The sequence below is a fragment of the Nicotiana attenuata genome, chromosome 1 (assembly GCF_001879085.1).
Source record: "Nicotiana attenuata strain UT chromosome 1, NIATTr2, whole genome shotgun sequence".
Classification (NCBI taxonomy): domain Eukaryota; kingdom Viridiplantae; phylum Streptophyta; class Magnoliopsida; order Solanales; family Solanaceae; genus Nicotiana; species Nicotiana attenuata.
This window is the reverse complement of record NC_031989.1, coordinates 81,972,249-82,044,337: the sequence shown is the minus strand read 5'-3', so window position 1 is coordinate 82,044,337 and position 72,089 is coordinate 81,972,249. Positions and strand designations below refer to the sequence as shown.

The 72,089-nt window shown below is 38.4% G+C and overlaps 2 protein-coding genes across 6 annotated transcripts; one reads left to right on the top strand and one right to left on the bottom strand.

Moving 5' to 3' along the window:
• Positions 26,168–45,247, bottom strand: LOC109229718 (protein NRT1/ PTR FAMILY 1.2-like). Of its 5 annotated transcripts, none has more exons than XM_019395264.1 (5): positions 45,191–45,247; positions 28,371–29,058; positions 28,050–28,267; positions 27,408–27,961; positions 26,168–27,146 (listed from the first exon to the last, which is right to left on the bottom strand). In XM_019395264.1, exons 2-5 carry the CDS (start codon positions 28,462–28,464, stop codon positions 26,297–26,299), a joined length of 1,716 nt encoding a protein of 571 aa, XP_019250809.1. In that variant the 5' UTR covers positions 28,465–29,058; positions 45,191–45,247; the 3' UTR covers positions 26,168–26,296. The 5 variants fall into 5 exon arrangements, with proteins under 5 accessions (XP_019250809.1, XP_019250817.1, XP_019250833.1 ...); XM_019395272.1 differs by lacking the exon at positions 45,191–45,247 and adding an exon at positions 45,139–45,158; XM_019395288.1 differs by lacking the exon at positions 45,191–45,247 and having other exon boundaries at positions 28,218–28,267; positions 28,371–29,454.
• LOC109229708 (probable 1-deoxy-D-xylulose-5-phosphate synthase, chloroplastic) lies at positions 51,407–69,192 on the top strand. The gene is made up of 10 exons (XM_019395243.1): positions 51,407–51,814; positions 53,525–53,644; positions 53,726–53,890; positions 54,681–54,831; positions 55,346–55,614; positions 56,659–56,941; positions 58,111–58,397; positions 67,661–67,939; positions 68,217–68,501; positions 68,850–69,192. Exons 1-10 carry the CDS (start codon positions 51,677–51,679, stop codon positions 68,997–68,999), a joined length of 2,127 nt encoding a protein of 708 aa, XP_019250788.1. The 5' UTR covers positions 51,407–51,676; the 3' UTR covers positions 69,000–69,192.

Genomic DNA, 72,089 nt, shown 5'->3' with positions numbered 1-72,089 from the left:
CTTTTTAACTCAAAATCTCCCCATACCCTATTATCATTTATGCATGTAAGATAATCAACCGTTATACCCATGAACCCACTTGTTAATCACTTATTTTAATAGAAATTTCGAAATCATAGATTAGGGCACAAGTTCTTAACTCTTAGTATGAAGGCCTAGCAAATTTTACTTGAAAATCTTCAAAGATTTGGGAAAGGATTGTAGTGACTTGGTGAGAGTTAGTTTCTCCCTCTAGAACTCCCTCTCTCACTCTATTTGCAGTGAAATGGCATAAAAGGGGTCTAATGAAGTGTTTTTAATGGGATGAGGTCGGGTTTTAGAAGTTAGAAAATAGGAGCCCCGACACAATCTGCGATCGCATATGCGATCACATAATGGACATGCGGCCCGCAAAAGGGACCGCAAGAATAGCCCCCAAAACCTGAACAAACTTCTCGGGTATGCGACAAGAATGCGGTCCGCATACCTGTTCTGCGGTCGCTTAATGCACCGTAGAACTATCCCTCGCAAAATTCCAAGGAGATTATGCGATGACTATGCTCCCGCATATTGATTATGCGATCGCATAATTGGCTTCAAAACTAACCAGCACACTGTCTGACTATGCGGCGACTATGCGGTCTGCATAGCTATTATGCGACCGCATAATGGACCGCAGAAACACACTTTTCTGGAAAAACATTATTCCTTAACTTTTTAATGCACAGATCAATCCTAAAGGTCCGAACAGAATTTCTAACACATATTCCTAACTTGGCACTACGAGATTTCGGGTTTTTGAGAAAAAAATTTCACGGTGCCTTATATCCTCCCCCACTTAAGATCATTCGTCCTCGAATGTGGATCAAGGTTCACTCATTAGCAATCCTTAGACAAATTCAGCCTTTTACATCATGAAACATATCAACAGCCCCAAATTTGGTTAACTCCTAATTTCCAAAATTTTGTCCAGAGTTCCTTGTATCTAGGCCTATCCACCTGTCGGAGAGCCCAAGAAAACATACCTAACAACATATACAAGTCTATAGACATGACATAACTTATAAAGACACCAACCATGGCCGCTTAGACAACATATAACCAAAAATAGAAACAGTTTCTTACATAGACCAAATCAAAGGATACAGAGTTCATAGAAACCCAAATTCATAGAAAGCTATTACATGGCTATACAAACAAATGTGGGTACTTCCTTTTCATTTGTTCCTCGGCTTCCCAATGGCTTCTTCAACCTGCTGGTTTTGCCACACTTTCACGGAGGCAATTTCTTTGTTTCTCAACTTCCGGAACTTGCCTGTCAAGAAGGCAACTGGAATCTCCTTATATGACCGTTATTCATTAACCTCAATAGTTCAAGTGGCACAATAGTGAACGAATCTCCCACTACCTTTTCAACATAGACACATGGATGACTGGGTGTACCAATGACATCTTGGGTGACAGCTCGAGCTTGTATGCCACCTGACCAATCCTCGAATGATTCTGTAGGTCCGACATACCTCGGACCTCAATTTTTCCTTTCTTTCCAAACCGCATGATACAATGCTTTCTTTGAACTCTAAATCTCTGCGACCGAAATGTCCAAATAAGACTTTTGGCGACTCTGAGCAGTTTTCAAACCTCTCCTTAATAATTCTGACTTTCTCCATAGCCTGATGCACCAGGTCCGCCTATCAATCAAGCTTCTCCAACTTCGAACCACCCAATGGAGATCTAACATCTCCTACCATACAATGCTTCAAATGATGCCATTTGGATAACTAGCATGGAAACTGTTGTTATAAGCAAACTCTATGAGTGGCAAATGATCAACCCAGCTACCTTTGAAATCAAGAGCACAAGCCGCAACATGTCCTCAAGCGTCTGAATAGTCCGCTCCGCTTGCCCGTCGGTCTGAGGATGAAAAGCTATACTAAGATTTACCTGCGTACCCAAACCTTTCTGAAATTTTTTCCAAAAGTTGGCGTGAACTAAGGCCCTCGATCTGAATAATGATGAGACTGGAGTGCCATGCAACCTGACTATTTTCCTTGATATACAACTGAGCATACTATTCCGATGTGTCGAGTTTGAGAAGACTGCAAGAAGTGCGCTGATTTTATGAAGTCGATCCACGATCACCCAAAATTGCGCGCGGAGTTGCGTGGTAATCCTACCACCAAAATCCATGTTGATCATTTCCCATTTCCACATCGGAAATTTCTACGTTTTGTGCAATCCACCGGGTCTTTGATGTTCGGCTTTCACTTGCTTGACAGTTCGGACATATCTAGCCACAAAAGTCTGCCAAATCCCTTTTCATTTTGTTCCACCAATAAATTTCCTTGAAGATCATGATACATTTTTGTAGAACCTGGGTGCACGAATACCTGGAAGTGTGAGCTTCTTACCATGGATCCTTTCTCGAAGGACCATCAAATATTCGGAATCATAGGCGAACCTTGGTACCGTAGGGTTCCATCTTCCGTGCCAAAGAAGAAAAAAAGCTGTGGTCTTGTGTTTATGAATCCCCAACTTTCAGTTGTGCCAACAATGGATCGTTGAACTGCTTCTCTTTCACCTCCGCCACAAGCGATGATTCAACCCTATTCTACACAATTATTCCTCCCTTCGTAGATGACTGGCAGGTGAACTCTCAAACTAACCCAAATTGGTGAAACCTCCCGGGCCAACGGCCATTGACATGCCTTCAAATGAGCCAAAACTTCCCATAGATTTCCGGTAAGAGCATCCGCCACAAACATTGGCCTTTCCCGGGTGATAGAGAATATCGATATCATTGTCCTTGAGTAACTCTAGCCATCTTTCTCTGTCTCAGATTCAACTCCTTTTGCTTGAAAATATATTGAGGCTCTTGTGGTTCGTAAATACATCCACATGGACCCCATACAAATAATGCCGCCAAATTCTTTTAGGCGCGAACACCACTGTCACAAGCTCTAAGTCTGGGTTGATAGTTCTTTCATTGATTCTTGAGTTGCCTAAGAAGCGTAGGCTATAACTTTTTCGTGTTGCATTAGCACAACTCCCAAGCCCGATCCTTGAAGCATCGGATACACACAAATCCCTCTGTACCCTCTGGCAGGTTAATATCGGTGCTGTATCATCTTGATTTCAATTCCTGGAAGCTCCTTTCACAAGCATCTGACCATGAGGCTTAACTGCGTTTCTGTGTCAATTTTAGTCAAGGGAGAGGCAAGAGTAGAAAATCCCTCCACAAACCTTCTGTAGTACCCAGCCAAACCCAAGAAACTGCGAATCTCTATTGGAGTGGTAGGTCTAGGCCAATTCTTCACTGCTGCAATCTTTCGAGGATCAACCACAATTCCTTCCCTGGAGACTACATGACCCAAGAACGCGACAGATTCAAGCCAAAATTCACATTTCAAAAATTTTGCATACAGTTGGTGTTGCTGAAGAATCTGCAAAACTGCCCTGAGATGGTTAGCATGATCCTCTCAACTTCGGGAATACACAAGAATATCGTCAATGAACACTATCACAAAGGAGTCTAGAAAAGGTTTGAAGACTCGATTCATAGGATCCATGAAAGCTGTCGGGGCATTTGTTAACCCAAAAGACATTACCAGAAATTCAAAGTGCCCATACCGAATCCTGAAAGTTGTTTTCAGAATATCCTGCTCCCTTATCTTCAATTGATGATACCCGGACCGCAAGTCAATTTTTGAAAAACACATAGCACCTTGAAATTGATCAAACAAGTCATCTGTCCTTGGTAGAGGGTATTTATTTTTAATTGTGACTTTGTTAAGTTGTCGGTAGTCAATACATCCTTCTTCCTTACAAACAAAACCGGTGCGCCCCATGGTGACACACTTGGCCGGACGAAACCCTTCTCTGGCAAATCCTTCAATTGTTCCTTTAGCTCTTTCAATTCTGCCGGTGCCATTCTGTAAGGTGGAATTGATATAGGCTGCGTGCCTGGCATCACATCGATCCCAAAATCAATCTCCCTGTCTGGTGGAATCCTAGGGAGCTCATCTGGAAAGACATCCGGAAATTCATTCACAACTGGCACGGACTCAAGGCTAAGTGCCTCGGCATCGGTGTCCGTAACCCGAACTAAATGATAAATGCACCCCTTCTTGATCATCTTTGCGGCCGTAAGGTAAGAAATAAACCGACCTTTAGGCACTACATTATCCCCCTTCCATTCAACAACGGGCTCATTAGGAAACTCAAGCCTCATAGTTCTAGTCCGACAATCAAGCTTGGCAAAACATGAATGAAGCCAATCCATTCCCATTATTACATCAAAATCGACCATCCCCAATTCAATAAGATCGGCCATGGTATCCCTACCACGTACCATGACAACACAACCTCTATAAAGCCGAGCAGCCGTAATTGACTCACCAATTGGAGTAGACACGAAAATGGCTCATGAAGCCGATCCGATTCTAACCCAAATTCCATAGCAACAAAGGGGGTAACATAGGACAGGGTGGAACCAGGGTCAATAAGTGCATACACATCATGAGATTGGACAGTCAGAATACCTGTAACAACATCTGGAGAAGCCTCTGCAGTCTGGTGACCACTCATAGCATAGAACCGGCTGGGCCCTCCCGAACTTTGTGCACCACCCCTAGCTGCACCATGCCCCGCAGGTGCTGGGGTACCTCGAGCTGGAGAGGGGGCTGAAGATGTAGCAGTTGCTGGGCTGGTTGGCTTTGTTGTGCCCTTGCCTGCTCCCTGGCGGGATACACGAGAATGCCTCTGAATATGACCCCTCATCCCACATCCATAGCATACGGGTAACTCCAAGTAGCAAATCCCTGAGTGCATCTTCCCGCACCTGGGGCACGGGGACCTCTACTGCTGTTGGGATCTCTCTCCTGACCGACCCTGCTGGTGGGATCCCCTGTTGCCCTGACTGGGCCTGAAACAACTCCACTACTGCTGCTAGTTGGGCCCTGATGGCAGTGCACTGGCTGAAGACTGTGCAACAGACTGGGACAGCCCTGATGATCCTCCCCGGAAAGCTGATCTTCCCCCACCTAGTGACTCACCCATGTTGCCCGCAGACCGGGTCTTTCTGTTACCCTCTCTCTCCAGTCTGTTCTTCAGTTTGCGGTTCTCTGTGGCCTGAGCAAATGTACCATCTTCCCATAATTCATGTCAGAATTCAATGCAGCTGTAGAAGCCTCATTAATAGTCAAAGGATTAAGGCCCTGAACAAACCGGCGCACCCTAGCCTCCATTGTGGGCAACATGTGAATAGCATATTTGGACAGGCGGGCAAACTCCATGTGGTACTCCCACACACTTCTGCTACCTTGCTTCAGATTCTCAAACTTTGCTGCACGGGCTGCCCTTGTCTCAGCAGGCAGGAAATGATCTATAAATGCATCAGCAAACTCGCTCCACCTCGCCGGAGGGCTCCCCTTCTCACGGGAATCTTCCCACAACTCAAACCACGAATAGGCCACCCCTTTCAAACGGTAGGCAGCTAACTCTACTCCCTCCGTCTCAGTTGCACGCATAACCCTGAGGGTCTTGTGCATATCATCAATAAAATCCTAAGGGTCCTCTTCCGGATTGGCACCCGTAAACACTGGAGGGTCTAACTAAAGAAATCTGTTCACCCTGGAACTGGCGGAATCCCCTTTCTGGCTAGATGAACTGGGTGCGGCATTTGGCCTTTGGGCTTGAGAGGCCACTAGCTAAGTCAACATCTGAATAGCTCCCCTAAGATCCCCATCAGAAATACCAGAACCGGAAGCTGGGGATGGAGGCGAAACAGGAGTATCAATGGGAGGGATAGTGGTACCCCCCGTAGATGTAGGAACTGAGGTAGTCTGCTCCGGAATAGAAGAATCAGGCAGGGTGATAGCAGGGCAATTATCCTCCCCCGCAGTATCAAGTAGTGAATCATCGGCCACTCCTAGGGTGGCAATGGCTCCTTGGCCAATTCTGGCTTTCTTCTTAGGTGCCATGTACTGAAAATTGAAGGAATGCACTAGTTAGAGGAGGAATAGTTTCACAATTGCCGCACGATCCAGAATATCAAAGAAGGGTGTTCTAAGTAGCCTCCAACTTATAGATGTGGTCAACTTCACACCGATAAGAAGGACTCTACAAGACACGGCCCCGAGACGTCCTAGAACACTTTAAAACCTTAGGATCTGATACCAAGTTTGTCACGCCCCAACCTCGGGAGGCGCGACCGGCGCTCAATCGAGTGAACCCAACTGAGCAAGCCTTATTAACACCTTTTACCCAACTCAATACGATTAAGGAAACCATTCTTTCGTTTATTTAGACAATAGCAAAATCGAACATTCAACATTGTTAGTTCATTTTTATATCACAAATTCTTTAATCATGGCTGAGTTTCCAAGATTTCGTACAGTTATAGTTTAGAAGAACTAGAGTATAGAGTTACAACATAGTTCATTAACCCATCCAACACCCATACATAACCCACACAAACGTCTACGGAGCCTCTATGGATACAAAAGACAAATTATGATAACGCCGGCAACAAGGCCCCGGCTATACCTCAAAAGTGAAAGTCTACAACAAAAGATGTACAACATAACCCCTTGAAGGAGAAAGGGGCTCACCAAGACTTTGAGAGGAAGACACTCCGCTACGCGCGATCGGCACTGTCCGCTATGGAACCACCTACATTCATTTAAAAATGTAGCGCCCCCGGCAAAAGGGACATTATTACCATGGAATAGTACTAGTATGTATAACTAAACACCATCTAGTTAGAAAGAACTTTCATACAAGAATAAGGGAATCACAAGTATAACTCAAAAACTTTAAACGATCACCACATTATCAATTAAAAGAATCATACAATTTTCACATTATTTTTCCATAGCTTTTAGTTTGGGGCATTTCACACTGTTCATCATTGTTCACAATACCACCGCTATCTTGAGCGGAGCCCAATCTCGACCCGATCGGCTAGGTTGCCTAATTTGAGACATATACTTCAATCGCAATCTCATTTTCTCTTTTCTGAATTCAATATCAGCACAATACCACCATATGTGCGGCATGGCGTCCAATCTCGGCCCGAACGGCTAGGCCGCCTTACCAAGGCATTGTCCCCTTCTCATTACTCATCTCGTTTCAATCTTTGTTTCACATATATCATTTTATAGGCACTTGGGCCACAACTATCACATTATTTTTTTTTGGCGCTAGGCCACATTTCACATCATTTCCAATTTCAATGTTAGCTTTGCAATTTAGGATAATAGGTGCACACAAGAGCAATTTAAACTGTAAGCATAGATAAGACTTCACATAGATGGCACAACAAACGCAGCTTCAATCTTGATTTAAGGTCTAAGCATTTCAATACATGATTCATATTCTTCGCACCTTTTCAAGTTATCAAGAATAGCACATTGATCATATTGAGACACATCTTTCAGTATATTAAGTTGCAACACCAATTCATGTGAAATAACAATCAATACAACAATCCAACTTTAATCTTACCGCGCTTACACAAACACCAACGGAGCTCAAATTTCTAAAAAAGATGGGGTTTTGGCCATACATACCTCAATTGAGCTTTCCTTAATCCTATAATGTTCCGGAATGTTCGCAACCTCAATCTATTTAAGCAATGTAGCACAATTGAACCCATAATCAGGAAAAGATCATAATCTTAGCTCACTTGAGCATTTTATCAAGCATTGAGTGTTCATTAAGGTCTTATGGTCCTTTTATGCAAGATTACACCAACCCATTCCCCATGCCTCCTATTTATAATTTCCCCATATCTTCTAAGAACACATGCATGCAATGTAATCACCCTTATCCCCATGAATTACCTCACTAATGACCAATTATAGCTATGTTTAAAATTAAGAGCTGAGGTGATGAAGTCTTACCTCCTGGGACGAAGATTTAGGTGCCTCACTTGATTATCTTCAATGTTTTAACAAGAATTTGTGGAGCAATTTTTGATGAAAGGCACTTCTTCTCTCTTAGACCCTCTTTCTCACTCTAAAAGCACCAGGAAATAGGCTCAAAATGAGCCATTGCATAAGATATAACGATAGGGGGTCGAGTTTAAAATTTAAAAATCTGGAGCCCCGACTCAGATCTGCGGTCGCATATGCGATCGCTTAATTGACATGCGACCCGCGAAATGGACCGCAAAAATGGCTTCAAAAACCTGAACAAACTGCCCGGGTATGCGACAAGAATGCGGTCCGCATACCTGTTCTGCGGTCGCATAATGCACCGCAGAACTGCCCCTCGCAAAATTCCAAGGGGATTATGCGATGACTATGCGGCCCGCATATTGATTATGCGATCGCATAATGGGCCGCATAGTTGACCTCAAAATTACTATCAAACTGTCTGACTCTGCGGCGACTATGCGGTCCACATAGCTATTATGCGACCGCATAATGGACCGTATAAACGCACTTTTCTGGAAAACGTTTTTCCTTAACTTTTTAATGCATAGATCAGTCCAAAGGGTCCGAACTTCGGCTCGCAAGCTCGCCACGAAGAATTTTACAAATTTCTAACACGTATTCCTAACTTGGCACTACGAGCTCTCGGGTTTTGAGTAGAAATCTTCACGGGGCCTTACATTCGGTTTCCTGTATGATTCTCAAAGAGGGAATCTCTACCTCAGCCGGGATGACAGCTTCGGTACCATAGACCAGCAAATAGGTAGTTGCCCCTGTTAATGTGCGAACCGTAGTGCGGTATCCTAGTAAGGCAAAGGGTAACTTCTCGTGCCATTGTTTGTGATTTTCTACCATCTTTCTTAGTATCTTCTTGATGTTTTTGTTTGCAGCTTCCACTGCTCCATTCATTTGAGGTCTGTATGCTGTAGAGTTCTTGTGCTTGATTTTGAAGGTCTCACACATGTCTTTCATTAGATCACTATTGATATTGGCGGCATTGTCAGTGATGATGGACTCAGGCACCTCGAATCGGCAGACGATGCAATCCTTGACAAAATCTGCGGCAACTTTCTTGGTTACAGCTTTGTAAGATGTAGCCTCTACCCATTTTGTGAAATAGTCAATGGCCACTATAATAAACCTGTGCCTGTTTGAAGTTGTGGGCTCGATCGGACCGATGACATCCATTCCCCAGGCAGCAAAAGGCCAAGGTGCACTTGTAGCGTTGAGCTCATTAGGTATTACCTTTATCATGTCTGCATGTACCTGACATTGGTGGCATTTCTATACGTACCGGATGCAATCCATCACCATGGTCATCCAAAAATATCTGGCTCTGAGTATTTTCTTGGCTAGAACAAAACCATTCATATGTGGTCCACAAGTTCCGGGTCCATAAGTTCCGGCATGTATTTCTTCGAGCAACCTGGAAGCTTCCTTTGCATCAACACCTTAACAACCCTAGATCAAGGGTTCTTCTATACAGGGTCCCTCTGCCTTGGAAGAAGTGATTGGATAGCCTCTGCAGCGTGCGTTTCTGAGTGTGGTTTGCCTGTTCCGGGTATTCTCCTCTTGTCAAATATTCTTTGATGTCGTGGAACCAAGGTTTTCCATCCGTTTCTTCTTCAACATGAGCACAGTAAGCCGGTTGGTTGTGGATCCTTACTAGGATGGGATCGATGAAGTTCTTGTCGGGATGTTGTATCATGGATGACAAAGTGGCCAATGCATTAGCAAACTCGTTCTGAATTCTAGGAACATGCCGAAACTCTATCTTCGTGAACCTCATTCTCAATTCCTGTACATGGTGCAGATATGGCAATATCTTGGAATTCTTGGTGGCCCACTCTCCTTGTACCTAGTGCGATCACCGATTACTAATAGCTCCTGAATATTCATGTCGATGGCCAAATTGAGCCCCATGATGCAAGCCTCATATTCCGCCATATTGTTGGTGCATAGAAATCTAAGCTTCGCAGATACGGGGTAGTGTTGACCTATTTCTGATACCAAAACCGCTCCAATGCCCACTCCTTTGAAGTTTGCAGCTCCATCAAAGAACATCCTCCAACCGTCGTAAGCTTCAGTAATATCCTCTCCTACGAATGATACTTTTTCGTCGGGAAAATACGTTTTCAAGGGTTCTTATTATCCTCCCACGGGATTTTCAGCAAGATGGTCGGCCAATGCCTGCCCTTTGACCGCCTTTTGAGTTATATATATGATATCAAACTCACTCAACAGTATCTGCCACTTGGCTAACTTACCGGTTGGCATGGGCTTCTGAAAGATGTACTTCAGAGGGTCCATCCTGGATATGAGGTACGTGGTATAGACACAGAAGTAATGCCTCAATTTCTGAGCCGTCCAGGTCAAAGCACAAAAAGTGCGCTCCAGCAGAGAGTATCGTGCTTCATAAGGTGTGAACTTCTTGCTCAAGTAGTATATGGCTTGCTCCTTTCTCCCCGTCTCATCATGTTGTCCCAAAACGTATCCGAAGGCTCCATCTAATACAGATAGATAGAGTAGCAAAGGCCGCCCAGGTTCCAGCGGGACTAGGACTGGTGGTATGGACAGGTACTCCTTGATTTTGTCGAAAGCTTTCTGACAATCTTCGGTCCAACTTTTTCCAGCATCTTTCCTTAACATCTTGAAGATGGGTTCACAAATAACTGTGGACTGTGCTATGATGCGACTGATATAGTTGAGACATCCTAGGAAGCTCATCACGTCCTTCTTGCTCCTAGGCGACGGTAACTTTTGAATAGCCTTAACTTTGGATGGGTCCAGCTCAATCCCTCGGCGGTTGACAATGAATCCCAATAGCTTTCCTACGAGAACCCCGAATGCACATTTTGCGGGGTTCAGTTTTAAGTTGTACCTCCTTAACCTGTCAAAGAACTTTCTCAAGTTTGCTATGTGATCTGCGGCCCTCTTGGATTTGATAATGACATCATCGACATAAACCTCTATTTCTTTATGTATCATATCATGGAAGATGGTTGTCATGGCTCTCATGTAAGTAGCCCCAGCATTCTTTAGACCAAATGGCATCATCTTGTAGCAGTACACTCCCCACGGTGTAATGAAAGTTGTTTTCTCTGTGTCTTCTTCATCCATCCAGATCTGGTGATAACCCGTAAAGCAGTCTACAAAGGATTGAGCTTATTCTTGGCGCAATTTTCGATCAGGATGTGTATATTCGGTAGTGGAAAGTCATCCTTGGGACTTGCTCTATTTAAGTCTCGATAGTCAACACATACTCTGACTTTCCCATCTTTCTTCAGAACTGGTACAATGTTGTCTAACAAGGTTGGGTACTCAACTACCCTGAGGACTTTGGCTTTGATCTGTTTAGTAACTTCCTCCTTGATTTTTAGGCTCATGTCTGGTTTGAACTTTCTGAGTTTCTGCTTCACTGGCGGACACATTGGATTGGTAGGTAACTTGTGAGCCACTATGGATGTGCTTAGACCGGTCATGTCATCATATGACCATGCAAAGATATCCTCATATTCCCTCAAGAAATGAATTTACTCCTCCTTCTCTGTCGGTGATAAGTGAATGCTTATGCGAGTCTCCTTGACGGTTTCGGCGTCTCCCAAATTCACTGCTTCAGTTTCGTCCAGGTTGGAATTGGGTGTAGTGGTGGTCGTTGGTTGAGTTTTGAGGATTGGGAATGGGTTGTGGTGTGTTCTGAGGAGTGGGATAGGTAGTGGTTGGTAGGTACTGGATTGGTTGACTTGGTGTTGTGGTGGAGTTGGTATCGGTAAGGGATTGGGATTTTGAGGTGGAGTTGCATATTGATGTGGTATGGGAGGGTTTTGTGGATGCTGGTTCGGTGTATTTTGGGAAGGTGCTGGGTTTTTGGTGTTTTGTTGGTTGATATCGGGGACGTTCAAGGTGAGGGATAGGTTTGCTAAGTTGCGGACCTGCTCAAGTTCTCCCTGTAACTCCATCTTTTGTTCCAGCCGTAAGACCAAGTCATTTGGTGCCGGAGTACTCCAACCGTCTGAAGTTTCCGCATTCTCCGCATTTTCCTTTCGAATACCACTTAAGTCATCCATCTTATCCTTTCCCCTGCTCTTCGTATTACTTGGAGGAGCAGGAGGTGGAGGGCCTCTGGATCTGGTGTGATATGCTGATGATGTCAGTATGTGTGAACCAACCTTAGGGGATGGAAATAATAAAGAATAAAGAAAAACAAAAGGTAAACAAGTCAGTAAGGGTTCTGAAATGTTTGCAGTATTTAAACACATATTGCAGGAATATAAATTCGTGTCCTAATTTGGGAGCCTCGTTGTGCCCGAGGTAGGCCTAGTGACAAATAGATTTGGAGAAATTCAGTGCCAATAATTGCCTAATTTCATTAATGTTAAAAATAGACAACCCAAAACGACACTAAATAAGATAATATTACTAATGGCACTTGGCCTTATTACATTTAAAAAAGCAAGTAAACCTAATCTACTTGGTCCCAGAAGGACCCTCTCCATACAGGATGCTATTGTCAACCAATTCCCACAGTTCGCGCAGGTTCAGCAGTAAGAATGCCCTCGCTAAATGTCCTCATTCGTTTCCTTCAGCGTTCTGGCAATCGGTGACTCTCTTTCTCATTTTCCCTTCCAGTTACATCAGACTGTACTCCAGATATTCCAACCTCTCGCTGGATTTAACAGCCCTCTCTTTCCACTCATTGATCATTTCCATGTCGGCCTTATGCTGCTCCATATGCTCCGCTTCAGACTCACGAATTCTTTTGCACGGCTTGTTATACTTCACCTCTGCTTCGGCAAATTCGTCTATGACCCTGTTTCCCGTACCAACCCTTGGCTCGAAGATTCCTGCTATGTTATCATCCAACCATGAGGGGTAGAAGTATGAGTGACCCGCATGATATCGGTCTGGCTCGATGGTATCCTTTTCCACAATAATCTTCAAAGTCCACATATGTTGTGCTTCCTTCTTATACGGGATGGCATCACCCTGAAAATCGGCTATGAAGTGACTCATTTTAGCGACTCACGGTACGACCTGTCTCCTGCCTGCCTGTCTTATGACTCTGAGGGGAGCATAAGGGTATATGCCCCTTAACCCAATTAGTACCAAGTGGGGGACATCCCTGGATCTGATGATGAACTCGTCGGTAAGGAACCACTTGAACATCCATTGAACCTGGTCCTCGGTTAACTTGTTGAAAAACTACACCCATCCTACATCATCCTTAGGTTGAGCAAACATGTCTGGAATATAAGTCATTCTCTTAGGGTGATGGAAAGCTATGTGATCATTCCACGGCCTTCGTGGAAACTCTTGGCGGTATTGACCCCTTTGGAGATGCTCTAACAACCAAACCTGTAACAGCAAATTGCAACCCTCAAAGAATCTGAACCCCTTCTGACAGCGTTCCAAGGCCTGATACATATCTGCAATGATCATAGGGACAATGGTATATGTCTGCCCAATGGTATATGTCTGCCCCTCGATCCCGTCCATCAAAGTTTTGGCCATCTTGGTACGGATTTTATCCCCTTGGATCGGGAATACCAGCATTTGCAAGAAACACACAATGAACACGAAGACCCTACTATGAACCTAGCCCAAGGAGGTGATTGAGAACTCATCATCAAAAATACGGAAGAGCTACTGTGACCGTATCGTTCATAGAGGAAGTCTAAAGGTATGTAGGAGTTTTTCAGGCACTCCAAGTCATTATTTTTCTTCAGCCCCATCATCTTAAGAAGTCCTCTAGTGGTGCGATTTTCAAGTGCCCATAAACCGGGGATATCCCAAGGCAACCCAGCAAATCCCCCTATTTCTTCCAGAAGAGGGGTCATTTCTATGTCCCCAAAGAGAAACACATCCCTTTCCTTGTCCCAAACATGGTGGCAGCCTCGATCAACATTTTGTTTGGCTGAAGATCCAACAGAGAAGGCAAATTTCCTAAGACTCATTTCACATGATTTTGGTCGCTTGAGGGAAGATCCCTCCACCAATCTAGCAAAAGTGAAGGTATGCTACCGACCATGCCGAATCTAGGGACTTCGTGCCTCATTTTCGGCAAAACAAAAGATGGTTAGGCCCTTTCCCCCTCCAGGTTCGTCTATTTATACAACAATGATTAGCATATTAGCACTTATTTATTCAAATTAATGCACACAATCGTGATTACGTCCATTGGGATTATGGAAAACCCGATAGACTTTTGGGTGAGGCTTGTCTTAAAGGGTTATTATGTGGACAACATATTAACCCGGCTAGGTTTGACCATGCTGCATGCACAATTGATCAGAGTAAGGTTGCTATAGAGGTCTAGACTGGGACCCTCAAGCGGAAAACTTGAGGGCGAAAGGCACGGAACCGTCGAACGCACTGCTGATCGACTAGTTTTACCGCAAATACGCCTTTCCGAATTTAAAGAGTGATATATAGGAAGAGCGCAAACACTCATCAAGCCTTGCTATAGTATTGATTACGCACGAGTGGAATATGATGTTGAGCATGATTTATGCAACAATAAATAGCATGTTGTCAAGTATTTGCACGTTAAAAATGATAAATATGGTATTTAAATAACTGAAAGACAGTTACGAAAAAAGAAAACAAAGAGAAGTCAGTTTCAGGAAATAAAGAAAATCATAAATGCTTGAAAATAAGCAATTAAATCCAAATAAAGGGGAGGGTGCACAGGATAAAGCATACTTAAGACTAATTCACAAAAATAAGTTTGTTATGGTAAGAGCCTAAAATATCCCCAGCAGAGTCGCCATGCTGTCGCGCCCCCGTTTTCCTCGCGGAGTCCGGGTTTCGACATTCATGGGGGAACAACTCATTTCCTTTTGGGAATTGGGTATTTGAATTTGAAGAGTCGTCACTTAACGGATTTAAGGTGCGTTAGGGCACCTAGAGCAAATAACTCATAAAAACCGGTTTGCGTTAACAGAGACTTAGGTAAGGGCTGGAAATAACCTCGAGGGGAAGGTGTTAGGCACCCCTCCGGTCCACAGCGGTGGGTCCCGGCCGAACTTGATTTATGTGAATTAGTCATTTAACAAATAGATAGTCTAAGCATATAAAGGAAATTTGACAGATAAGTGGTCTGAGCACATATGTACGATAAAGGAATTTTAGCAAATAAGCACACATATGTAAATAAAATGAGGTAAGTCCTAGGTTTGTTAGTCTATAGGATCACATCTGTACAATACCCGGTAAGCCTTCCTCAACTAGAGGGGTTACGCGTGGCATTGGCGCACAGGTCATCATATCCTTTACTACCCAATTCCCTCCCCTCGATCATAGCCTAAAGCGTTCTAGCAACCTTAAGATGTATCCTATGCGTGCGCTACCTGTCCCTTTACTTATATAGTCCCGGAGGTATTTAGGACTTCTAGTTATGGTGGATATAGACTCTCCTATAGTAATTAAAAGGAGAAAACTCTAGGCAACAAACAAAACAATTAGGACTGTCAAGTAAAGAACAATTAAGGGGGCTCACATTTTACCTCCACAAATAGAACAAACAAATGCACGTCTCAGACAGCAGTGTTTTAGACATTTCAAAAGAGTCCTAATGATAGGATATCTAGGTGAACACAAATTAGAACATATGCAAAGCTTTATGTTAATTGAAGCGATAAAGGCCTAATCAGTTTGTCTACTGATTTCTTAGGGAGCTTGCTGAATCTGGATAATTAACAAAAGCACAGTTTGACAGTTTGCAGGATTTTAATCGCCCTATAGGTTTGCCTAGGCGTGTATCAATGATATCCTATAAGCATGATATCTAGTCGTCAATCAGAAGTGCAATAACCAGTAAAACCATTTTTAAACAAGCAGTTTGGTTCATTAGATCCTATAGGCATGTTGTCTAGATGTGAGGACTGATTTTAGACAATGCGGCAATTTTAAAACCTGATCGGCATGTGGGGACTCACAAACATAGTGTCCAGAATGTAAGATTGGTTTCTAGACCCTATAATCATGGTTTCTAAGTGCTAAATATGCTGAACCTATTTAGCATGACTCCAAAATGCAGAAACTAATTTTAAACTCATAGGCATGATATCTAAACGTGCAAGACTGATTTTTTAACCTATAGGCATGATATCTAAAGTGCAAGATTTGATTTTAGCCTATAGGCATGGTATCTAGAATGCATGCAAATAGTCAAACAGCACAACGATATGATTTCTGATTGTAGAAGTGGATTTGAACCCTATAGTCATGATATCTAGAATGCACACAAGTGATGAACATTGTAATGTCTTATAGGCATGGCTTCTAGGATGTAAACACTGATTTTAACTCCTATAGGCATGATATCTACCCATTCCCAACAAAATATGTATAATATTCCCTCCCAGTTTTACTAATTTCCCCAATATATGTTTACAAAGTATTTAATATTACAAACCAAGTGTAAAAATGAATTACAGGAATGATAACAGTATACTATAGGGAGCCTGGATAGGCCCAAAGCAAAACCTGGGGAATCAGGTCTTCAAACAATCTCAAATGCCACATCTCATAGTGCAAGAGGGGTACCCTGATGTGTCAAAGTTTCCAAGGGCCTCAAGGACCCAGGGCAGTGCTTACACCAAGGTCCTCTTAAAAATCATCAGCTTGTGCGGTGTGGAGTAGCCAGCCCCAGTGTGTCAAAGTTCAGAGGAGCCTCATGGACTCCAAAGCAATGCTCACACTGGAGGGGCAGGAGCCTAAGTGTTCTAGGAATTGAAGTGGATAGTGCTTTACAAGAGTAGTTTTGAGAAACAGTTTTAGACTCTTCAGGGAATAAGGAGCAAACAGGGTCACTCTTGGAACTTAGGCAAAGGTTTTAGCGAACAACATTTAGAAACAAATAGCTTAGTTTATTGGTTGTTACTAAGTGACCAAACACAGAAGCAAGGCATGCTGAGGATCAAACAGCCACATATAAAGGGTAGTAGGGATTGGGGAGCAAAGTATTCAGATGGGGAGAACATCCTTAATAGAGGAGTAGACAAGACATAGATCTAATTTTAGGCATAAGTAAACATGCAAACTTGCTGAAAGCAGAACACATAGTTCTAATTAGAAAACAGGAGTCAACATGCTATTGTGGTAAACACATGTATTGGCCAGGAGTGGACATAAACACATAGATTGAACATTAATAGACATGTTAGGAAACATATAGTCAGACATGCTATTGAATATATAGTCTGAACAAAAGTAGCCACATAGATTGGACAGAAATAGTCATGCTAGCAAACATGGATTAAACAGGGGTAAGCATGCTGGCAAACACATGGATTTAAGCAAAAGCAAACATGTTGATGAACATACAAATTTAACAGAAGTAAATATGTTGATAAACGCACAAATTAATTGAATGACAATAGTAGAGGCATACCAGTTAAGGAAGCAGAAACAGAAGGTAAAGTAGTAGACAGGATTCAACAGCCTAGCATTGGCTTTCAGCCGGCTAGTCAAGCAGAGATCACAAGTAGCAGAGAGAGATGAGAGGAAAGTTTTGTGTGTGTGTGAACTATTGCCCATGTCTAAAGTAGAATGAGAGTGCATATCTATATAGGAGTCGAATAGTGCAGGTAAGTAAGGCAAGGCAAATTGACATTGCAAAAATAAGGTAAGGAAGTAATCAAATAATCAATCAAGCTTGATTGGGGATAGAAAATTAAGGAATTATACCATAAATAACTCTAATTGAATTTCAAATAAGGCAAGAAGTAGGTTCAACAGTCAATTAGGGTTAGAACCCTTAAATCAAGTAATCAGTTTCACAAATAAGGCACCACGGGTAATCAGAGACCAATCAAAGGGTCAGTCAACCCATAGATAGACAAGAGATGTCAATTAAGAACTCAGGATTAAGGAAAACAATCAGAGATCAGTAAATTAGTTTAGTAAACAAATGAAACCCTAGATAATTAGGCTAATCATTCAATTATTCAAACAATAACGGGCAAGAGGTTGAAATCAAACACTAAATAGTCAAATAATTGGACCGGAAACATAACCATGCGAGAAAGATCAAGCGAAACATAAAAACTTCAGAAAACCTTTTGCAAAAAAGGAAGTGGAAACCCCAGATAATTAGAGAGATACTTAGGGTTGATTAGTAGCGGGAGATTAGGAGAACTTTAAAGAAATAGCCATGGAAACAGAAAGCACTTCAAACATACAGAGATTCGAACAACAGAAATCAGAGAAATCCAAAACCTAAAGTAGCGTAGTACTAAAAATTGGTTAGCAGTAGAAAAGTAAAAGAACCTTAAAGAACAACCATGGGAAATTGAAAACACTTCAAATATGCAAAGGATCGAACAGCAGATAATAAAGAAATCAAATCTAAGATAACATAGTGCTAGAAATCGACTAATAGTGAAGAAACAAAAAACCTTTTAAAGAAAAATCAACGACGAACTCAGAAACTTTCCAGGTCTACAAAGATCTTGATGGATTCGTGTTTGAAATGAGGGTTTTGAAGAAAGAATGAAAGGGTAAAAGGGAATCCAGTCTCAAACAAGAGATTTGAACCGTAAAAGCATCGAAATAGTAACACTCACAACCATAGACGGACTCTCAGAGAGTCTTGAACCAGATCTGGTTAGATCTCTTCGAGATCTTTCCAGGAAATCATGAGAACGAGCAACCAGGAGACGTAGAAGATCAGTAGGAGCCTCAAACGGCCATGTAAATCCATGGGTCGAGTGAGAATCGGAGGGAATAGGATTAGTTTTGGGTGGCGGCGGCTAGGTTTAGGTTTAGGTCTCAGAGAGACGGAGAGGATTAGGGATTCTAGGGCGGCCGTTTGTGTGTAATGGCTAGGGTTTAGGGGGATCGTTTGGTTAAAAATGAAGAGTGAACTGTGGTCGTTGATCTTTGTGATCAACGACCAGGATTGAAAGGTTTGGAGGCCTGGTTTTAATTTGATTTGGGCCTGGTCTTAGTCGGTTAGTGATTTGGGGTTGAAATTGGGCCATTTAATTAGGCTAGGTCCGAAATAAAAAAGGCCATTTGTTAAATACCCATTTAATTGCTAAAATAATTTTTAAAAATAGTTAATAAATTATAAAAAATGACTTTCATGCCTAGAAATGTTTTAAAATAATTACTTAATATTTTAAAAATATAAAAGACTATTTTCTGGTAAAATAATATAGTAATGCATGCATGGGCTATAATTGCAAAGTAATTGCAATTATAACTCCAAAAATACAAATGTGACTATTTGTGAAATAATTAAAACTTAGTACAAATACAAATGATAAAATTAAGCCATAAAATTATTATAAAACTATTAGTGATGCAATTAGTGATTGTTTATATAAATAAAAATGCTGGGATAAATTAATTAAAAATCCCTAAAAATGTGGAAATTATGCAAAAATGTTAATTGATGCTAACGCGTAGTTTTGAAGGTATACATGCATTTTAAAAATATTATATGGAAAAAATGGGTATCAACAGTAACTCAAGAAGGTTCGAAATCAGAAAGTAAAAAAGTGAAAAAAGGAAACCGGAGATTTTATAGGAAAGGAATAATGAATGCATGACGTGTCACATTTGGTAACTGCCGAGGATGATCAACCGGCGGTTGACGCGTGTCCAAAATCAGAGCGGCGTAACTGATGGGATGTTTCAGCTCGTCAACTTGCTTATAGTGTACGAAGGAAGGAACCGGGGTCAATTAGCCACTTCTCATCGTTCCTATAAATCTACTCTCCGAGAAGTGAGGTGACTATCCGTGTATGAATGAAATTCGGGATAAATTTACCGTCAATTTTTCGATGAAGAAACGAGGGACAACGTGATTTGACGCTGGCTCGAGGAAGGCCGAGGGTGCCCACTGATCGGAATTCGGTGGTGGATGAATGATACGTCGGGATTCGAGCATGGCCAAACATGGGAAGAACCAAGCTCGAGCGGAATGAAGAATCGAGGTCAAAGGGAAGACGATTAAAGAGGATGAACGAGGAGGCGAAATATCCGCCATCAACCGGATATTATGGTGCGGATCACGCCCAATATTAAATGCGGATCGTGTTTTCTTTGGATAAAAGGGAGGGAAAGGATTTTTACCTTATTTAGACTTGTATTAGTGTTGAAACTTCCCTATTATATAAAGGGGAGAACCTTTTTATTTTTTGGGTAACTGTTGACACGTCTATCAAAGCAATAAAGTTTACTTTTGTATTTTAGCAATTGTTCAAGTGTTCTTCAACTGTCCATCCATTTAGTTGCAACTAAGCTCCATCCTGAGGGCTCGATTGGAACCGGTTTCTAGCCGTTAAACCTAACGCCAGGCTTAATTATTTCATCACACTTGGTTTGATCATTTTGTTTCCCTTTAATTCGATTACGTATTGTTCTTTAGTCATTCGTATTAAATTAAATCATGTATAAATTTAATTGTTACTCAAAGGGTAAACAGAAATATTATATGTCATAGATGTTGTGAGCATGTGATTTTTGCTCTAAGCAGTAATTCCCAAAATTTCAAGCAAAATAATTTTCCTAGTATTTTATAATTTTGTGTGAGTTTTGTGGCATTCTTTGGTAATTGTTGCATTCATTTTATGCATTTAATCCATAAAAATACCGAAAATATGCATTAGCATTTAGGGATTTAATTTCACAATTTTAGTATTAATTAGTCTTAGAATAAAATACAAAGAAATTGCAAGAAAATAGTCTTTTGCACTACTAGTTTTGCATTTGTGACAAAATAGGTTTACAAGTAAATTTTAGGAATTTAAATAGTTTAATTAGGTCTTTGTTTTGCGTATGCATTTTATAAAAATCAGAAAAAATAAATAAATACAAAAGAAAAGTACGAAAAAAAAAAAGAGAAAAAAAGAGGGAAAAAAGAAAAAAGGAGAAATATTAAAATGGTCTTAAGTAAAGACCATATTTGGGCTAAAATCAAGAAGCCCCAAGCAAAAATACCCCAGCCCAAGCCAGCCCAATTCACCACCCGGTCCAGTCCCTTCCATGACAAAACGACGTCGTTTAGACGTCGTTTGATCACCACCGTTCATTTCCCCCATATCCAACGGCTCAGGCTTAATCTTAAATTTTACATAAAATTGTCCGAATTACTCAGAAAATTTTGAGACCAAAACTTCCTTCCTCGTACAAACCTTAACTCCACCGTCCTCCACTCTACCCCGCCCTAGCTCCACCGCCGCCGTCCGCCGCCGCCGGAAATCGTCGCCGCCGGCGGCGATGTTCCGATGACCACCAAATTTACACCCCAGATTTCCCTTTTCTTCCTCTACTCAAATCCACTACCCGTTGCCTCCAAATCTTACCAGAACCCGTCGAATATCCATTCGAAATTTTCCGGCCAAGTCGCAAGTTATGCCAAACGGTCCCAAATTAACACCATGGGACCGCCTTGATCTTCCCTACCCAACCCCCATAGCCATGTGTCTCGAATATGGTCTGAATCGCTCAAATATCCGATCAAAATTCGGCCAAAACCCTAAATGCTCCAAACCCCACCAAATTGGTACCACGTGACATTTTCACCACTCTCATGAGGAATTTGTTGGCATTAGCATTCAAATCGCACCAGAAATAGTTGAATTTCAAATCTGAAGAGTCATGTGACTTTGGGAGTTACACAGATGAGTCCTCTTTCTTTGGTGTTTGATTTTTTTTTTTGTTAAGATTAGGTTAGTCAGTGTTTTTAGGTTTTACATCAAGCCTGCAATTACTAGTTTTGAAATCGGATAACCGTTAATTGTATAGCCTAATTCTCTTGTTTGTTGTGCCCATGCCAAATGCCTTGTTTTAATCCTTCATCTGTTTTAATTCTGTTTTTGATTGTTAGTTCGACCTGGTGTTCATGTCGATTAGGGAGTGCCTGTTTGTGATTTGAGTTATGCCTCTGTTGGTGTAGTTAACAGTCGTCGTCGATTTGTTAATTTGCCTATTAGTCTATTATCTTTTGATCAGCTTCAATCATCTTGTGTGTTTCAGTTTTAATATGTTTAGTACTTCTTTTAGGTTAATCAGTGATTGCTGTTAACAGTGATTCAGTGGAACGCCTGGTTCAATTAGTGGTAATTAGTTGAATTTGGCCATAGCAGATGGGCTTAATTAGGGCAGAAAGAGGGCTAAAGTCATTCTGGTCTGGGTAGTAATTTCAGGAGATGCAGAGGGTAGTTTAGGCATGGAAAAGGGTATTTTCTTTAGGATTGGTAGTTTTTGAAAAGGTTTAAGGGTAGAACAGGGATTATGATAGGCATAGAACCTTCTAGGAAGGGCTGTAGTGTAGATTCCAATAAATTTAGGATAGTTGCTTGCATAACAAGTTGGAAATAGTGGGGTAAAAATTAAATAAGGGAGGGACTAAAAAAAAAGAAAACTAAAATCTGAAGGTCTGCCTATAAAAAGGGCATACACACTGCCTTGTAAAAAAAGTTTTGGTGGAGACCTCTGAAAATTCCCCAAAAACTTTCCAGCTATTAATTTTCCTCCCAAATCCCTTTCTGAATTCCTGGATTGCAAATTCGAATTTCAAAATCTAAGGAAGTTCAAAATTTGCATTCCTATAGTTCAAATATTCTTCTAGATCTTAATTCCTGTCAAAAAATCCAAAAAAAAAAACATACAAAAATCCAGTAGAAAATTCCAAAAAAAAAAGATACTGTTACATTGAAATTTTGAGTTTGATTGCAAGTTAGTTTTAATCCGAGTTTCCTAGTGTTTCTAGATTCAATTTCAAGTCATTTTGGGTTTTGTTCAGGCTGTTTTGGGTTGTTTCTATTTGCTGAAGCTCAGAAATCATCTCCTGGGTTTAATTTCGAATCATTTTGGTTTATTCAAGTCTATTTGGTGGATTATTGGAACTGTGTTTTCACATTTTGGTTCCGGACTGGTTCTGGTGTTGTTTGCTGACTGTATATGAGCTGCAGCTTTGCTATTTGCTACTGATTCTCCTTCATCTTATTGTACTTTGATTCCAGGTACACATTCTGAGCTCATGTCAATGTACATCACAAGCTGAAAATGAAATGATGTTAACGTTTGAGTTTTGTTATAGATCCTGATTGTTTACTGCTTATCGTATGCTTTCATGGTTAGCTGAATTGTAACAGGACTCTATAAATTATATTTGACATTTGGATTGATTATCGTTAGTTTACGAATGTATTTGTATAATAACTATGATTTGCGTAATTAGCTGATAATAAGATAGCATCAGTTAGTTTCTTAAAAGTCAGGAGGTAATCAGAGTTTGAAGCTGGTGATTGGACTTAAATCTTGAAATGCATAAGAGGTGGTAAGCTTGGGTCAATACATGAATTTCAGCTTAATATTAACGTTTCTGGTGCTGGAATCAAAAACAGCGTTTAGTTTGGAAAGTTTGTTGTTCGAATTTGATACTTCACTTTAGTTAGTAGTCACGCTAGTTTAATCATAGCTTCTGAGATGATGAAGTAATACGGCAGTTTAGGCACAATCTGGGCATAGGAATTTGATTTTAGCAAATAGCTCTTGTTGATTTGAAATATAATTCCATTGTTTCATTGTTGTAAAACGTGGAGTGCAGTATGAATCTGGCCCATTGGCTATGAAATTTATCAAGCTCTTTTGGTTTGGGCTCGCCAGAATCATGGGTTAGCAGCCCATTGATAATTTAATTGGGCCTCATCACGTTCAAGGTGCGATACAGATCTAGTTGGGATTTACTTCACATTCAGACCTGGGCTAAAAGTTCACAGCTCAAAATGCTAGAAGCTAAAAGTCGTTAAGATCGTATTGGAAATACGGGGATTAATTTGCAAGTATAAATTTAGGTTTTCGAGTTAGGTGGCGGGTTCAAATTGAGAGGGTCCTCCCTTTTGTTTGAATTCGGACTTGAACTCGAGGCCTAAATTTATAAATGTAAATTANTGGAATTTGAACCAAAAAGTTCAAATTCCAGGTACACGCTCAAATTTGGCTTGATGTAACTGTGAATGGAGATGAAATAAAGAGATGCTCGCCCCATTGATTCCTAAATTGTACTTGCTTTGATTGTTATGTAGTAATAGCTAAGTAGATATGAAAGTCTAAGATGATTTGATTCTAATTTGTGTACACATGAACTTTGGACTGTATAATCTGGACTGTTCCTAGACTATTTTGGATTGTTGTTAGATTATTTTGGACTGTTTTGATAATAGATTCGAACTAATCTATGTAGGCTTCATATCCTGGATTAAGTGGTAATACATGATCAAAGCTCGTACAATAAACGTTAGACCATTGTGCGATTCATGCTAGTTCAAATCCTTGGATATCCGAATTTGTGTCCAGTTTTTGCTAAACGTCAGTTCCGAAGTTATAAGCTTAAATATCACATGAGCTCGTGAGTAATTGTATAAGTTCTTGTTGAATCAATTGGCACTAGCTTAGTATGGAATCCCTTTGATTAAATTCTAAAGATCAGCTAAAAAAATAATAAAGAAAAACCTTGATCGTTCTTACTTCAAACGTGTGCATCCCTTTTGTTTGTCCCCTATTCATACTCAAATGAACCTGGTTATTAAAAGCTAAATGTTCAATTTTACCTACTGTGTGAAGATCCAGAACTTGTTCGAATTTGATGTTGGGCCCAGTATAACATTTGAGTGGTACAAGCTGAGGCCCAGTTGCGCTACAGTGGTTTTATAGAGCAAACTGTTTTCCTGGATTCCTTTTAAGGCCCAATGAATGCTGGAAGTTTCATGTTTCAAGGTCCAACGAATGCTTCAAGTTAAAAATCCTTTTTTAAAGATATACATAGGAACACGGGGATTAATTTGCAAATACAAATTTAGGTTTCGAATTAGGTAGCGGGTTCGAATTAAGAGGGTTCCCCCTTTTTGTTTGAATTCGGACTTGAATTCGAGGCCCGAATTTATAAATGTGAATTAATTAGGCCCTTTAGAGACAAAAATGAATAGAAAATCTTAGTTTGCTTTAGGTTAGCCATAAAATAATAAAACGAGACGAGCCTTGCCAAATAAAATTGCATAGATTGCGAGGTCCTCATTAATTGCTTATGATAAAATGCTTAGAATTCGGGATGTGCCGTTTAGCGAATTTCACGGTCTCCCGCAAAGATAATAATCCGTTAGTCGCTATAGGCACGTATTAATCAGTTTACCTTCTTAAGTACGGGTGCGCATTTCATGCAACCCAAATCCAAATCCTAAAACGTCGAATAAGAGGCGTTGAGGATCCGGGTGCATTTCATGTGACGTGATCTGAAAACGCGCTCTTAAACGGCGTTCACTTTCGTAAAATAACTAAAAGTGGTAAATAATCCTAAAACTGTACGATGGAATATGCATAAAAATCAGATTTAGCCATTTATAATAATTTAAGCGACCGTGCTAGAACCACGGGATCTGGGGGTGCCTAACACCTTCCCTCGGGTCAACAGAATTCCTTACACAGAATCTCTGGTTCGCAGACTCCAATTGGGAAGTCGAAATATTCCTCGATCTGGGATGTAAATTAAATCGGTGACTTGGGACACCAAAAGCCCGTCCTATCCCAAGTGGCGACTCTAAAAATCAAATAAATAATCCCATTTCGAATAATGTCACTTTAAATGGAAAAACTCCCTTTTATATTTATCCTTCGGGGTGGGTGTAAAAAAGGGAGGTGTGACAGCTCTGGCGACTCTGCTGGGGAGCGAACCCAGAATTTCGATTCAGGGTTCAAGAATTCGAGCTTAGTACAATTGTTATATTTGGCTTTACCTGATTTTCTACATGTTCCATGCTATATGTGCTAAATGTTTTACCGCTTTGATATTTGTTGAAATTGTATATATAAACTGTCACGAATCCCTTCCTCTTTCTGAGTCTTCTACATCATGGAGAAGGGTGCACTTCGTGTAGCTTCTCTTCTGTTTAGAGTCTTTTCCCATTTAGAACGAGGTTGGATAAGTTGCAAAGCCGGCGGAGCTTCTGTATCCCCGGTACGCTGCCTCCCCCTCGGCCCGAGTTGTCCGCTCGGGTAAGCCAGGTCTAGACCAATAAACCTAGGGTTAAANTTTTTAGCCGCTCTAAAAAATAATAGTTGACAATATATATATATATATATATATATATATATATATATATATATATTATACACGGTTTACAACAACAAATATCATGAGATATATATCAATCTCACGGAGCATATATATTATTTTTCTTCAACTTCCTGGTCAGGACGATCAAAGGTGGAAATATAATTTGAAGTATATGCGCTTAGGATTCTAGTCCTTTTAAATTAGTAGGATCTAAATTAATAAATTGTACGTTCAGAATGAATCTTTTAGGACAAATACAATATTTGAATCAAAGCAACTAGGTTCGGCCGAACACATAGCCCACAGTGACACTCTAGCTCAGCCCCTGAGGACGATTATATCGACAAATGATAAGAAAATAAAGGAAGTTGAGAATATTGAAGAAAGCAAATAACCAGTAGTAATAATCTAGATGACCCTTGTTGATATTACTTGACAACCAGCTAATTTCACCTCCATATGAAGTAACACTGTCCAAAACATTCACTATAAGACTCCCAAAAAAGCCAGAAACAGCCATCCCAAGTGTGAAAATAGCCACAACAAAACTAGACATGCTTTTAGGAAGCTCAGAGTAGAGGAACTCTACCAATCCAATGGCATTGAAAGCATCAGCTAGTCCGAGAAGCACATACTGTGGCACGAACCACATAGCCGACATGTCTACTGATGCAATATTTGGTCCATCTTGTGGATATATATCTTTCTGATCAACTGCTATATCCCGCCTTATGCCTTCTGTTATCGCTGAAAGTGCCATCGCTACAGAAGAGAGTACTAAACCAATTCCCATACGAAGAACGGGGCTTAAGCCTCCTTGCTGTCCGGTATGTCTAGCCATTAGTGGCACGAAAACACCATCATACAAGGCAATCCAAAATATTAGAGTGAATACCATAAATACAGAAAATGATCCAGCTGGTATTTCAAAATCAGATAAGAAGATATGTGTATCCATTGTCTGTATTTGAAGTGTGGAAAATGAGAACTGATTTAAGCTCAACTGAATCATTATGTTGCTGGACCATATAGGAACAACTCTAAGAAGAGATTTCAAAGATTCTACTTGTTCTACACTACAGAGTCTCCACGGATTTGAAGCGGATCCATCACGATTTATGTCTCTTTGCGGATCTTCAATTATGCAAGCTTTATCTAAACACCTATAGAAATATCAGTCAGAAAGTTATAGCCTTAGCTAATGTAGCTAATACAGTCAAACGTCTCTGATTTTATTGGATGTTATAGCGAAATGTTATTACAGAGAACATATATTATAACATAGTATGAAAATTGGTTCCATAAAAAACTTAGTTTTTACGGTTTTTATATAGCGATGCTGTTATAGAGAGGTCTGACTGTAGTTTACTTATAATCTTGATTTAACCAGGAGTAAACATAGGGTACCCTTCTAATGATCATACCTGAAGCTGTTTGTTAAGGCCTGAATTTCAGAATCAGGCGAATGATGATAATGGTTTTCACAATTAACAGAGTGAAGATTGATATTTCTTTTTCTAACAGCAGCAACAAGTACTTGAAAGAATCCAATGAACAAGCTTTCACTAGCATTTACTTTGATATAAAGAGGAGAACCCAAAAGAAAGGCTGAAACAGAGAAAAGCATAAGGATAGCAGGAATTCCAAAACCAATTTGCCAACCAAAAGCATCTTGAATATACACAATTAAGGTTGTCGCGACGAGTGTTGACATTCCAATAGTAGCATAGTACCAGTTGAAATAACTTTCCATAATCCTTTTACTGTTGGGGTTTTCTTTGTTGTCCAACTGATCAGCACCAAAGGCTATAGAACAAGGTCTAACGAAACCAGCTCCTACAGCAATAATCCCAAAAGAAAACAATAACACAAAGAACTGTGCTGGTGTTGGTCTGTTGCATTCATTGATTTCAAACTGATCACAAGGTAAAGGCCTCAGTTGTGGAACCATGGTTGTTAACCAAAGAATAGTCATTCCCTATGAAAACAGAATATATATATATATATGTCTCAGAAAACATACAAATAATTCAGCTGAACTGACAAATAAACTTTATGGAACATACAAAAAGGCTGGAGATGGATCCAATAGCAACAACCATAAAGCGACCCAAGAAAGAATCAGAAACAAAGGCACCCAAAAGAGCCAATCCATGGGAAAGAGCAGACCATACATTCAGTATGCTTGTAGCTGTTACAGCTTCTAAATTATAACCTTGCATCAAATATATTACCATGTTTGGCTGCAATCCATAACTTGCCACTTTCTCTAGTGTTTCGTTCACTGCAAAAGTAGAACCACCCACAAAAATGATCAATCTTGAGAAAAGACTTAACAAACAAAACAAAAAAGATAAGGAAATAAACACAATAAAGATTTGCATGACCTATGATGAAAGGCATGGTTTTGAGGCCACCCTTTGTTGGAGACTTTGGAGAATGATCTATCAAGCTCTCTTCTTCTTGGATAATAATTGCCATCTTTTTTTTTATTGTAATTATAATTATAATTCCTTTATTACTTGGTTACTTTGCAGCAAAAGAGTGGTAAAAAAAAAGAGATTGCAATAACACCAGAAATGTCACTCAAGATAGAACTTAGTGCTTTGGCCCCACTGGGGAACATCTAGTGTCAAATATCTGTTCATTGAAGAGAAATGGCATTTTCAGATTAGAGAGAATCACAAATAAAGTAAGCACCTTTTCATAATTCTACCAGTGTAATAATTATACAAGTTGTAGTAGTATTCAAGTGATATTCATTAAACTTTTGACTAAGAAAATTTTATTTTTATTATTCTTTTTCTTTGAAGAAATAGCTACATGAAGAAACCAAAACAAAATAAATGAACACTCATAATTTTGATTAATTGAAGCTAATTTGATTGTTTAATATAAAGAAACCAACAAGTACGATCATGTGTTTCCATGATCATACATTATTAAGTTCCTCGTTACAAGAAAGTGAGGATTTGGCAATATTTATTTAGGGACCATTTGAAATAGATGGCTTCCTCATAATGGTCAGTGCTTTTATATTAGATCTTACAATTCCATGGAAGCCTAAGAATCAGCCTGCAAAATCACAGAAAAATAGTCCAAGTTTCAAAAATTAAACGTTAGGAGGAACATAAAATCTAAAATCACATTTATAAACGTCGACGACATATATAAAGTCTCATAAACATAAATCTAGCAGTAGAAAAAATATACAAAAAGAGAAAATAAATATAATATTAGGATATTTATAATTTAAAATAATCGAAAAACTATTTTAAATAAATAACACTCAAAAAATTTATTGATAAATTTAGACAATTAAAAGAATTTTGAATAGTGGACAAAGATTCGATACTATTTCGATGAATTATGTGCTAAGTGGCATCACTATAACATGTCAAGTTTAAATTTTTAAGACAAAACTCCAATAAAAGTTTCAAAATTATTTTAAAAGAAAAAAAATTAAAATTAAAACACTAAACCTGTCAATTTTAAAAATTAATACAGTCAAACCTCTCCATAACAACATCGTTTGTTCCGAAATTTTTCGACTTTTATAGTGAATGTCTGTTGTACACCCATAACAGCATTTGGCATTTCAATATATTTTGGTTGTTATAGACAAAAATTATCCAAAAACTAATTGTTTTTCTTTTATAATATTATATATAAAAGATTAATAAAATATTTAAATTCAAAATCTCAAAAGATATAAATTTCACGAATTAAAATGCTAAGAAATCTAATACATTATTAAAAAATTCTTAACTAAACGCACAAATATTTAAACTCTAAAGCACACAATTAAAAATTACGAATAGATTACGTTTACATATAATTGATAATTTTCCAATATAAGATATATTATATGTACATCTTCAAATAAAAAAAGAATGATATGCATATTTCCAAAAAGTATAAATAGATCTTTTAAGTATTTTTTTGGCATTTTTCTAATGTAAAATATATCATTTGTAGATCTTTAGTTATAAAAATATTGGATATGCATATGTTCATGGAACATACTGCTATCCTTAAGATAATATATATATAGCTATTATAAGTTGTACGTTAAAGTTATTTTGCTTAAATATTTAGAATTATTTTTAGTAATAATCTTAGAAAACCTGCATGACTGTTATAGAGGGGTAATTTTAGAAAGAGTGTACTGTCATAAAGATGGTTGTTGCTGTTATAGGCAGAATGCTATTATAGAGAGGTAAAATATAACTTAAAAAATCGGTTCTGAGAAAAGCTAAGTTTTTTTAGTGAATGACTGTTATATAGGGATGCTGTTATAGAGAGGTCTGACGGTAGTAGTCAAAACTCAAAAGCCCTCATATTAATACTTGTTCTTAAGAGACATATAAAAGAAAAATATGACTAACTCAAAATAGATCGGAGGAAGTAACTTCAAATTCCCCTTTTATACTTGATGAAATGATTCATAATCACACAATTGTTTAAGATTTATTTTAGACCAATGTTTTAAAAGGCAGGGGCATGAGGCGAGGTGTTTTAGCTCTGACGAGGCGAGGCGTAAGCCCTGAGACATGGGGCGTAAGTCCCACAGATCTTTAAATTTTACTAATTTCAAGAATTTTAAGATAGTATAAACTATAAAATAATTATAAAAAATTATATTAAAACCACAAAATTATAACAAATAATCACTTTAAAATATTTATAAATCATAATTCAACTATGAATAATATAAATAGTATGACATATATCATAATATGCAAATAACGTTGTTACAACTAAAATATCAAAGTAATGTATTCGATGCAAAATTTTATATGTATCTCTTAAGGAGTAATGAATCTTGAAAGAATTTCGATATTATAATTTGATATTTTTTTTAAAATACTCCTTTTATTTAATGTGCTTTCTATTTGAAAGAGAATTTATATAAAAATATAATTAACAATTTAAATATGATTCTCTAGCATCATTTATTTTTAAGTTTCGACAAGTTAATTAATAAAATGACACATAATTCACCATACAATATCATGATAACTAATTATTTGTAAATAGTTACTAGCTAATACTGAGCTATTAAATTAATAAGTATTGTACCTCGTAAACGTGAAAAAAAATATTTAGGAAAATAATTATAACAAAATTATGGACTACTATAATAAAGACATAATAAAAGTTAATAATACTTTTAAGTAAAAGATTTATTTCAAATCTACAATCATAGCAGTCTTATTGAAAAACATGCAATAATTTTTATTTTAATTATGACATAAAATACTCTCAACTTAATGATTTATGATTAAGAAAAGAGTAATTTTGAATAGTTAACACTTTATTAAGAAAATTTGAGGATTTACAAGGTTAGTTACACACAATTGTATAAAGTTCTATTAGGCGAGCCTAGTACGTTGGGCGTTGGGCGTGTCCGGGGCGTAAGCTCAGAAGGCCGAGGCGTAAGTCTCACGGAACTAAGTCCCACACATAAGCCCAGTGGCATTTTACTAGTGCTCCGATCCGACCCAAGGCGAGCCCCGAGCGAGTCCCAATTCCATCTTTTAAAACAGAGTTTTAGACCATAAGTTTCAAGCGTCTTCCTTTTTTTTAGTCAATCGGTGGAAATATATTTTTATTTAGTTAGTTTCATATAAGGAGGGGTGGGGTAGTGATCCTACTTCCTTAGGCATGGGCGAAAGTAGTACGAGGAAATTTAGTTTCAATGCAATTTCCTGTAAGTCCTAGTATTATGTATTGTTAATAATAATAGTGCAAGTTTCTTGTGCTAACATATAGATGCAGTCCTATCTATATAGCGCCGCAATCGTTTTGAAATCTATCACCACTTGAACAAGATTAGAAGTTACAGTTAAAAAAAGAGCTAGTGAAAGTTTAACAAAGTATTTGGACAAATGTGAATAGTTTTTTTATTTTATTTTTGGCAAAATAAAGGTAGTGAAAATTTGATTTTGGGAGTATATGTTTGAGGATCTGAAGAGGAAAGAAAAAACAGCTTCATCCACAGCCAACTTGGGTGTGTTAGCCATGACCTCAGAAGTCAGAAATGATCTGAGAGGATATATCCATACCAACCATGGGTGCGTCAGCAATAAATCTTGAATTTTGAGGAGTTCGTTGCATCAACACTCAAAATGCCCATCCACCATGATTGGGCAAATATTTTTTTAGAAGAAAAAAACACTGCTTCAAAAAATAATACTTAGAAAAACTTTGCTCGAAAAACTCAAACAACCACCAGTTTAAAAAATTTAAGGAGATTTATAGAAATAAGTAGTAGTGATTAATTTAGAGCGATAGAAGTTCAGAGGGATAAAGTTGGAATTTTTAGCATTAGTTCGACGGGAAATTTGACCCTTTTCCCTTGCTAAAAAGGCTCATATGCTGGAAAGCTTGTGGCGCTAGTGAATAAGAGTATATTTAAACCAATCTTGTAACGGCACACATATATTTGACCTTTAAGTACCACCTTTATGAAGATGTGAATGAATATGGATCGGGTTGGTTCAAATCAACTATATCGGTTTGGATTGTTTGATTTTGACACGTGTTTCGGATTTTTCATTACTTAAATATTATTTCAATCTCCTTTGTTAACTTTTTGATAAGTAAATATATGTTTAGTGAAAATTTAAAAAATTGACAAATATATTATCTATTAAATATTCTTATGGGAGAATTTACTTAGTAACACATGATAGTTTTTTTAGTGGTCTGACAATAATTTTTCATTGATGTACACATTCAAGGTTAACCGAATTTCGTAATTAAACATAAAAATCAATATGATACCTAAATAATAATAACCACTTCAAATTCGTAAAAGATATAAAATTTAATTGATCTTAACATATGAATATGGAAGAACAAAGAGATTGACGCATTTCAGTAACACTTGATAAGAAAGTGATCATACAATCCATTATTTAAGGTTAATTGATCACGCCCAACTATGCCCTCTAAAAAGGACTCTGCGGACGTTGCAAATATAACCCGAGTATTACGCCCAGGGTCGAATCCACAGAGAGTTAACCTATCAACCACTATCTTCAGACCCACTAATTCTTCTGAACCAGCTTCCCAAATATTCAAATCTCAGTTAAGTGTTCTTTAACAACTAGCTTGCAAGTAACTAAATAGTTGTAAACTAAATTAATAAGGTTGTAAACAATTATGAGGAAGAGCTAAGGCAATGATTTCCCCTATTGATGGAATCCCTTCTGTTTATGCTCATACAAATTTACCCACACATCTCTATCAATCATGAACGCTAATCTTACCGCAAATCTCTCCCGAGTAATCACAGTAATCTACTATTGCACTCTCTCGAGATACACTAGCTTACTTTATTTAGCACAATTCACTTTAGATTACACCCAAGGCTTCGTTATCCCTAATCCCGCCTTTAAACCCGCAATTATAGATTCCTCTAATAATCTAGGAGTAGTGTTGTTCAACAATACCCTAAATATGCACTCTTTTCCAAGTTATGCACACTAAATAGGCACAGCTAATTGAGGATCCTGTCAATTAACTACAACGAACACGAAGTTGAACAAATAGAGATTAAACTAGCAATTTGTATTCACATAAACAAGAAGTTCATCACCCAATAGGTTCCATCAAAACCTTAGACAAGGAATTTAGCTACTCATGGCTATGGGAAAAGAAACTAAGATTGAATTCATCATAAAAATCAAAAGAAAAGAAGAAAGATGTTTAGAGTATTCTCTCACAATGGTTTTCCTTGCTAAGAAACCTTAAAAATCAATACATGCCTCTCTTGGGCGAAGTCTAATGTTTTAAATAGGGTTTAGGTCTAAAAATCCCGTAATTGACACTTTGGTCCCTGAAGTTTACTGGGTCTGCCGCGGTCGCGGTAGAACCGCGGCCAAACACCCTCGCGGAATCTCCAATCTTCAGCAGCTGCTTCCCACCGCGGTTCTGCCGCGGTCGCGGTGGAACCGCGGTGGGCCCAGTTCTCTGAATCTTCGGCCTGTTTTTTGCACGCGTCACTTGGGAAATTTCACAGTTGGNCAAACAAGGTGTAAACGTGAGTTTTTTTTTTTTTATGATTTTTGTTGCTAAGTTATTTGAAAGTTAGATATAATTTTGTAACTATCAAACACGAAAAAACTGCAAAATTATTACAAGTAGGTAAAATGACTTTAAAAAATTAATTTAACATTTAAATTTCAAAAGATAAACAATTAACATTATCCTAGAAAATACCTAACCCCAAAACTCAACGTACGTCTTTAAAAAAAAAAAAAAAACTACTGCCCTTAACTTCGTCATCAACATCTTCTTAATTAAAAACCTATTATTCTTAGAATTTATATCTGCCAAACTATGCCAACAAATCTCAGCATTCTAACAAACAGTGATGATCGGTACGAATACAAATGGATCTGTAACCATAGCAGGTTTCTTGGTCGGTCAAAATATTTTTCAAGGGGTATATATCTATCAAAACAAGTAACTTTTCAACATATTAATTATATTATTACTGATATATTTTTATATTATTGCACCAATATTTATCAGTTGATGGGTTTATATAATAATATTATCTACTATTTCATGACAAACAAACAAACAAATAAAAAATCCAGTTTAATCCCATAAATGGGGTCTGGGGAGGATAGTGTGTACGCAAACCTTACCCCTACCTCATAGAGATAGAGAGGTTGTTTCCGATAGACCCTCGGCTCAAGGAACAATGAAGATAAAGCAACCAAGTAGCAAAGAATATTAGCGACAATGTAACATGGTAACGACATGAATGCCACAACATGCATAATAAAGAACCATAGGAAATTATAAAAATAGTCCTAGTACTGCTGAATGGCCTAGGAGGAACACACTATTATCTATCAACCTACAACCTTAATCCTCGACCTCCACACCTTCCTATCGTGGGTCATATCCTCGGTAAGCTGAAGCAATGACATGTCCTTCCTAATTACCTTTTTTCAATACTTCTTAGGCCTACTCCTTCCCTTCCTCAGACTCGCCATGGACAACCTATCACACCTCCTCACCGGAGCATCTATGTCTCTCCTCTTCACATGGCCGAACCATCTTAGCCTCGATTCCCGCAACTTGTCCTCCACAGATGCCACTCCTACCTTGTCCCTAATAACTTCATTCTTAATCATGTCTTTCCTAGTATACCTACACATCCATCTCAATATTTTCATTTCAGCTACTTTCATCTTTTGGACATGGGACTTCTTGAAGGGCCAACACTCAACTCCATACAACATAGTCGGTCTAACCACCACTTTATAGAACTTACCCTTAAGTCCAGGTAGCACATTCTTATCACACAAAACTCCCGAGGCGAGCCTCCATCTCATCCACCTCGCTCTAATATGATGAGTAACATCCACGTCAATCTCCCCGTTGCCTTGAATAATAGACCCAAGATACTTGAAACTATCTCTCTTATGGATAACATGAGTACCAATCCTCACTTCCATTTCTTCTTCATGCATCCCCTCACTGAGCTTGCACTCCAAGTACTCAGTTTTTGACCTACTCAACTTGAAACCTTTAGAATGTAGCATTTGTCTCCAAACTTCCAACTTAACATTAATTCCACCTCGCGTCTTGTCAATCAAGACTATGTCATCAGCAAATAGCATGCACCATGTCACCTCCCATTGTATGTTACGCCTCAGCACATCTAATGCTAAGGCAAACAAAAACGGGATAAGAGCCGATCCCTGATGTAACCCCATCTCCACTAGAAATGATCCGAGTCTCCTCCCGCAGTCCTCACCCGGGTCTTCGCTCCCTCGTACATGTCCTTAATCGGCCTAATGTACGCCACTGGGACACCGCTAGCCTTCATACATCTCCATTGGACCTCTCGCGGGACTTTTTCATATGCCTTCTCTGGGTCGATGAATACCAAATGCAAGTCCTTCTTCCTCTCCCTATACTGTTCCACCAATCTCCTCACAAGGTGAATGGCTTCTGTAGTAGACCGTCCCTGCAGAAATCCGAACTGGTTCTCGAAAATAGTAACACTACGTCGCACCCTCATCTCCACCATCCTCTCCCAAACTTTTATGAAGAAAACAAAAAAATGATAAATATTTTAAATGCAAACTTTATCCTGATTTTTTTTTAATTTCTTACTTAAATTATAAAATTANCACTGTCAACAGACCTCCTGGACGGTGCAACAGGGACCGGATCATCATCCTCATCATCAATCTCAATTGTGGTGCGGGTGCCCCTGCCCACTCTGATGCTAGAAGCTTTGAAAGCTGCTCTGGGAGGCAAATCGCCATCAGCAGGGTTAGTAGGGGTGTTTCTCATCAAGCACAATGTGGTCACCAAGGAAGGGAAATAGAATCCCTTTGTCAGCAGCGGGCCCCGTAAGACCATTTCATCTCCAATTACCCGTGCCGCATCAAAATCCTTCCCTGTCACAAAGCACCAAGTCAACAGTGCCCTATTGAAATTCACGTCCGTGGTATTGCTAGAAGGCAGGAACCTGCTACAGATAACAGTCAACCAACACTTGGCTAGGTGAGTGAAGGAGTTAGAGTTGAGGGTTATTTGGTCACGCATCCAAATGGGCCGCCCCCCTGTGCAAAGTACATCCGTCATGACCTCCTATGTCACCCCGGGCCTATCATGGTTATAGTCGACGTCACTGGTGAACGGAGGCAGCCGCAACACCCGGCGAATTGTTTGAATTTGAGCACTGACCACCATACCCCGAACAATCACCTCCCTACCCAAATTCAAAGGGCGGTTGGAATAAAATTCACGAACCAACATCTTGTTAACTGGTGCAGGGTCAGCAAATAGGAACTCCATTTCCCGCCTCCGTATCTCTTCATACATCTCCACCTTTTCGGCTCGGAGGGCTGCCCGATCAATCGGGATTTCATGGATAAAATTTTTGGTAGACTTGGCGTTGAAGTCGTCCTCTGCCAGTTCCGATTGGAATCTGGACTCATCATACGCAGGTCGTTGGGATGTGCCTCCAGAGCGCCTGTGCCTTTTGGGAGCCATTGGACCTGCAAATAATCAAACAAACCATCAACATATGCTCTAGCTAGTGCCATAAAGATGGTTACTCAGACTTCACCACCCAATGACACCAAATATTTTCCCTTACTTCACTCATAACAACCCCCACAATAGCTCTATAATTTTCTTACCACTTCCGGCATAATACACCCCACACTTATTCCTTTCAATGTTACCCATGACATACAACACCACCATACAACAAATACCACCCTACAACACATACCACCATACAACAAATACCACCCTACAACAATCAACTACACATCAACAACCATCAACTACAACATCCCAAGCCTAGGTTGGCTTAAACACCCCAAAAATATACAACATAGTGCCACAATTTTCGGCCAACACATGATTTTTACCAATACCATACTACACCACAAAAATCTAGTTTAGGCCTCCAACCCACCAAAATAATTTCACAATTATGTAATAATGGAGACCCAACTAATTTGGCACCAAACAACCTCATAAACATCAACTACAACAATTACAACAATTGCAAACATAAAAGAAAGCAAAAAAAAAAAATTCAAACTACTACACTACTCCTACTAGGGTTTAAGAAAAAATAATAATTTAACAAATTACACTACTTAAAAGAGAAAGAAATAGAGAGAGAGAGAAGAATAACTTACTTGAGTCGAAGAGGGGAAGGAGGGGAGGTGTGGTAATGGAGGTTTGGGGAAGAAGGGGGTTGATAATGGAGGTTTGGGGAAGAAGAAGAAGAAGAAATTTGGTGAAGAGAGAGAGAAAAAGGAAGGGGATGGGGGTTGGGGCGGAAATAATAGAGGGGAAATAGGAAGGTGTGGAGGGGGGGGGGGGGGTTTGTGAGGGTGTAAAAGAAAAAAAAAAGAAAAAAAACGTACTTACCTGGCCGCGTCTGTATCTGCCGCGGTCGCGGTAGAACCGCGAGCAATGAGATTCCGCGAGGCCTTTTGACCGCGGTTTCACCGCGGTCGCGGTGGAACCGCGGTCGAGGCCCCTCTCTGATTCTAACGCCCAGTTTTTTTTTATAGGTTACAAAGGTTACAATTACAACAATGTCATGGGTTGCCTCCCACATAGCGCCCGATTTAACGTCGCGGCACGACTCATGTGAGCAAAATTAAGGTTCGCTCGACCTCTGGGGTTCATTCAAATGCAGCTCTGTCATCTTCTTAGGCTCGTTCATGCCCATATACAATTTCAACCGCTGACCATTGACTCTAAATGTACGAGAGTCATCTTTAGTAGCAACTTCCACAGCTCCAGATGGAAACACCTCAACCACGCGAAATGGTCCAGACCACCTTGACTTTAGCTTTCCCGGGAATAACCGCAGTCTTGAGTTATAAAGCAGTACCCTGTCCCCAGGTTTGAAATTTCGTTCAATGATGTTCTGATCGTGAAGCCTCTTCATTCTCTCTTTATATAGCCTTGTGCTCTCAAAAGAAAGATACCGGAACTCCTCTAGCTCATGTAATTCTGTGACTCTCGACTTGCCCGCAGCTTCCAAGTCTAAATTCAGCTGTTTCAGTGCCCACCACGCTTTATGTTCAAGTTCTACAGGTAGGTGGCAGGTCCTTCCCAAAACACCAACTTATATGNTATGTTTTTATGTTCTCTTTTCTACCTCGCATGCCCTTCTCCCGTGTTCTTATGTTTGCCTTATTATGCATATTCTTCTATTGTGCTCCGTTCTTTCTTCTACTGGTTTCTATATCATGCTTTCACACGTTTATCTTATGTGTTCGTTTACCCCTGTGTTCCTTTACTGTATTTTCTACTAAGCTCTTAGTTCTCTATTTTCCTTCTTCTGGACTTTGTTTGAGTTCTTTCTAAACATGTTTCATCTACTGTTTCCTTAAGTTTATACTACCTCTTTGACTTCTGAACTTGTTTAAGTTCCAAGCTTTTCTTAAAACATGTTCTTTATGCTTTAAATCAGTTTCTTCACTCTATTTGTTTCGAACCTGCTATTTTACCTGTTTGTTTTCTCATAAGTCTCTGAAAGAGACCTCTGAGCCCGTTTTAGTTATTTGTCTTCTCGTCTCTGCATCTGATTCGATTTAAAAACCCTAGGATTTGGGGTTTTTGGCGAGTTTGATCTTGTGTGTGGACTAGGGTTCTATTATGGAACCCCGGATTCTCTCAAACTAAGTCTGAGTCTATGTACTGAATTTGAGCCTCTTTGTTTGTGACTCTGAACTTTTCTATACTAGATTCTTTCTAATTAGCATGACAGTTCTTTCTTGTTTGACATGTCTGTATGCTTTATATATGAGGAATTCTTCCTTCAAAAAAAAGGTTTTGCCAATTTGTGATTGATTCAAAATTCCTTTTAATAAGGTTCGATTGATTGTTACTGATTTTATTTAATTAAACCTTTCTTCACCTTTTCTAGTTGGATTCATTCATACCAAAACTCAATTTCTGGTTTTTACTGGCTGTTGATTGATTGCCTTTCCTTATTTGCACAAACCGTGTTGCTATCAAACTCTTTCCTTAAATAGTTTTCTGTGTATTTGCCCTTCTTGTACTACTTTGGAAAAGATTTTGATCAAATTCTTTCCTTATTTATTCTGCCCGTTTGAAATCAGAATCACTTAATTAAAGGGAGACCTTATGTAATTGATTTCAAAATTATTTTTCTTACCTTTTTCTTACTTGCTTTCTGCACTATAAAGGGCACGACCTTTCAGCACTTTAAGACACCTTGAGTTCAATACTCTAACACACATTACTTACTTTCAATTTCAATACTCTTACGCTTCACCTAACACTCTACTCTCTTCTAAGATATTCTGACTATTTGCTTGCAATTTGGATTTACAAGACTACTGCTTTTACTTTCTTGTTTCCCTGAAACTGGTATGTTCTAATTTAAGTTCCAGCCTCATCCCAATGTGTTTATTTCACAGCTTCTATCATCCTGTATACTTTGCTGTCTATGCTTAGTGTTAAATATGTATGCTGTCCTTTTTGCATTCGTTTTCTGCTGTGAATCCCCATACCCTATTCCCCTCTATGTGTTTGAGTTAAGGTTTAGGCATGACAACATCCAAATTGTTGTTCATGTCTGTGCTTGATCCTTTAAAGGATCCTAACTCCCAAACAATGTGGCTAACAGGCTGGTTGGGGTGTGCCAGCACTTCCAATTGCTGGGTATGACCACCATCCTGTCTTGACTTTCCCCTAAACCCCTTCTGCACTTACACTCACTCTTAGTTCCTAAGTTCTGCCTCCCTCCTATGAGCCTTGCTTTGGGGACCTTGAGTTCCCTCTGAACTTGGACATTTGAGGGCTAGCCCTTCCACACTGCACTATAATTCAATTCTGTAATGAATTTGGGTGTAAGCACTGCCCGGAGTTCATGAGGCTCTTGGGAACTCTGACACACCCAGAAAATGAGAAAGGCTTTGGAAATTGGATCTTTGGAGTTGGTTTATTTCATATTTCATACCTGGAGTCTGAATCAGGCTCTCCCTTGTTGTACTCTAATTTCTGATATAATTTTACTCTTCTTGATTCGTTCTGGTTTGTAATAATTTTGTAGTAACTTATGGGGGTTTTAGTGAAAAGGGAAGGGTCACTCATGTATGCATAAGGGTAGATATCATGCTCTTAGGTATTTACTTCTGCAATAGTATCCTGCTTTCCTTTCTGCATTCTCAAAATCATTCCCTATAGGTTTTCTGCACTTCTGCATTTTAGAAACCATGTCTATAAGTTCTGTCTTTCATACATAGATATGGTATCACTAGTTCCTGCATTTCTGCATCTCATATAGAGAATATGTCAATAGGATTCTGCATTTCTGCATCTCATATAGAGAGCATGTCTATAGGATTCTGCATTTCTGCATCTCATATAGAGAACATGTCTATAGGATTCTGCATTTCTGCATCTCATATAGAGAACCTGTCTATAGGATCTCTTAAATTCTACATAAACATCTATCACTAGGCAAACAGTTTATAGGTTTAAATAACAAATTGCCTTCTAGATACCATGCCTATAGGACTCCTGCATATCTAAAAACGTTTTTCAAACCAAACCCGCTTAGAAAGCATGCCTATAGGAGTAACCAGCTGAAGCTGAATCTTCTACAAGTCTAAAATCAGTGGTAACAATACCCAATACCCGCAGGACTTATGTTTTTCTATAATCAGCAAGCCTTCTGTAAAATCAGTGTACTCCTGCATTATTAGATATCATGCCTATAGGTTTCACCTAGGCAAGCCATTAGGTAATTAATCAACTGCACCAATCTTTGATAATTACAACCAGCAGGCAGGCCTAATTCGAACTTCTTATCTGAAAATATGTGATAAATCAGCCTGCCTTAACGCTTTACGTTAATTCAGACCATAACCAGTACGTGCAAGACATGCTAAACAATCTGTCTTTAAGTGAGGAGGCCTATCTGAGCCTTTTTAACTGTTATGTGTTTCCCATATCTGCTTTATGTGTTTTTGTTTGTCGCCTTAGAATTTTATCCTTTTAAACTCTGAAAAGCCCCAAATCTCCCTCCCCTTTTAGGACTAGTAGTCCCAAATGCCTCCGGGACTGATAGCATTGGGACGGGTAATAGCATGCAATAAGTAACGAGACTATTCCGCGCTTTAATACCTTAACGGGGTGGGAAAGGGTAGATATGGATATGATGACCACGCGATAACACCACGTGTATAAACGGTTACCAGGTGCTGTGTGGGGTGATCTATATTATTTATAAACCTAGGACTCCCCCCCCCCCCTTCCTTTACTTGTTTAATCTTTCAGAATTTAAAAAACAAAAAAGAAACTACTCAATTTTCAGCTTCTTTAACTTTTCTTTTACTTCAATTACGTAAAAACCTTCCTTTTACTTGTTTATTTTCAGAACTTTAAAATTGCTTTCTTCCCAACTTTCAGTTTCTTTAACTTCTTTTGCTTCAGTTGCTTGCAACCGTTATGTGAAAACTATCTCGTATTTGCAATTCTTGCTTGTTCACTTGTCATTTTCACTTAAAGTCACAATTGTAGCATGGCCAGGAACCACACTAGTGGATCTTGAGGAGTGCCTAACACCTTCCCCTCGAGATAATTTCAAGCCCTTACCCAATCTCTATTTTTCTAAATCAAATTTCTTTAGTGTCCTAATGCACTTAATCATTAGGTGGCGACTCTTCAATTGCAAACCCAATTCCCAAAAGGAAACGAGTTGTCCGCCCAAATGTCATAAACCCGATTTCGCGAGAGAAAGGGGGCATCGACAATAATTAGGCTTAATTATTATATATACGAGAAGACATGTATCCATATATTTGATTTTCAGATCTAACTTGTCTACATAATATTGAGTTAAGAACTTGAATATTATCCTTATGGAACCCAAAGGTCTCTTGAACCAAGAACAGGAAGCATTAAAGTTATCATCGTTAATCTTGTTGTAATTACTTGCAGATTTAAGTCATGTCTTTCTTCCATCCTTTTTCCTCCCCTTCAAATAATTCCTTCTCTTCTCCAACTTCTTCATCTTCCTCCACATCATCCTCCTCCAATCCAAAACTCAAAGAAGAAATTAGCTTTTCCGATTTGCAACAATCACTTGATGACTGGAAGATCCCTAAACATCCACTATCCACAATTTACAAGTCTTCACGATGGCCCTTAACCAGTGATTACCATATTTCTACAATTGAGCAAACCATTCCTCTTGAATCAGATAATGAGGAAATCAAACTTTTAAACCCGAATTCTATAGAAAAATATAGGCGAAAATACAATTATCTCCATTTTGGTTTAGTACAGATTGCAGCTAGACCACTGTCCAGGGAAGGACTAGACACATCTCTACTTCTCTGTCTTAGAGATTCTAGATTTTTAGACTTCAATTTCCCTCCTAGAAATGGTAGAAACCAGCCTTTGTAGTGGTCCAATTTACTTTGTTTATTTTCCTAACTTTACGGTGTCTCTTAGAGATAGAAATATCTTAGATTCTTTAACCCTTAATGTTAAAACAGCTAATTATAAAACCTAAACTTGATCCTTACCAGTAGCAATTATTTATAGAATACAGTACAAAGCCATGAGTTTTGCCTTTAACACTGGAGCCATGAAAACCCTCCATAAAGGAGAAACTGTTCTTTTCAAAATAGATCTACAAAGATCTCACCTGTCAATACCAAAACCCATTTCTTGGAGCCAAGTTTCTCTACCACAAAACTGGTTACTACGAGATGCCACTCAAGCTAAAAAACCAAAAAATACTACGGTCTCTTAGATCCAACAATATTCTAGCTGATCTGTAGCCATTTCCTTCCAAAGATCCCTTAGCCAAAAAGTCTCTGTCTCATCCTCTTCGGCACAGTCTGAGATTCAGCCTGGAGGACATTCAATATCTTCTTTTTCTTCTAGGATCGAAACTGTTAATTTTCACTCTAGGATCCCACAAACCAAATATTCTGTAGAAACAGCCCCTCCAACAGAAGTTAATTATGAACAACCTCAATCTCCCACTTACTCAGCTTTAGGTGCTAAATTAGGTGTTTTGAAAAAATATTTCCAAAATGATAAAGAAAAACTTCGAACAAATTTTTATTCACCAGAAAATATTTTCAAAAGAACTTGGTTTTTTGAGGATTTTCAAGGAGACAATAGAAAAATCTCCAAAGTATTTACTATGAGTCTTTAAATTTCATAAAAGAAAAAATCAATTTCTTTTAATGGTTTGAGGCTTATGCTGAATATCACCAATTAGATTTTCCTTTTTCTAAATCAGTTAATGTTTCAAAAATTTGGAAAACCTCCTACGGAGAAAAAGTCATCTCAGAACTTCCTCCGGCACAAGGATTTTCAACAAGTTATGCAAACACTTCAAAAGTAGACAATCCTTTCAAATTAAAAAAAACGAAAATGAAGCTATTATAGGCAAAGATATTAAAAGTATTTTTGAAAAACATAATTATACGAACAAATATTTACAATCCCTTGGTGAATATTTAGTTACAAAACCAACTTCAACATCTCCTGGTTCTAAGCCAGCAGATACCTCCACTTCTTCAATCCCTTTGTTTAAACCTTATGAGATCCCTAGAACTTTCGCTACGGAACTTCGGATCCACCAAGCTAAAGACTATCCTCAGTTCTCTGACCTTCAGCGTAGGATCCTAGAAATTGAAAAAACCCTAATAGCTCAGGATACTCCATCTAAGGAGTCTTCTGTACATGTTCTCCGAGAAGCCGATTCTGACCAAGAAACCAATTCGCAGTCAGAACAATTTTATGAAAATCCTCCCCTAGAAATTAACCCTATCAGAACAGGATCCTTCAACTGCGTCAGCCCCAAAGACTTTACTATTCTAGAGCTACCCATCCTTATGTAGCCTTAGAAGAGAGACCCAATGTTATGGAAAACAACTATAATGCCAATTATATCTATTAATGGAACATAGATGGTTGTTCTGAATATAATATTCTGGCCAAATTACAACAAATGACTATGGTCGCCACTGCATACCGAACTTCTCATAACTGTTCTGGCCAGCTTACTACCCATGTCTTAGTAGCATGTTTCACAGGTCAACTTAAAGGATGGTGTGATACCCATCTTAGCGAAGAAGATAAGAACCAAATTCTCTTAAGTGTCCGAGTTGATTCAATGGGAGAACCAATTCTTAAAGATGGCCTTACCATTCCTGATTCAACCAACACCCTGATTTATACCATTATCAAAACATTCGTAGATTGTCCAGGTATCTTTAGGGAAAGATATTCTGAGATACTTAACAACCTTAAGTATAAAACCATTTCTGATTTCGGAAGGTATAAAGATTCCTTTCTTACCCAAATCTGCAAAAAAAACTGATGGAAACCTCCCATATTGGAAAGAAAAATTCCTAGATGGTCTACCTAAGTCTCTTAGGGATTTAGTTAAAGAAGAACTCCAAAATCAGCATTCTGGTGATGTTATTCCGTATGAACAAATCACCTATGGGCAACTTACCAGTCTCATTCAACATGTCGCTTTCAAAATCTGTCGACATGATAAGATATTGAGATAACTAGCCAAAGATAGAACACAGACTCGCCGAGATCTAGGTAGTTTATGTGAACAATTTGGCTTACCACCTTGTAGTAAAAAGCCTCATAAGAGACAAACAACCAAGGATATGAAGATTACGAAATATAGGTCTTCTGCACCTAAGTTTAGGAAAACCAAACCATTTCCTTCTAAATCCAAAACCTTTCCCGGTAAACATAAACCAACAAACTTACAAACTCCCAATTCTGGCAAATGTTTCAAATGCAACAAACCAGGTCATATAGCCAAATACTGCAAGTTGTCTAACAAAGTTAGAAATCTTGATTTAGATGAGTCTGTTCTTAACCAGATCGAACAACTTTTATTAGAAGATAGTGATACTTCTGATGTTGCTGATGATGAACTTGAACAGCAATTCAACCAACTCGAAGATGATGACACAAAATCATCTTCTTCCCAGTCTAGTCAAGGACAGGAAGCAAATAACAATAAGATAATTAAACCTGCAGAAGATACAGTTAGAGTGCAAGCAAATAAATTTATGGGGCAAAGCCGATCATATAAATAAAATACGATAAAGTAAATTAGGCGGTTTAACCGACCATAATGCAGAGTAATATAAATGTAAACTTGGGCAAGAGTAAAATAAATATAAACTTGATTATTATTGAAACTGAAAAATTGATAATACAAGTTAAAAACTTATATTAATATACTAGAGAGAGAGCTCTAACCAATTCTAGAGAGAGGAAGAGAATTCTTTCTCAAGTGGTAGTGTAAGGTGTGTGTCTTACAAGTGATATGGGGGGCTATTTATAGCCAAAAAACTAAAAGTTACAATATTTTCTAATGTCATCCATGATGTCATTAGGAGTAAGTGCTAGCTGATGTCATGGATGATGTCAGTTGTGCTGTCATGCTAATGTAATATCTGATTAATTTTTCAAAACATTAAATCAAGGTCTTCTTCTTATTCTTCTGATGATGATGATTTATCAGACAAAGATGCTTGATTTTGTTGACCTGGAATTTGTGTCTTGAGGGTATCAAGAATTTTCTCCATTTGCTGAATAAAATCAAGCCTGCTGCTGGAACCGGCTAGTTGTGCACTTGCAATGGACTTTTGTTGTAAAAATAAAATTTCAGCAGCATCTGTTATAGCTAGATACTGCGGATGGGACAGAAACCACTTGTCTACCGCCGGTACAATAGGCTTCGGATGAATCCCACATTTTATACCATTTGCAGTGGCCTTGGAGGGCTAACCACGATAGTCCTTTATGTCCTTCTGGCTTGTGGAAGGAAAACTTCTGGGAGTATATCCATGGGATATGAAATCTGTGGGAAAATTAGAGGAGTATGGGTATTTGTTGTTCACTAAAAAACCTGTGACAGAAATAATCATATCCTTCTTTTACTGGTGCTGGGAGGATTTCAGCTCTATGACCATATACAGGCCACCATTGATGTATAAACCACTGAGGAAATTCAGAGGTTAATTTTTTACTCCAGAGGATGAACCATGAATGCTTTCCAAGTTGGTTTTGGAAGGTGAAAGCATTCATCCATGCTGCCTGGTAGTCATAGTAATTGTAAAATTGTGGATCAAAAGGCTGAGAAAGTCTTTTGTATTTGGCTGGATGAGTTCCCCATTCTTTTGGTGAGATTATTTTGTTAATCCACACCGTAGTATGTGTGACATATGATTGGGTTTGCTTTTCTTTGTGGGGCTTAAACAAGAAGGATCTGGTATCTGTGAGAATAAACTCATGATATTTTTGGGTATGTTTGTGGGTGTTTTAAATGAAATTGGCTGAAGGGCTAAGTATTTTCTTAGCTACCTCTTGGGGGTTGGAATACCAGAATTCTGGTTCAATTTGAATGAGTGGGTAAACACTTTCATTCTTAATATAAGTGGGTTCCTCGAAGGAGGAGCCTTTATTTAAAAAAATAGGTTGTGGCACTGATGAAGAAAGTGCCTGATTGGTTGTAATTTTTGGGATGTTGGATGGACACCCTGTACCTGCAATGGTGTCTACCATAATCCACCGAAGTGCTTTGTTCAAAGGTTTGTTCAAAAGGCTTTCCAAATCATTACCTTTGCTATGAGCAAAAGAAGTATTATCTCGAGCAATTCAAACAAACAATAGATAAACCTTCTACATCTTCCTCTAATGTCTTTACCAATCATCCTCAAGTTGCCAATACTTACAATATTACTGATATCCTCAGTAGATTTCCTTCCCAAAAGCCTAAGGTAGCTCTTTGGAGAGAACATTAATCGTAGGTTCTTCTTGACTAGACTGGAAAGAAGATGATTTTGTGTCATCATCTTCGAGTTGGTTGAATTAGAACAAGATCTTCTTCTTCGAATAATAAGTAATCTCCAAGACTCTGAGCAAAAGAAGTATTATCTCGAGCAATTCAAACGAACAATAGATAAGCCTTCTACATCTTTCTCTAATGTCTTGGTTCATCCTCTGGAGTAAACAATTAACCTCTGAATTCCCTCAGTGGTTTATACATCAATGGTGGCCTGATATGACGGTCTAATTCTTGTCTAGCCTAGGTTAATTGTTTACTCCAGAGGATTGGTGTATATATATATATATATATATATATATATATATATATATATATATATTCACATTTTTTGCGCTGCAATTGTAATATATACTTAATAGTATTTTACACAAAAATAAGAAAAAAGTAAATAATCCAAAAATTCAACCCCACGACTGATGTTTTCCCAAACTTGGGCTTGGAACAACAATTCTAACCTACCTCCATAATTGATTCCTAGTCACGTGTTCCTATGCAAATATTTATTTATGTGGTTTCCTTTCACATATCCACATTAAGCCAAGTGACGGCCTAATAATAAATCACTTGGCATTGCTCAAGACAATTGGTAATATTCGGATAAAATAAATAAATAACATCATATAATTAATTAAATTAAAATTAGTGTGGTTAATTTTGCTAATATGGTTGTGAAATGCGGCATTTCTAATTACATTAACAGCTTGTTTGGATGGTTGTTACATATTGTATTGTATTGTATCGTATTGTTACTTTAAATACATTATTTGTTTTGATTGTTACTTAAATTTTATTGTATCGTATCGTTAAATCCATCGTTTCGTTACGACGAAACGTGTCACTTTATGAAACGACGGATTTGGTGTGGTGACGTCGTTTCCTTGCTTTTTCTCTCATCTTGCCCTTCCTTATTATTAAATAATCACATTTTACCATTTAACCTACTTTATTAGTATATAATAATTCTACTCTGTATCATATTTTTTCATAATAATGTTGCAAGTTCATTCTTCATGTTATTGGTGTGTGACATCATGAAACGACGACAAACGATACAATCAATCTAAATATTGTATTCATCAAACAATACAATACAATACAGTACAATACAAAACAATACATTGTGAAACGATATGTAACAACAATCCAAACAAGGTGTAAACGTGAATTTTTTTTTTTTTATGATTTTTGTTGCTAAGTTATTTGAAAGTTAGATATAATTTTGTAACTATCAACACGAAAAACTGCAAAATTATTCAAGTGGTAAAATGCTTTAAAAAATTAATTTAACATTTAAATTTCAAAAGATAAACAATTAACATTATCCTAGAAAATACCTAACCCCAAAACTCACGTCTTTAAAAAAAAAAAAAAAAACTGCCCTTAACTTCGTCATCAACATCTTCTTAATTAAAAACCTATTATTCTTAGAATTTATATCTGCCAAACTATGCCAACAAATCTCAGCATTCTAACAAACAGTGATGATCGGTACGAATACAAATGGATCTGTAACCATAGCAGGTTTCTTGGTCGGTCAAAATATTTTTCAAGGGGTATATATCTATCAAAACAAGTAACTTTTCAACATATTAATTATATTATTACTGATATATTTTTATATTATTGCACCAATATTTATCAGTTGATGGGTTTATATAATAATATTATCTACTATTTCATGACAAACAAACAAACAAATAAAAAATCCAGTTTAATCCCATAAATGGGGTCTGGGGAGGATAGTGTGTACGCAAACCTTACCCCTACCTCATAGAGATAGAGAGGTTGTTTCCGATAGACCCTCGGCTCAAGGAACAATGAAGATAAAGCAACCAAGTAGCAAAGAATATTAGCGACAATGTAACATGGTAACGACATGAATGCCACAACATGCATAATAAAGAACCATAGGAAATTATAAAAATAGTCCTAGTACTGCTGAATGGCCTAGGAGGAACACACTATTATCTATCAACCTACAACCTTAATCCTCGACCTCCACACCTTCCTATCGTGGGTCATATCCTCGGTAAGCTGAAGCAATGACATGTCCTTCCTAATTACCTTTTTTCAATACTTCTTAGGCCTACTCCTTCCCTTCCTCAGACTCGCCATGGACAACCTATCACACCTCCTCACCGGAGCATCTATGTCTCTCCTCTTCACATGGCCGAACCATCTTAGCCTCGATTCCCGCAACTTGTCCTCCACAGATGCCACTCCTACCTTGTCCCTAATAACTTCATTCTTAATCATGTCTTTCCTAGTATACCTACACATCCATCTCAATATTTTCATTTCAGCTACTTTCATCTTTTGGACATGGGACTTCTTGAAGGGCCAACACTCAACTCCATACAACATAGTCGGTCTAACCACCACTTTATAGAACTTACCCTTAAGTCCAGGTAGCACATTCTTATCACACAAAACTCCCGAGGCGAGCCTCCATCTCATCCACCTCGCTCTAATATGATGAGTAACATCCACGTCAATCTCCCCGTTGCCTTGAATAATAGACCCAAGATACTTGAAACTATCTCTCTTATGGATAACATGAGTACCAATCCTCACTTCCATTTCTTCTTCATGCATCCCCTCACTGAGCTTGCACTCCAAGTACTCAGTTTTTGACCTACTCAACTTGAAACCTTTAGAATGTAGCATTTGTCTCCAAACTTCCAACTTAACATTAATTCCACCTCGCGTCTTGTCAATCAAGACTATGTCATCAGCAAATAGCATGCACCATGTCACCTCCCATTGTATGTTACGCCTCAGCACATCTAATGCTAAGGCAAACAAAAACGGGATAAGAGCCGATCCCTGATGTAACCCCATCTCCACTAGAAATGATCCGAGTCTCCTCCCGCAGTCCTCACCCGGGTCTTCGCTCCCTCGTACATGTCCTTAATCGGCCTAATGTACGCCACTGGGACACCGCTAGCCTTCATACATCTCCATTGGACCTCTCGCGGGACTTTTTCATATGCCTTCTCTGGGTCGATGAATACCAAATGCAAGTCCTTCTTCCTCTCCCTATACTGTTCCACCAATCTCCTCACAAGGTGAATGGCTTCTGTAGTAGACCGTCCCTGCAGAAATCCGAACTGGTTCTCGAAAATAGTAACACTACGTCGCACCCTCATCTCCACCATCCTCTCCCAAACTTTTATGAAGAAAACAAAAAAATGATAAATATTTTAAATGCAAACTTTATCCTGATTTTTTTTTAATTTCTTACTTAAATTATAAAATTATAATTCAAAAAAGAATAGTAGAATTTGGATATACTTGAATGTATAGATAGTTAATGCATTTACTGTTCATAAAATAATATCATTTACATGCTTTTTTGTGTGTATCGTATTTTTCAAGTAATATTTTTTTATGAAAAATCATATTTAATATTTTTCGTACAACACGAGATATGAATACCAGTAAGAATCTAAAATCACATTTATAAACGTGGATGACATATATAAAGTCTCATAAACATCATAATTTAGAGTATTCACGAGAAACGAGTTTGTATGAAATGGTAAAAATATTCTTCTACTTATGTGTTATTTAAAGCTTTTAAATTTAAAATGAATGGAAGCATGGCATGGCTGAAAAATGGTTCGAAGGTCCGGTGAAGATTATGCTTTTTTATAACTCCTTGAGCGAAAATTAAATAGAGTTTGGAATGCTTTTATACGATTGACATTTTCTTTTTTGTGTGTGTTAAAGAGAGATCTTAATATTTTTTTGACTTGGATTAAGACTCAAAAAAATTAAGATGCTTATTACTTATCAAGAGAGTCTAGAAATTATGTCATTCTTTTTTATTTGGAAGCCTCTTAGTTTTATTATAAACTTGTTGGTCGCTCAATTCAATAAAATTTTTGCTTAAGTAAAAAAACTTAAATAATCACTCTAACTTAATGAAATTATTATTATCTTTAATTTGTTTTGTAACAATAAAACCACATAACTAAACCCTTTATTTCTCAAAAAAATTAAAGAAGGTGTAAAAATCCCGATAAAATACGTATAGTAAACAAAGGCGATACTTCGACCCATATGCTTATCCTTCACCATCACAAGATTTCAAGAAATGCTCACTCTGCTTGTCCAGTTGTCCTATTTTGCGCCATTTTCCGGTTGATTTTTAGCAGCCTGTGAATCTCACACTCCAAAACTCCTCCTTCTTTAACAATCCCCGTCCGTATCTTCCAAATTTTTCATAAACTGTTGATTTATTCTTCACTTTTCTCAGTGTTTTTTTTTTTGCCGAATTGGATTGTTTTTTTCTTCATGGTAGCTGTTACTGCTCAGTACCCATTTGGTATCTGCCCTCATTTCCATGGAAATTCAAAGTTACTTTCCCCTGAAACGGATTCTGTGAATTTTCTTTCCAGAATTGGATATTCAAGATTGAGTCTTCACTCAAAGGTACTTTTTTATTTCCCTTTTTATCATTTGAGATGTGGTGTCGAGTTATTCTGTTCATGTACTTTTAGTTAGTTTGGAAATTGTTGAATTAGTTGACTAGGAAAATCCTTTTTTTTTTTATAAGGTAAATTATATTAATCAAAAGGGAGAGAACTCCGGTATACAAGAAGTATACCAAAAAGTAGAGAATTTACATCAGAACATGATTCTCTACAAAAGACGCCCAATCTTCTATACAAATAGGGGCTATATTGACTAGGAAAATCCTTCTGTAATAGATATGGAATTTTCTTAGTTCTTTTAGCTTTTTGCTCTGAGGTTCAGCTTAACAAGAGTGTAGCTTGTGAGGAAGAAGAGATCATAGTGGATTTTTAGGCCAGGTAAGTTGTGATGTAGTTCTAATTAGCTAAGCATTTGATACACATTATCCATGAGGTAGCAGTTGCAATCTTGTTGCTGTTTTTATTGGGATCTCTATTTTATCATGAATAGGAGTATCATTTAGCATTTGATAGAAAATGGTAGTGTAACAAGTTGGTGTTCATGGTCAGAATTTGGTCTTGGAATGCGAATGCATCTACACGTCCTTGTTCTACCTATATTTCTAGTTGTTGGCCCTAGCCTCGGGCTAAATGTACCTTGTCCTGTGATTCAAGAGGGTTATCCTTCTTTGCGTAGCATATATACATAGTAGTTACTTATGAGAACACTTTTGAAGTAAGCATTATGAGGCTACTATAGTAAATGCAGCTAACTGTTAGGAGCTGGTAGACCGCCTGTCAATAAGAATGAGGATGAATACTTTGTCTAGTGAAGCAATGGATATCGTGGTTGGATGCCAGTATAGACTAAAGTGGTTGGTGAGAGTAGTCAGGAAGAAGAGCATAGAATCTTGTTCGGTGGCATGCTTTTACTATATCAGTATTGAGAACAACAACAACAACAACATACCCAGTATAAATCCCACTGGTGGGTTTTGGGGAGAGTAGAGTGAACGCAGACCTTATCCCTACCCCGAAAAGGGTAGAGAGGCTGTTTCCGGGAGACTCTCGGCTCAACAGGAGAGACAATAATATCAGAAAAGAAACAAAAGAAAAGGCATGTAACAACAAAAGATGCTAGAAAGAAAATAACAACAACGAATAAGTTAAAGGACAATAACACAAAACTATGCAAAACAACAATGTGAACACAACATAGACCGCTAACAAACCTAAACAAAACTCTATCAGACTACCCGGTACAAAGAGGGAAGAACTCTCGACTACCCCCTAGCCTACCACCCTAATGCTCGGCCTCCACATGTTCCTATCAAGAGCCATGTCCTCGGAAATCTGAAGTCGCGCCATGTCCTGCCTGATCACCTCGCCCCAATACTTCTTAGGCCGCCCTCTGCCTCTTCTCGTACCCGCAATATCAGTATTGAGAACAGTTTTCAAAAAAGAGAAAAACATATAGCGTGCCATCCCACACTTGTTGCCCCTATTTAATATAACTCTTGGAGAGGTATTTTATTCTACATTTCATGTATTGCGCTTTCTAGGACTCAATTAGAATTCATCCGTGTCTCTAAGACTCTAACACTGATGTAACACAATAGAACACTCATCTGACCATGCATATGCAGTTAAATATTCAACGTCATTGCTTGTGCATATACCAAAAGCTTTTGAGTAACTGTTGTGTCGTCTTCAACTCTTCTTATTGCAGGATCATGTTGCTGAAGTACATTCTTTACCATATGACAGTGATTTCTCTGATGAAAATGAGACATCAGCGATTCTTGATGCAATTGAAAGTCCCATGAACCTTAAGAATTTATCAACTCAGGTCAAATTATTACAAATTGTCCTCATCTGAGCCTTGAAAGTCAAGAAGCCATATTGGCTGACTACGACCAACTTGATGCAGGAACTGAAACAACTAGCTAATGAAGTTCGATCAGAATTATCCTTTATCATTGCAAAAGCTCAAAAACCTTCCAGATCCAGTCTCGCTGTGGTGGAGCTGACTGTTGCTATTCACCATGTATTTCATGCCCCTGTGGACAAAATATTGTGGGATGTAGCTGAACAAGTAAGATCCACTTGGTAATATACCAGAAACGGTGCATCATAATTGCTACAACCCCCCCCCCCCCCCCCCCCAACACTCCCTTTTTCTGCTGAATATTAATGGCTGAGAACCTATATTGATTAGGGTTTTAGGTCTATAGTATTATGCGGATTGAACTTAGTTTGATATAATTTTTAATTATAGTATCTGCAATTTCTAAAATAACATGTGAAGCTAGGAAGCTATGCAACTCCCACACTTAGGACTCATTTGGTTTGAGATATAAGATGAAATAATCATGGTATAAAATTTGGTATTGCTTTTCCAGCATTTGGTTTGTATTCTGAATCTTGCATAGTTAATCTTAGTAAAATTTAAAACACCAACTGGTTTATTATTTTCTTATCGTCTTCTTGAGCAGTGGGTCTACCGGAAACAACCTCTTTACTCCCTCGGGGTAGGGGTAAGGTCGGCGTACACTCTACCCTCTCCAGACCCCACCTGTGGGATTTTACTGGGTTGTTGTTGTTGTTGGTGGTGACCTAACATAGCATGGGATAATAATACATGGATTAAACACAAAAGGACAAAAATTACTCTGTCTTTTCCTCAAGCCCATCATCAGCACCCTTTTAATCCCATTTTTAGTACAAAGAACCAAACGCCTAATAAAAGTTGCATTACCATCCATGTATTACTAATCCCTGCAGTGCGAATCCCTATATTTCAACCTGCATAAAGCATTGTTTAGGTTCCAATTTGAGAAAGTTTTCTCATGGTAAAAAAGTTTGTATTTTGACATTTTGGACAGACATATGCGCATAAACTTCTCACTGGAAGGAGGCCAATGATGCAAACACTTGGAGAACCAAATGGTCATCCTGTGTCACCACCAGATTTTAAGAGCGAATTTGACCCCTTCGCAGCAGGGCATGGGTGCAATAGCATATCTGCTGGACTTGGTAGTGTCCATGCTTCTACTTTTCCCTTTCCCAGCTAAGAATATCTTTCTTTTGCTTCTTCAATTATTTTATGGAAATTCCTGACCACTGAAGGTTACTATAAGAAGTTCTTGTTTTAAAATTTAATTCTTGTTACAAATTACTGCATAAAAGTTGCCCGCCTAAATCCATCAAAAATTCAAAAAGTTGTCCAGTTTTGATTCAGAAAAAGATCCATATAGGTGTCCAGTTGGGAATAATTTTTAAACTTGTTAGAGAATTTCTGATATTATTATTATTATTATTGTTATTAGTAGTACTACTATATTCAACTCCTTTTCACTTCCACTTCTATTTTATTTTGATATGACGATGATATGAATTGAGCTTGAAGAAAGAAGTGGGGATTCATATAGCCGACACCAACTTGTTTGTGAGGCGTAGTAGTAGTAGTTGTTGTTGTCCAGCTTTGATTTGTCTAATATTCATCAATCATGTATTATAGATACTTAGACTGGAGTGTCACCTTGAACAGGAATGGCTGTTGCCCGCGATTTTAAGGGGAAGCATGATCGTATAGTGGCAGTTATCAACAATGAAACAACTATGGCTGGCCAAGTTTATGAGGCAATGAGCAATGCGGGCTATTTGGACTCAAATATGATTGTGATATTAAATGATAGTCAGCATTCTTTACACCCAAAGCTTGAGGAGGCTTCTAAGACACCTATTAATGCTTTGTCTAGTACTCTCAGCAAACTTCAGTCAAGTAAATTGTTCCGTAGGTTTAGAGAACTTGCTAAGGTATATCCCTGTTATATTTACATAAGTAACAAAATACCCCTACCGACATTAAATAAAAAAAAAGTTGGTCCAAATGCAAAATCCTAATTTGCTATACATGTTGCACAAGTATTATGCCTTTCTCAAGCACCACAAAGAAGAAATCAAAAAATAAGAACATGCAAAAGCTTTATATTCTGCTTTCTTCCTCGAACTTAATTTTCATGAAGAGAGCAGATAAACTTACTGTGGCTTGCAGTTAAGGTATTTAGGTTCAGTCCGTCAAGTTATGCATCAGTTGAACCCACAAAATCTACAGAATATTTCTTCGATTCCACCTCTGTTTTGTTTTAGTAGTTCTACACTTCACTGAGGTCAATCTTGCACCTCTTTGCCAGTGAATCTGAGAGTTTATGGTAGTATATTGACTTACCGATTTATCGGGAATATTCTCTTCATTTTTCATTTTCCCTTTTCTTTCACTGTAAATTAAGGAATTTGCTCTCACTTATCAAAAAGCCTCAGAAATGGTAATTGGTTTTGAGTTTGTTTTTGCACATAAATTGTCTTCAAGGTCATGTTGTGAAAGACCTTTCAGCAAGTGTCTGGTGGTATTTTGGGCACTTGTGCCAGCTATTTATGTGCAGTATATTAATGAGATGATATTGAAACATAATTTTTTTTTCTTGATTGTCGATATTGAAACATAATTAATGTTAATTCATTGAGAAAATTTTGTTGGTGGTTAACATGTTGTCCTTATAGTTCTGTTTATTGCAATGTTACATGGACTCTTCATTTGTTTTTACGCATCCATGTCAAACAGTGAAAGGCGTGTGTATTTCATGCGGATGTTTCGAAAATACACTAAAACTTAGCAACAAAACTGGACGTAACCATGTGGTTACACTCATAGCAGATACTTACGTGTGGAAGAGTCTGTTGGACATATGTTACTATACTGGTTGTAGATAGTGAGTAATTTTTGTTATCTCGGATAAAGTTATAGTGGTATGTGGTTTATTTCTAGTATTATCATAATCTCGATATCCGCTGCTTTTACAGGGATTAACTAAGAAATTTGGGAAAGGCATGCATGAATGGGCAGCCAAGATTGATGAGTATGCACGTGGTATGATTGGCCCACCAGGATCAACCCTCTTTGAAGAGCTTGGCCTTTACTATATTGGTCCTGTTGATGGACACAACATTGAAGACCTAGTATGTGTTCTGAATGAAGTGGCATCTTTGGATTCAATGGGTCCTGTTTTAGTTCATGTTATAACCAAGGAAGAGCTAAAAGTAGGAGACAATCAAATGAATGCCGTCACAAATAAAATAATGGAAGGTCTAATCCTGATCTCCTATCCTTTTTCCTTTCTTTCACACTAATGCAGATTTAGTGGTAGCAAAATTGATACAATCTCGTCCATAGTTGGAAATGGATAAACTTTGATCCAAGAGGAGCTTAGCTTTAGACTGAGGTTGCTTCAAGGGGACTCGGAGCAAGCTCAATCCAAAGTTGGGTGTGCTCTTAAAAGGAAGTTCAACATGCATATTTCACTCTTTATGGCTTTAGATGCTTATACAAATATCATATTCATCAATTATATTGTATTACATTATTTTAATACTATATAATTTGAAAGACATCTTTCCGTCTAGCTTTTTAAAAATTAATTTGGATCAATAGTTGTTCCAAATAATGGTTGAATAAAATCCTGATTCTCTTCCATGTTTAGATCAATTTCAAAGTAGATTTCTAGTAAAGGTCACGTAAGATCTTACCCTATCTCCACATCTCAAGCCGACCTTTTTTCCTATCAAAAGTAATTTGAATTTCTGCCTTTCCATTTATTTGAAAGTGTATGCAAGTACTGTGAGGGGATGATATAACACTTAATTGCTGTGGCTACTAGCTGCGCTACCTTGGCCTCCAAGGCTCCAATAAGTTTTTCCTGAACGAAGTTCATAGAAAAATCAAAATTTGGGCGTAAATGATTTGTTGTAATCTAGCACTCAAGGGGTCTCCTAGTAGTCAATGAAGTGGGTGCAAACCTTGGAGACTAGGGTTCAAATCTCAGCAGAGACAAGAAAACAAACACTTGGTGATTTCTTTCCATCTGCCTAAACCTTGGTGGGCAGAATTACCCGGTACCCGAGATGGTAGGAGGTAGCAGGTACCCGGTGGAATAATCGAGGTGGCACACAAGCTGGCTCGGACACTACTGTTATCACCAAAAACAAAAACAAAAAAAAAAGGATTCGTTGCAATTTGTTTCTGGCCGGGAAGAAGGTCAGAATGGGAAGCTGATAGCTTTCAGAAGGAACTTTGAGAAATGTTGAAAATGTAGAAGCAAACTTATTCTGAATAGCAGCTATGTGTTATTTTTTATTTTTGATAAGCAAGAAATCCCTGAGGGCTAGTGGTGCACCATTTGAAACTCGGTGGATGATACATCTGTGTGTTATTACTATAAGTGCTACTAATGGTTCACCTTTTTATGGTCAAAGCAGGTGGATCTAGCTCAGATACTATACGTTGTGGTACTCGTACATATAGTGATTGCTTTGTAGAGGCCTTGATATCAGAGGCAGAGAGACACAAAGATATTGTAGCTGTTCATGCAGGCATGGGAATGGAGCCATCATTTCACTTGCTGAAGAATGTCTTTGCAGAGAAGTTCTTTGATGTTGGAATGGCCGAACAACATGCTGTGACATTTTCAGCTGGATTGGCACGTGGAGGGCTGAAGCCATTCTGCATTATTCCTTCAGCTTTTCTGCAAAGAGCCTATGACCAGGTCTCTCTCTCTCTCTCTCTCTCTCTCTCTCTCTCTCACACACACACACACACACACACACACAGAAAAAAAAAAAAAAGAGAACTAGCACACTCAGAAAGGATAAGAAAATACACAAGGCAGCTAGTGCAAATGTCTTAATAAATGACTTGGTTCCGTTCCTGCCTCCCATGAAATAAGAGGAAGGGTCTTATGCATCAACAACCACCTATCACTTTCATTTGGATCTGCACTTTTTAGCTGTAGCTAGTAAAGGATCAATGGATACCCCAAACACACTAAAGAGTTGGTTCTAGAATTTTGTTCAGCGGATTAAACTCATTGAATTGTAAGTTTAGGGATTGTGTCATAGTCTCATAGACGTTGTGATTTAATTTTTGTATGTTACTTAACGCTTCCTATTATTAAAAGAGAAAGAGGAGTATTAAATAAGTGCTACTAACAAGATAGTCCATAGGAAAAGGTTTAACTCAAACATGTATGTAGAAGTACCATATATCATACTGAAGGGGTTGTTTATGCCCTCTTCTGGGAAGAGTTAACATTTCTTTACTATAAGCAGTACTTAGATTTCATAATGGTGGTTGCATTAAGGTTCATACGATGAGCCTTAAAAAGGCAAAAGAATTGGTAGTTGCATTTTCCCTTCTATTTCTCTTTCGGTCCATCTGTTTATCTGACTTAAGCATTCAATTGGAGATCAAGAAATGAGCAATTGAATATAATCTAAGGTGCTTCTGCAATTTTGTTGTGGTTGCAAGTTTACCAAAAACTCAAACAAACGCAACCAAAGTCCTGGACATTTAGCACCCAAGGGTGTGGCCTATTGGTCAATGAAGTGGGTTGAGAACCATAAGGCCTCAGGTTCAAATCCCAACGGAGGCAAAAACACTAGGTGATTTCTTCCCATCTGTCCAAGCCTTGATGGACAGAGTTACGCGGTAATTGTGCTGGTGAGAGGCAGCAAATACCACGTGAAAGTAGTTGAGGTGCATGCAAGCTGCCGATACAACGGTTATAAAAAAAGTCCTGAAAATATAAAAATAGGATTAGTTTAGTTTCCCTTTTCTCTATCAGATCTATTGTGTTATTTTTGTCTAGCATCTTTGACTTCCATAGATCATGTTCCTTAGTATTTGAAGTACATCCCGAGAGTAACTTCATTGTTATAACAGTGGAAGGTCGCTTTTCAGCTTCGCCAGTGAGTCTGAAATCTTGTACTTGCTTGGAATTCCCATATGTTGTTTTAGGTCAAATAATTGTTTGAAGGAAGAAGAATACATGTACGATTAGAAAAAATAGAATGCAGGTACAGTGGTGCTTAATTTATCTTACTCAAAAGAAAAGGTAGAGTGGTGCTTATCCTGAGGAAAAAACAAAGAAGAAAACAAAAAATATGGACAACAAAATGTCTAACTTGGTTCAAACTTATGAAAGTAGATGCTCTCTCTCACAAGCATCGTAATCGGACTTCTATTGAAGAAATGAAGAAAGAAGTGGTTTAATAACTTTGAGAATGTCAGTTGGGCACAAAATAAAAGGACCAATTTGTTGAAGTAATTCTGATCAATGTGTCGATGAATTTTTTGGTCAATAACTTGTGTCATTGATGTTTGTGAGAAAGAACAGGAGAAAAATCTTATTCATTCTCTAAAGTGTTGTACAATGCCCTATTTATATACAATAATTTTATAATAATAGGTATCTACTTCCCGATGTGAGACACTATACATGACTAACTACTTAACACTCCCCCTCAAGCCGGTGCATATAAATCAAATGGACTGAGCTTGTTAGTTGTTACAGATGTAACTAATACGAGAACCAGTAAGAGACTTAGTGAAAATATCTGCTAGCTAATCATTCGACTTCACAAACTTTGTAACAATATCTCCCAGATACTCTGACAAAGTGACAGTCGATCTCAATGTGTTTAGTCCTCTCATGGGACACTGGATTTGACGCAATATGAAGAGCAACTTGATTATCACACACCAGTTCCATCTTGCTGATTTCTCCAAACTTCAACTCCTTGAGCAACTGCTTGACCCAAACTAGCTCACACGTTGCCATAGCCATGGCCCGATATTCGGCTTCGGCGCTAGATCAAGCTACTACATTCTGTTTCTTGCTCTTCGAAGAGACCAAATTACCTCCTAGTTGAACACAATATCCAGACGTAGAACGTCTATATGAAGGTAATCCTGCCCAATCAGCATCTGTGTGCCCAACAATGTGCTCGTGGCCTCGATCCTCGAATAGTAATCCTTTGCCTGGAGCTGACTTTATATACCGAAGAATGCGAACAACTGCATCCTAGTGACTATCACAGGGAGAATCCATAAACCGACTTACAACACTCACCGGAAAAGAAATGTCAGGTCTAGTCACTGTGAGGTAATTCAATTTCCCAACCAACCTCCTATATCTCATAGGATCTCTAAGAGGCTCCCCCTGTCCGGGCAGAAGCTTAGCATTCGGATCCATAGGAGTGTCAACAGGTTTGCAGCCCATCATTCCAGTCTCCTCAAGAATGTCTAAGGCATACTTCCGCTGTGAAATAACAATACCTGAGCTAGACTGAGTGACCTCAATACCTAGAAAATACTTCAATCTGCCCAGATCCTTAGTCTGGAAGTGCTGAAAGAGATGCTGCTTTAGATTAGTAATACCACCCTGATCATTGCCAGTAATAACAATATCATCAACATAAACCACCAGATAAATACACAGAGTAGGAGCAGAATGCTGATAAAACACAGAGTGATCAGCTTCACTACGAGTTATGCCGAACTCCTGAATAAGTGTGCTAAACTTACCAAACCAAGCTCGAGGGGACTGTTTCAAACCATATAGTGATCTGTGCAACCGGCATACAAGACCACTAGACTCCCCCTGAGCAACAAAACTAGGTGGTTGCTCCATATAAACTTTTTCCTCAAGATCACCGTGGAGAAAAGCATTCTTAATGTCTAACTGATAAAGAGGCCAATGGCGTACAACAGCCATGGACAAAAAGAGACGAACAGATGCTACTTTAGCCACGGGAGAGGAAGTGTCACTAGTGTATCCTTTTGCAACAAGATGAGCCTTAAGCCGATCAACTTGGCCATCCGAGCCGACTTTGGCTGCATAAACCCAACGACAACTAACGGTAGACTTACCTGAAGGAAGAGGAACAAGCTCCCAAGTGCCACTCGTATGTAAAGCGGATATCTCGTCAATCATAGCATGTCACCATCCTGGATAAGATAGTGCTCACCTGTAGATTTAGGGATAGAAACAGTGGACAAAGATGATATAAAAGCAGAATGAGGTGATGACAGACGATGATAACTTAGACCAACATAATGGGGATTAGGATTAAGTGTGGATCGTACACCTTTGCGGAGTGCAATTGGTTTACCAAGAGGAGACAAGTCCGCAGTAGGTGCATAATCTGATGCAGGACGTGAATCACCTGGGCCTGATGCTGGACGTGGACGACGATGATAAGTCAAGAGTGGTGGAGCTGCAGAAGGTTGAGCTGGACTAGGTGGTGGAACTGGAGCTATATGTGGTGGAGCTGCAACTGAAGCTGTTAGGTGGAGCTATAGGTGGTGGAGCTGCAATTGGAGCTGTTGGTGGTGGAGCTGGAGTTGTAGAGGAAGATGAATGGGAGATAGTGATTGAATCTCCAAAAGATGAAACTGGTAGCACCTCAGAAATATCTAGTGATTACCTGGACCTGTGAAATATGATTAGGTTTCAAAGAAGGTAACATAAGGTACCGCTGGAGGTCAGGAGAATAGCATCAATACCCCTTTTGTGTTCTCGAGTAACCTAGAAATACGCACTTAACAGCACGAAGAGCTAACTTATCTTTTCCTGGAGTAAGGTTATGACAAAACACGTGCTTCCAAAGACACAGGGTGGAAGAGAGAACAAAGGTAGGTGGGGAAACAGGACAGAGAATGGAACTTGATTCTGGATAGCTGAAGATGGCATACGATTAATAAGATAGCAAGATGTAGGAACTGCATCCCCCCAAAAACGCAACGGAACATGAGATTGTATGAGTAGGGTACGACCAGTTTCAATAAGATGTCTATTCTTTCTTTCAGCTACCCCATTTTGTTGAGATGTGTACGGACAAGATGTTTGATGAATAATCCCATGAGAGTTCATAAACTGCTGAAATGGGGAAGACAAATACTCTAGGGCATTATCACTATGAAATGTGCGGATAGAAACCCCAAATTGATTTTGAATTTCAGCGTGGAAGGTCTGGAAAATAGAAAACAACTCAGATCGATTTTCATCAAAAATATCCAAGTGCACCTGGAATAATCATCAATGAAACTGACAAAGTAGCGGAATCCCAAGGTAGAACTGACCTAATTAGGATCCCAAACTTCTAAATAGACTAAAGTAAAAGGTGACTCTGCTCGATTATCAAGACGCCGTGGGAAATGGGAGCGGGTATGCTTACCGAGCTGACATGACTCACACTCTAGAGTGGACAAGTGAGATAGACCAAGTACCATTTTCTGAAGTTTTGACAAACTGGGATGTCCCAGCCGGTTATGTAATAAATTTGGTGAATCGGTAACAGGACAAGTTGTTGAAGGAAGACAAGATGTGAATCCATGTGATTTTGCAAGGATAAGGTAGTAAAGTCCATCTGATTCACGTCCAGTACCAATGATTCTCCCTGTACTGCGTTCCTGTATAAAAACAAGGTCATCAAGAAATAAAACAGAGCATTCAAGTGATTTGGCTAAGCGACTAACGACTATGAGATTAAAAGAACTACCGGGAACATAAAGAACTGAATCTAAAGGTAAGGAAGGAAGTGGACTTGCTTGACCTATTGCAATTGCCATAGTTTGAGATCCGTTGGCCACTGTGACTGTTGGAAGAGATTGAGAATATGAAATAGTAGTGAAAAGAGATTTGTTACCAGAAATATGATCAGATGCACCTGAATCAATGACCCAAGACTCAGAGGTTGAAGTTTGGGAGACACAAGTCACGCTACTATCTGTTTGAATAACAGAAGCTATCCCTGAAGATGTCTGTTTACATGCTTTGTACTGAAGGAACTCAATATAATTCGGTAAAGACACAATCTGGATTGGATTCAATGAATTGGATCCAACGGATTGTGAGTTAAAGGCTTCTGATACGAATGTCTTTATAATGTTGCGCCGAAAAAGCAGAAATTTTCTGGGAATTACTGTTCATGCCGGGAAATTACTGTTCACGCCGGAAAAAATATAAAAGTGGTCGGAATTTGATTTAAATTGGATGGGTATGCTCGGATTTGCAAGGAGAAGACACTGTCCTGGAGAAGTTTTTCCAAATTCTGGCCGGAAACTGCCTCACGCGCCGGCGCGTGGGCGTCGGAGCTTCGTCGGAGAAATTCTTCCGTCGGCGCGTGGGGGCGCGTGCGTCCCTTTCTGCCGGAGAATTTTTTGTGGGTTGGTCGCCGAGCTCTGATCTACTTTCTGGTGGTGTTGGTTTTTGCACAACACTGCTTTTTACTTGCGGCAGACCTGTGTTTGCTGGAAAAAGACTTCTGGTTGACTGATTTCTCTTTCCGGAGTCACTGGAACTTATGCACAGCGATAAATCTCTCACGATTGCTCTGATACCATGTGAGAAAGCACGAGAGAAAAATCTTATTCATTCTATAAAGTGTTGTACAATGCCCTATTTATATACAGTGATTATATAATAATAGGTATCTTCTTCCCGATGTGGGACACTATACATGACTAACTACTTAATAATGGTCTAAGATAGGAATGTATTTTAATGTCACGATCCCAATTTTCCACCGAAGGATGTGGTGATGGAACCTAATCTCTAAGACTAGGTAAGCCTAACATGCATGGAGAAATAGTGAAAATAATAATAGAACTTCAATTTAAACCAACTAGCTATCATAAAAGAACTTCAACAAATACTGCTTGCAATAACTCCCAAAATCTGGTGAGACTGAGTCATAAGCTCTACATGAATATATTGAAACATCTCTAATACATCACTGTCTAAATAAAGAGTATGCAATAGAAAAACAAGGGCAGAGGGTCACTCCGATGCCTGCAAACGTCGGACAGGTATACCTTGAAGTCTCCGGGATGAATAGCCAAATCACTGATACCTAGCCTGATATGAGGTACCTGGATCTGCACAAAAAGATGTGCAGAAGCGTAGTATGAGTACACCATAACAGTACCCAGTAAGTATCAAGCCTAACCTCGGTAGAGTAGTGACGGGGTCAGGTCAAGACACCTACTAGGATAAGAAAAAGAAGTTAAACAAGTATAATACAGATTAAGAATGGACACAAGAAAAATGAGGCAATAAAGAAATACAACAAGATAGACTACAACTTAAAGCAAAAAATGCAATGAGGAAGAAACACATAGTAAGAACATCAAGAAAACAATGCGGACAAATACAAGTGAGGTAAATGAGAGATAACAACAAGAATCACGATCGAGTTACCGTCTTGTAATCTCATTTCACAATCACAATCACAATCACAATCTTTCCTTATACCGCCGCGTGAGCATTACATTTAGACAGTTTTCCTGAAATAGCTACACGCACTTTAGCCCACCTTATGTCGCTGCGTGGCTTCAAGTAATTCCCTTACTAGCAACATGCACATAAATCCCACTTTACGCAGCCGCATGCACATTAACCCCTATCCTTATACCGCCGCATGCGCATTAATATCATAATATAATCATAACTCGCACCACAAGTGCCCATATGCCACAACTTGCAAAAAGAATCAACAATACCAATGTTTCCTCAACAAATAGTCCATGGCTCAACTGGTGTACAAGAGTCTCAACAATAGCAAACTGAGAGTGAATAGCTCAATAAGAATGGTATTTTAATAATTTACAGCTTTGCCTCAATGTGATCATGGCTTTTTACAACTTCAACACCAATAACTCAACAAGAAGCTATTCCATGCAAACAACAAATTCGAGTAAACAATTCAACAATTAAAGAAGTAATAGGCAACAAGGAAGACAATAACTTCAACTAAAGCATATAAGAGCAAATAACAAGTAAAAGGTGGAACAAGAGTTAACAATGTCAAATAAGGCATGTGAGTGTAGACTAACAATGAAAATTATAACATGCTATGACAATTCAATTAAAGGCTAAAGAGTCCAATAGCCTAAACCGGTCAAATACCACATATAGCCCGTGTACCCACTCGTTACCTTGCGTACACGGCTTTCGCGTATCATAAATAGCACAATCAACCCAAATCCTAAGGGGTAGTTCCCCACACAAAGTTAGGCAAGATACTTACATCAAACAAGCTAACTTAACCACTATAAGCCTTTTCTGCGAATATCCAACTCCGAACGGCTCGAATCTAGCCAAATAACTTTATGCCATAAATACAAACCATAGGAAACTATTCCGGATAATAAAGTTGCAATCTTTAAAGAAAATCAAAAAGTCAACTCAAAAAGTCAACCCCGGGCCCGCATCTCGAAACCGGACCAATCTTACAAAATTCAAACACCCATTAAATAACGAGTCTAACCATACTAAAATTATTCAATTCTGACGTCAAATCAACCTTCAAATCCTCAAATTATAGCTTAGGAAGTTTTCACAAAATTCCCCAATTTTTTCCAACTCAAAACACTAATTAAATGATAAAAACAATGATGGATTCATGTATAACAATCAAATCCGAGTCAAAAACACTTATCCCGATCTACTCCTTGAAAATCCCTTCCAAAATCGCCCAAAACTGAGCTCTACAACTAAAAATATGAAAATGGTACTCTAACCCTCGATTTGGAATTAAATATCTGCTACCCAGTGATTACTCTACGCGATCGCGGAAATTCCCTCGCGATCGCGGAGAACAAGCTTCGTCAGCTCACAAAAGACACTACGCGATCGCGTGACTACAGACGCGAACGCGATGGCAGAACATTCCAAGGCTTCGCGATCGCGGACTACTCCACGCGAACGCGATGAACAACACATGCCTCAACACAATCTCCCCTCCTACGCGATCGCGATACATTACCCGCGTACGCAGTGCACAACATTCCAACCTTCCACAAACGCGTCCTCATTTATGCGACCGCGAAGAGCAATTACCATCTGCTGACAAGGACCCTACGCGATCGCGGCTGAACCTTGGCGAACACAGTGAAGGAAACCAGAAGCACAAAAAACCAGCAATCTCAATACATGAACAAATGGTCTAAACCCAATCCGAAACAAGCCCGGGGCCCTCGGGACCCCGTCCGAACATACCAACAAGTCCTAAAACACGATACGAACTCGGTTGAAGCCTCAAATCACATCAAACAACACCAAAACCACGAATTACACATCGATTCAAGCCTAACGAACTAACTTTCAACTTCTAAAACTAATGCGGAAACATACCAAACCAACTCCAAATGACCTCAAATTTTGCACACAAGTCATAAATGACACAACGGCCCTATTCCAACTTCCGGAGCCGAAATCCGTACCAGACATCAATAAAGTCAACTCTCGGTCAAACTTCTCTACCTTCCAAACCTTTTAACTTTCCAACTTTCACCAATTCAAGCCAAAACGACCTACGGACATCCAAATCAACTCCGGACATACCTCTAAGTCCAAAATCACCATACGAAGCTATCGGAACCATCAAAACTCCATTCCGGAGTCGTCTACACAAAAGTCAAACTCCGGTCAACTCTTTCAACTTAAGCTTCCAACTTTTAGTCCCAACCACTCCGAAACTCACCCGGAACTAAACCAACCATCCCGGCAAGTCACATAACCACAATATAACATAGAGGAGTTAAGAAACAGGGGAACGAGGCTAAAATACTCAAAACGACCGACTGGATCGTTAAATTTAAGCTTGTTTATCGATAAACAACACCGTATTAACATGCAAATAAGTTAAGATTTCCAATGTTTGCAATAAATTGGTCTACTGATATTTGGTAATATTGAGCTTGTTTTTCAATATACAGTGAATAACATGTAATTAAATCAAGATTTCCACTTTCCGCGATGAATCGGTGGCTGGTATCTGGTAAAATTAATTCTGTTCTTTACTTGTCTACATTTTGATAGCTTCCAACTTCAATTTTGTCCAGGCACAATTAATTGACGACTCTTTTATATGTTGTACCGAAGAAATGTTTTCAATTTTAGCACCAGAGTGTTAAGATAAACTATAATTTTCTAAAGTTTTCTTCATGTTTTACTGGCATCCTTAGGTCATCCATGATGTAGATCGGCAGAAGGTTCCTGTGCGTTTTATTATTACAAGTGCTGGATTAGTAGGATCTGATGGTCCTACACAATGTGGGGCGTTTGATATAGCATTTATGTCCTGTTTGCCAAACATGATTGTGATGGCTCCTTCTGATGAAGTTGAGCTTTCTCATATGGTTGCAACTGCTGCCCTTATTGATGACCGGCCAGTTTGCTTCCGCTACCCTCGCGGCGCCCTTTCAGTGACGGACCATTCCTCTGATTGTGGAATTCCCATTGAGGTAATATTTCGTCAAAGACATCTAGAAAAGTTCTGACTCGTTCATAACAAAATAGTTTAGAGCAGGTTTGGTATGCATTGTTAACCATATACTATTACTTTAAGTTATGTGACATATTTAAGTAGTTTATCCGACAATCACTTGTTTGGATAACATGATCAGTCTACATGAAACAATCAAAATAGCCCTTCGTATTTGAATTTAATTAGTTAGAGATTCAGTCCACCTTGCTTGAATATTGCATTTATACACTTCTTATTTGGTGATCGAGGAGCAGGTTGGCAAAGGGAGAATACTTACAGAGGGTAAAGATATTGCTTTACTTGGCTATGGTTCCATGGTGCAAAATTGTCTTAGAGCTCAATCTCTTCTTTCGAAGCTTGGTGTTGAAGTGACTGTCGCTGATGCAAGGTTCTGCAAGCCCCTTGACATAAAGCTACTTAGACACTTATGCAAAAACCATTCCTTTCTAGTTACAGTCGAGGAAGGCTCTATAGGAGGATTTGCTTCACATGTTGCACAGTTCATCTCACTTGATGGGCAGCTTGATGCAGGAATTAAGGTAGATTTTATATCTTTTCTGAATCAATTTCTTATATGATAGCTACAAATTTTCTTTGATAGAAACACTAAGAAACATTTCAACAGTGGAAGTATGATCTGTTTTCCGGTAACTCTTCTGACTCGTGAGTTACTAATATTTCGTGGAATGCTAAGATATTAAATATGTCCTTCCCCCCACTCCCCTCCTTTCCAAGCTCACTCATTCCGCATTACTGAATCTAAATGAACATCTTTTACTTTGAGTTTATTCTCAAACTTCATGTTTTCCTCTATATCATCTATAAATGTTATTTCATATGTTACTATGTGGTCTGAGATTAAAGCTTAAACTTCTTTCTGTTCTTAGTGGCGGCCAATCACTTTGCCTGACAACTACATCGAGCAAGCATCACCAACGGAGCAGCTTGCTGTTGCAGGGTTAACTGGAAATCACATAGCTGCAACTGCATTGAGTCTGCTTGGCCGTAATCGTGAAGCTCTTCTCTTGATGTGTTAAATTGTATTCCTTTGTTGTTGTAAAGTGTAAATATCTAAGGCGCTCTCATACCATGTTATGAAGTGTAGAAGGAAAAATACAGAATATAAACAGAACATGAAAAAGTTTTGTGACAAGAAAAATAGAGTCTCTATTTCTGAAAATGGATGCAACAATGTGCCATAGAAAGAAAATGTGACCCCTTTTCATCCCAGCTCCAAAACCCCTCATCTCTTGAAGTTTTATTGACAAATCACTAGTTATTTAAAGAGGTATAATTTGCTGGTATTTCTGTAATGCCAGGTAAAGATGGAAAAAGAAGAAAAGAAAAGAAAATTGATGAAGCTACTGCCTGTATAAGTGAAGTAATGAAAGTTAATACATGTAAAGAATTTTTGTAACTAAAAGATTTCCAAAGTATCATAACTCTGGTAAATATTAGAGCTGTCAAAATGGGATAGCTCATAAGGTTACTACAACCCAAACCTCCTAGCTTTACGCAGACATTTTCCATCAACGGGGAAAATAAATAACTTTCCTCTCTTACGAACATAAGTCATTTTTCTTAGTAGTTACTTTTAATGCTTAATTTTATATTACGTACTCGAATTAACATATAAACATTATTATTAAAAGTACTCAGTGCACTAAGTTTCCACTATGCACGAGTCTGGAGAAGGACCGGACCACAAGGATCTATGCACGCAACCTTACCCTGCATTATTACTAATATTAATATTCAAAAATTTCATCAAACACTCTGATTTGTTAAAATTGTTATTGATCCAAACATATCGAGTTATCAAAGGTTCTTTTGTCCTTATTGGGCTTCTCTTGCTTTACATTACTCATGCAACTTTATTATCTTTTTGTGTAATTTGCACATTCCATTTTTATGATTTTCTTTTTCCATTTTTCCTTTCTCATGTACTTAGGTGGAGAAACTTTTTTCCCGTTAAACTTCTATAATTAAAAAATTACCCCTAAAGTACATCCAGTACCTATAACCAAAATTTAATTTTTCAAACACAAGTATCATCCAAATTACCATTCACAGAGAAAAGAGAGATTTCTATATCTTACAATCTATTTATGTATATATGTAGTAGTTATAAGAGATGGGAAATAACGAAAGAAGTAGCTCAAATGAGAATTGAGGAAAAAAATCTGACATAAAAATATGACTGGTAGAAAAGCAAACGAACATTACATTACATTTACATAAAACAAAGGGACAAGATTATTCAAATGAATTTTGTTGGAGAACCCTCTTTATTTGATTGACTCCATTTTTGCATATCTGACACTGACTACTTCTCCTTGATTACTCATGTCACATGCATAAAAGCAAGGAATAGGCAACAGATTATTATAATTCCATGTCATGGTATGTTTTTCCTTACCTAATAAAGTAAGGCAAAATACATGTGTTCCCCAATAAACTTGTTCGGAAAATTTTACGAGCGTTTATTTACCATCCTATTTTGTTTGAAGCAAAATAAATACCACCTGAAATTATAATATAAGTCTCACAATGTGAAGTGTATTACACACGTGCCACATCGAAAATTATTTAAATTTTGATTTGTTATTCTTTTTCGTTTTTTTGTTTATTCATGATGTTTCATTTTCCGTACATATATTTTTATAACACTAATTAATCACTAAAATCAACAAACATGGACATGGGGAAGAAATAGAAGGAGAGGGGGCAGAAGAAGGAGAAAGGCCTAGGGGGCACATCTTTCATTTTTTATTTTTTATTTATTTATTTATTGTAACTAAAAAAATTCCAAAGTATTCCAAATGAAATACATATTAGCAAATCCACTTTTCTTTTAAATTTTTATGCGCCTTTATTTGTTATCGTTTTTTTTTTTTTAACATTTGAGGTGGTATTTTCTTCACTTCAAACACGAAGAAGGGTATATTGTACAACCAAAATTTTCGAACTAAGTTTTAAGAGGAGCGTATGTATTTTGCCAATAAAGTAATAAAACTAACCAACCACATGAAGGATCAGAAACAACAAATCACATGCAGTAAGTGTACTTACTTCTTTTTCAGTTCTAAGGATCAAATCATGACGTTTATGCATGAACAAATGCAAGATTTGGATTACCTTTTTATTAATTCATTTTACTTTCTGTATCTTATTCACATTATTTCTAAACCCCCCTTTTTTTTTTGCACTTCCCCATATTCTTTTATTGATCTTGAGCCTTTCAATATATATTTCAAACCCTAATTTTCTGTTCATATGTTTAATTTGTTTTCAAAAAAAATAAATCACCGGTCAGTATTTTTTACCGTGGACTAGGGCTGAATAATAGTTTCAGTTCACCTCTTCCTTCTTGAAAAACAAATACGACCAAATATTTATATTGAACGTAAAATAATATTGGAAAGAGCCAATATGTCATATAACATAACTGACTAAAAGTACCATAACTAAAAAAGGTGAAATGAGTATATATGTATGCGTATTTATGTAATCTCATTAACATCTTTTAAAGCACACAATATTGTGAGTTGATCTGTCACCTACTCATTTGAATAGTAAAACATGCGTGAGTTTAGAACAGATGTAGGAGAATGTTTGGTCTGTGAGAGACAAAAAGATGGTTCATGTGATCGAACATTTCCTTTGTCGGTTTGTCCATGCTATATTCTTTCTGTATTTATTTTTATTTCATTTACTATAAAATAAAAATAAAGTTTAAATAGGCCGTGTTTTTACGATGACTAACAATTTTCTTATCTTCTGCTCCTTGGAGTTAGCTCTTCTTTCTCAGCCTTTCATGAATATAATTTACACTACAATTGATATCGGGAGAGATTTTCAGCGAATTCTTTTCCTAATCTACTGCTTAAATAGTAAGTTTTAGACTTGTAAAAATTTATCCGTATTCGGTGTTCATAATTTAACCTTAGCACCTACATCAAAACTACAAGTGATACTACTTATGCATAACTAAGTGATAAATGCGTGCATTTTAATTTTATATTCATTGTTTAGTATAAACATTGAGTGCAGATAAATTTTTATGGTTCTAGCTAGCCTTGGGGCTTAATTAACCACCTACCCTATCGCTTCCATGTTAATTACTT

What these genes read in the sequence shown, in the direction of transcription:
- LOC109229718 (XM_019395257.1), bottom strand. Translation starts at nt 28,367, where the DNA reads ATGCAAATCTTTATTGTGTTTATTTCCTTATCTTTTTTGTTTTGTTTG. An exon ending in GATCCATCTCCAGCCTTTTT is followed by an intron (nt 27,962 to 28,049) that starts GTATGTTCCATA and finishes CTGTTTTCATAG; the next exon opens with GGAATGACTATTCTTTGGTT. An exon ending in GCCTTAACAAACAGCTTCAG is followed by an intron (nt 27,147 to 27,407) that starts GTATGATCATTA and finishes ATATTTCTATAG; the next exon opens with GTGTTTAGATAAAGCTTGCA.
- LOC109229708 (XM_019395243.1), top strand. Translation starts at nt 51,677, where the DNA reads ATGGTAGCTGTTACTGCTCAGTACCCATTTGGTATCTGCCCTCATTTC. An exon ending in TGTGGGATGTAGCTGAACAA is followed by an intron (nt 53,891 to 54,680) that starts GTAAGATCCACT and finishes CATTTTGGACAG; the next exon opens with ACATATGCGCATAAACTTCT. An exon ending in ATTGTGGAATTCCCATTGAG is followed by an intron (nt 67,940 to 68,216) that starts GTAATATTTCGT and finishes ATCGAGGAGCAG; the next exon opens with GTTGGCAAAGGGAGAATACT.